We start from the raw sequence: 72,089 nt of genomic DNA on the forward strand, positions 1-72,089 counted from the left end.
ACCCTCTTCAAATGTTAACTGTAAGATTTCTTACCCTCTTTAGAAAAGTTCCAGCCCCCATCCAGAGAGGCTTTTTTCTAGGATCCATTTTACTCTTCCAATCAAGAAATCTGGGAAACTAAAATTCCCTAAAATACATTTCCCCAATTGCAAATTACTCAGCTTGTTTTAATAAAATGTGCAGAGGGTTGGCCATGATAAATGCATTAACACTCCGAGTTCGGCAGCACCTTCCAAGAAAATGTTCACGTTCTAGGATGATGTTTTCTCCACTACTGTAATAGGGATATACAGCCCCTCCGTGCCTTCTCAGGAACTCTTTCTGTTTCCTGCCTTTCATTTATGGAAAAAATACACACCTACACACACCACTAGGTACACACATACATATGTTCCTCTTGCTACTTCCTGGAAACAACACACACACAACTACACATACACATACACAGACAACTATGCACACATACACAACAATGCAGACACATACACCTTCCTAAGATGAGCAACAACGCTTAGAGAGAAATTCAATTTACAGTTAGAATGTAAAGAATGCAAAGGACTTTTACTTCCATGGTAGCATGGTAGAAACAGAAGGAGAAAAATAATCAGTTTTCTATAGGACTATCAAAGAGTGAGGATTAAAGGAAGTCTTGATAATTCTAGAGGACAAGCCTTTCTTAGGCAAGAGAGACACATGGCAGTTTATATAACTGGGAGCAATAGTCAAAAACTAGCCAAAAACTAAAAACAACGCAAATGCCCATTAGCAGAATGTGTAAATTGTAGTATGATCATACAACAGAATATTATTCAGCAATAAAAAAGGAAGTACTGTTGCATATGACAAAATGGATGCATCTCACAACCATTATGCCAAGTGAAAGAAGTTAGACACAAAAGAGTACGTAGTGTATAATCCCATTTTTATGAAATTCAGAAACCGACAAAAGTGCTTTATGTTGCTAGAAATCAGGGGAGTGTTTGCCTATGTGATGTGTGGATGGACTGGAAGGAGCCTGAGGAACTTTACGGGTTGATAGAATTTTTTATATTTTATTTAGAGTATCATTGACACACATGTTTATCAAAATGAATCAAATTGTACTTAAGATCCGTACAGGTCACTCTGGGTCAATTTTGCCTCAGTTTAAATAAACACAGGGAAATATATCAAACTGCGTGCTTAATATTTGTGTATATCACTATAAGTAAATTATACCTCAATTTCAAAAAAGATATTTAAAAATCCACAACTTTTCCTTAGATTTACAATATCCTCTAAATTAATTAAAGAAACATATTCTCCATGATACCTTATGTAGTGCTGTGAAAGGCTTGTTATAAGTACTTATCAGATGCACCAAAACACACACACACACACACACACACGCACACACAGTCTGCAGCCTTTCTGGTCTGACACCCCATCTTGGCATTTCTGACCCCATGCCCTTCTGCAGTGGACCTGTGTAATAAGACCAATGGTGCCACTTCCAGAACCACAGATAAGGGAAAGGCTGCTGTCTGAGATGAAGCCTGGTCACTTACTGCAGGCACTTCTCTAGCGTCCACGTCTGCTCATGATGCCAACCAAGGTTTAAAGGGTAGAAGATTTTCGTTACTCTTAAAACTTGGTAAGAGTTGGCTTCCCCACACGCAAGCTTCCTGATAAAGAGACAAAGTCTTACAAGGTCAGATAAACCACTGGTACTGGGACACTCACTTGCTCTGTAAAAACTCTTAAGTCTGCCACACATAATGAAACTGAGTACAGCCATAAAGGTTGGACGTTTCTTGATCAGCAGAATTAGAAGCTTCCGACTCCTCTCTGCTATGGCCTCTGGAGGTGACACCTGGGAACTCCAACCCGAAAGATCAGGAAACAATTCTTCAGGGGCTTGTGTGCCTGCTGAACAGTCGGGCTAGACTCGCCATGCTTGACAGATACACTATTTCCCCTGTGAAAAGTGGCCCATGAAATGTAATAAATCTCCTCTTAATCCAGTGACAAAGGGTTGAGTATGAACTTTAGTTTTCAGTCTCCCAAACAAAAGTAAAGTTCATGGAATTCCACACGGTCTGAAGGAGAAAGAAGAGCGGTCAGGCAGGAGGTGAGGAGACATCTGTTGGTGATGTTTTTTCTCACTTGTCTGAGGAGTTTTCCAGAAGTAACTCTTTCTCTGAACATACAAATGCATAAAGATGAACTGGAAATGCTGCCGCCTTCGTGCTCAGCTTGAGGCCAAGTCAAAACACGGAGGAGGGCACAGCCAAGAGAAGCGCCGAGATATAGGACTAAGACCAACCTAGGGTCCACTCTTCTGGATCTCCAATCATGTGAGCCAATAAGGTCCCTTATTGTTTATGCAGTTCTGAGTTGGGCTTTTGCCTACTGGGGGCCAAAGAGCCCCACCTGATATTCTGCTGAACATTTATCTGTTGAAATGCATGGCATTTTCCTGAAAATTCACAATTACCTTTTGGGAAAGGCTGATCATAATTGTCATACATACGGTCTGCAGAAAGGTATTTTTAAACCAATGTATTTAACAACGATAACCTTATATTCAGAGGAAGCACAAAAAAAACATGAGGATTATTTCCTAAGCAGCTTGCATTGTATAACAACTTTGCTAATGAGTTTGCCAGAATTACCTAAAACAATATTAGTGATATCTAATCTTTAATTACGGCTCTTGGAAAACCCTTGTAGGTTATATAAACTGGTCATTCACTGGCTGGAATCATATGGTCTCCCTTTGAGTAACAGTTCTTACAAATCCTGCAAGGATGACGATGGCAGCAGGGATCAGGAAAGCCCATCGCCTTGGTGCATATGGAAGCTATCCCAGGCACCCCAACTACAGTGCCTGTTTTCCACAGCATGAGTTCACTTCCCTTAATCATACTTTATGCTCTCCAAAACAATGTGAAGGAAGCATACATTATGTACTTAAAGATATACCATCTGTTTTCCTTCTCTGCCAAGAGAGGAATTCTTTATTAAAATGAAAGCCTCAGGTCATCATAGGAAGCAGAAAGCTATGATAAATGTCTTTCCTTCCCCTCCCCCCGCCAGAGCACATGTACAAAACGTTTCCCATAGCCACTCAAAGAAACAGGTGGATACACTTAACTTTCACACACAGGCCATTAACTGAATGCAAACTCACAGCCTGAGATTCCTTAACTTAAAGGGAGTATGTCTGATGAAACAATGGGAACAAAAGCTGAAATGTTGAAATCTCAGCCAATAGACTATGGGATCCTTTAGGGCAAAAATCTTTGTCTCTCCCAAGCCTAGCTCTGCCAGGCATGAAGCAGTTACCGTAAATGTTTGCCAAATGCATACAAATAAAAGGACCCATATCGTTAGGCCAGTGGTCTCAACTATTGCACATTAAAATCAGCTACATCACTGCTAAAACATAAAGGTAGCAAAGATTCTCCCAAGGTCAATTAAATCAGAATGCAATCTAGGTGAGTGGAACAAAGTAGCAATTTGTATAGTTAGCTTATATTGAAGCCAAGTGTTTAAAAGCAATGATTTTTGTAGTCCATCTCCTTCTAGTCCATGGTGTGCATAACAAGGAAAATATTTGGTTAAGCAATAGAATAAACTTCAATTTGAATCAAACCTGGATATTGGTTATAGAAGTTTAAGAAATAATTTTAAAGTTTAAGGATATTTTTAAAATATCTTCCCTACATTAACGTCAGCAAAGATTTCAGCGAAACTCAGAAATGCTGTGACAACCAATTGATTCCCAACCCCCTCAGACTAAATCAAACCTCAAACAGAGATAGTTAATGAAAATAATTGGTTTTATAGGATTTCCAGACCAGGAATGCTAATTCTTGGAGACTTTGTGGGCCTTCAAATTGTTGAGTTTCTCCCATCCTGAAAATTACTCTTTTTACTAAGACCCCTGAGAACAAACTCTGATTTATTACCTGATACTAAACATGTATATCAGCTAGATCATCCTGTCCTGTTCCCTGAAAATAACACTTGACTCCTGGTAGTCAGTGCTGCGCTCTAAGCCACACCTACCGAATTAGACCCTGCATTTTAACAAGATCTGGGGCTTGTGTGCACATGAGTCTGGGAAGCGTTGGTCTAGACTAAGTAGATCCAGACCGCTCCCTATCTCAGGACCTCCACAGCAGCAATTCTGTGCACAGGAGGAATCGTGGCCACATGAATTGCTTGGAACTCAGCAAACGTTGTATTCTTAAATTGAGGCCTTTAAAGTGAAAAATCTTGGCCTTTACATCATCTGCATTAATACCAGGCTTTCTGGCAGAGGCTCACCATCTCAAAAATATTTAACGTCTCTGTTTGGAGAAAAAGACATCTTTTTTCCATTTTGCCTTTGGCTCAGGAGTGACTACCCTGCGTTACATTGTGTGACGGTCTAGTGTGAACACCGGGGACTGAGAGCGCGGGCCCAAGGCTCCATCTGGACAGTTGCTGTGAGTCCCTCTTGCTCTAAAATAGTAAAGAGAGAACTCCCCTCCATGAAGTCTAAGAGGGAAAGACCAGTGAGGGGGGTGGGGTGGACCAAGTCCTTGGCCTGGACACATTTCCCCTTTTTCCAAACTATGAACTCGGCTCCTTTAGATAATCTCCAACATAGACAGCCCTATTAAGAAACACAAATTTCCAAGGTTAGCATATCAACCAACCCATCTGTTCTGCTCTTCCCAACCTTCAAAACTCACTTTATGAGAGAAATCAGAATTGTCCCTTCTGCACCCACCATTTCCTAACCCACCTCCCAAAATCCCATTACGCAATAATTTTTACCGGCTCTCTAAGGCTTTCAAAGCATACTCTTTGTTCAGCTGTAGAATATCACCTGCCAAAATGGTATTATTTCTTTGGATTTTGTAAGAATGAATGGCCTTGAGCAGGGGATGTGAACATAATATTAGGACATAATATTAGGAAATTTCTATATTCTGAAATAGAAGATAAATTCATTTCTGAAATATACACAGCAGAGCTTGAGTCTTAATTGTTTCTGAGTATCTAGCTGTCCAAGCATTTGCGAGAATACTCCATTAGCGGTGCAACAAGGATCAGCGAGAATCAGAAAATGTGCTTAAATCTATTATACATAGATGCTCCATCACCCATAAAAAGAATATGTCTTTGTGTTATGATGCCAGAACCTTTGTAATTAGAATATTTTTGTTTCTGAACATGAATCTTTGTAATTGGAATATTTTTGGTTCCAAACATGTTAAGACATTCCTTCTTCTACCCTCCATGCTTAAAATACACGCCAGTTAGTATTTGGGAAGAATTAAATGAGATAATACATGCCATGTTCCTAGCATAGTTCCTGGTACAGAATTGGAGATCAGTAAATGTAGCCCCTCCCTTCCCCCTTCTCAAAGGCAGAAGATGGAGGAAAACTTCATGGAGGAAGGGGCATTCTAGTGGAAACTTGAAAGAAAGAAGGATTTGCATAGGTGGAGAAGTTGGGGATGAAGGGAATCCCATGCTGGCCAAGCGTAAGCACATTCAAGTAAGTATGGAAGCAAGCAGAGACCAGCAGGAAGTACCGTGTGGCTGAAGGCATTTAGAAGTACAGTGAGGGGGCCGGCTCCGTGGCTTAGCGGTTAAGTGCACACGCTCTACTACTGGCGGCCCGGGTTCGCATCCGGGCGCGCACCGAGGCACCGCTTCTCCGGCCATGCTGAGGCCGCGTCCCACATACAGCAACTGTAAGGATGTGCAACTATGACATACAACTATCTACTGCGGCTTTGGGGAGAAAAAACAAAGGAGGAGGATTGGCAATAGATGTTAGCTCAGCGCCGGTCTTCCTCAGCAAAAAGAGGAGGATTAGCATGGATATTAGCTCAGGGCTGATCTTCCTCACAAAAAAAAAAGTACAGTGAGAAACAACTCTAGTAAGACAGGCTGGAGGTAATTGGTGAAGAAAATGTCTCTTGTCACAAACCAATCTTTAATCAAACTATGTATTATGAAGATGAATTTTTTTACATCCTAACAATATATGGAATGTTCCAAGTCATATTTTTCTTTATGCTATGAAAGTTCATACTGAGAGACTTCTATTTGCCTAAGAACACGGTGAACCACTATTTGGAGTTGAGCAAGTCTGTTCTGCAGCAAAGCAAGAGAGGGCTTTTTCACGTCACCTTCCCAGGAGCTTAGAAGCTGGAAGACTCCAGCAGTGATCGTCATTTCATCTCCAGGCTGTTCTTTTCCACAAGGCTTGCCACTCTCGGGGATGTTCGACACAACAATATGGAACAGAACAAGCACTGGAGTAGCATAGACCAGGACCTCGCACCTAGAAAGGGTGTCGGAATTTATTTTCTTGGACATAGACTTGATTTTAGTCCCGATCCAGCAGTCCTGGCCCATTCTTATTGCTAACTGACTGAATGTCTTTGGGTAAGTCTTGTAAAAATAAAACCTCTAAGCCTCAGTTTCCTAATTTGAAAAAAAGAGAGGGGGGGAGTATTATAATCCCTATTTCATAAGGATGCTGAGAGAATCATGTTAGATGGAATACATGAAAGAGCCAAACCCAATTTCTGCCCGTAGAGGATGGGCAGACAATAAAAGCTGACGGGCCCTGATCCCTGATTCCAAGGTCAAACAATGCTCTGGGTTGGAGCTCCTCTCTGACCCACAACACCAACTCATAGCCAGCTGGTCTTGAAGGATTCTGTCAAGATAAAAAGTTTTCTTTCAATCGTTCCTCTCTTTTTGGTTTGGACACTGCTGATGAATTTCTTTTATAAATCCATTCTTTCTGACCTAGCTCAGAGAAAGGATATATGGTGAAAATAACCCTTGACCTCTATTTTCTCATCTGTGTAGAATGGGGAGTATAATCAAGTGGACGGCCAAGCACCCTTCCAGCTCTAATTCTCTGAGCCACATTTGATGGTGGACAAGACATGTACATGGAGCCAAAAGAGTTATATTCACATCCTTTTCTTCTTCAGTATGTATGTATTTTTTTAAATTACTTTGTTGTAAAAAAAATTGTACTTTAAGTTTACAGATTTCATCTTACTTAATGCTCACAAAAACCCTGTAAGGAGAGATTTGCAATCTCCATTTGTTTTAGATAAAGAAACTGGGACTCAGAGAGGTTAAGTGGCTTGCCCAAGGTCACACAGGAAATGAGTCACAGAGCAGGAACATGGATACAATTATGATATTCTGACCCAAATGCTTTCTTCTGTACTGTGTCCCTGGAACTCAACATTTTGGGATCATTTGTTCAGGAACCTTTTATAATTTTAAGAAGTTGCTTTGGGTGAGAAAACTGAGTTCTCAGGTCTGTTTCTTGTTTGTTTTTATATTTTCATATATCTCTTCCTTTCTGTCAAGCAGAAAACTATCATTTCCCTTTCCTATCAATATGCCTACCTATAACAGTCGCATCTCTCTGATCTTCTTTTTAAACTACTGGGGCTTGAAAAACTGCAAAACAGAGGTTGTTAGCAGTGCGTGGAGAGGAATAGATCTCAGAGGCAGAGGCCCCAGTGTTTCTCCCGTGGTAAAGTGCACAGACTTGAGCTTCCTCAGACCTCTGTTGAGGAGGCTCACAGGTCTATTCTCATTTCTTGGTGCTCAGAATAAATTAGATTAACAGATAGGAGAATGCCTAGTAGGTGAGGTTTTATTGTAAAATGATTGGTCCTCTGGTTGTATGTTTGCTTTGTTTATTTTGCTATTGCTTTTCCTCCACTGGAATCACTAGACTGTGAGCTCATGCACAGAATGTATCTGTCAGTCACTTCTCTCTTCTGCCCAGCTCAGAGACAGCAGCTTTTATTCATTCATTCATTCTTCCATTCAACGTACATATTTTGAGAGTCTGCTATATGCCAGGCGCCATACTAGATATTGGGGATGCCTGGATTAAGAGGAGACTCAGATCCTGACTGCTGACAATTTAGAAGGGCCATGGATAGGAAAACAGACACTATAATGAAATGGACTCTGCATGGTCAAGATATGTCTGAAAGACACTGGGAGGGCTGCTGATATCTCACCAAGGGAGTCTTGCATCTTGTATTAGCAGTAGGTGTTTTTCAGGAACACTACATAAAAGAAAATATTCTAGGCAGAGTGAGCATCCCGCGCACAGGGGGCAGACCTTGGGGAATGAGGCTGGTTTGATTTGTAACTGCAATTATCTTGCTGTCACTAGAGTGTAAACGCGCCATGTGCTGGCAAACTGGTTCTCTGAAATTAAAAGCCCTGATTTGCAGTGTTTGCTGATGTCCAAGGGGCAAATCCTCCCTCTATGGCCAATCTCAAGCTACCTATGCTTTGATAATGACCTTACAAAATTCTTAAATATTTAACAATTGCCTCTTAGGTTGGGCTCCAGCACATGATTGAAAAAAAAAAATCACTCTCTCCAAAGAGGGTAAAATAAAGTTGTTCCAAACTTGCTATCCTACATCTGCTTGAAGTCCAGTTGTCACCTACTAGGGGCCTCGAGAAAGTCAAAGGTGGGTTTGGAAGCAATTAACTGCTTTTCCATGTTGTTTCTTTTCCGTTTGTGTGTTAAGGAGATGTAACCACCAGCCATCCTGAAACTGGCCAAGTAAGGCACTCAAGGGAGATGTAAGCCCAGCCATCCTGAAACTGACCAAGCCAGAATGTAACCACCAGCAGTCCTGAAACTGATCAAGCCTCGCCACAGGAGCTATGCCCCGTGACCTTCGCCTTAACTTGAATGCAAAGATCTCTCCAGGAGGAGCTTAGGCCTCATTATGTGGAAGTATGTTCTCCAACTGAGCCTGTGCAAGCAAATACCCACCTCTCTTTTTGAATATTCATTCCCCAACCTAATAAAATTTCCCGCTTTCCTTTGTTCAGGGACACCATGACCTTGGAAATGGTTCTTCATGGCCTCCTATTTGCTGCAAATACACTTGACTTTGTGAGACAACTTCCACTGGTGTAGAGTCTTATTTAACTCACCAGGAGGCAAGCCCACTTGGTTCGGTATCACAGTGACCTACCCTGGTTTGCGCCCTGCCTCAGGGTCTTAGTATTTACACGCCTGTTCCTCACAACGCACACAAGGAACTCAGCTCTTCCTTATTTTCCCAAGAACAACACATTCATGGCACTTATAAGTATAGAGATTTCTACTGAAGATTTAAAGTTCATCTTGCAGGAAAGCAAATAACCTAGAAGTCGATATTCGATCTTGTTCTTTACAAGTCCGTTGGCCACCCCGTATGATGGAAGTGCTGGGCAGGTTTCTCTGCGGCCTCCAGGTACCTTGTCCATCTCTCTCAAGTTTTTCCCCACGGGACTGCACTGGTTCCCTTCTTTTGGCTTCTCCAAGAAATTCAATCTCCCCCACTCAATCAAATAGAGCATTTTACCTCCCTAGGCTATATACTTCATGGCCTACTTTGCATACTCAGATGCTCGGTTGTGATCCTATCAAACTAGCAATACAGGGCAAGCAAAGATTTTGAAAATGCAATCTTCCCTTTCTCATGCCTCCCCCAGTCTCTGTACATGGAAGAGTGATTGTTTCAAAAGGACAGTTTCCCACGTATAAAAATGATACATACCTTACCCTTTAAGTCCATCATATTTCTAAGCAATAAATTCTTAGCCATTGTTACATTACTTGACTACACTAAAATTACAAGGCAGTGAGCACCAAACGAGAGAGTGAACAGGTACGTAATAATACCAAAGACTTTAGTAGTAAATATTTGTCAAATGTACTACCTGTTGTTGGACTCCTAGAGAGGGTCTTATAAGGGAGGGCAAATATGAACTTAGCCAGTGCCTGTCCCGTTAACAACAAAAAATGTTTTTGTTTTATTTCGTTTTGTTCTGGACACTTCTTGTAGACCTGGTAAGAGAAAACACTGATTTGAAACCAATATTTTAATAAATCTTTTGCAAGGTCAAACCAGTTCCCTGATCAATAAAATAACTTCCATGCTTGCCTGTTCTGGAAGATCCCTTTCCAAGTGACGTAAGTGTCCTGTCTCTCCCAGAAAGCGATGGTGCAGCCAACAGCCATCTGGTTTGATTAAAGGAGCATCTTTAAACAACTTCGAACATTTCGAACATTCGAGTGCTACAAATGCTAAGGGACATTTCCATTTTGCTTACAAAGAGGTGGAACTTGACTGGAAGAAAAGACGGTTCTTTAGCAGGAAGAAAATTTAAAAATCCCCAAAGCAGTGCTCACTGAGATACTTCCACAGCAATACACAATGGACTATTGCTTTGAGGCTAATAGCATGGATTGGTTTCTCTGCGGACTTTTCACACTTAGCAAACCCGAAGAGTAAGATGAATTCCAAACAAAATTAAAGGCGTGCTTGGGGAGTTCCCTGGGATGTAACTCAACGCTGTCTTAGTTCCTGGTGACATTTATGGAGCTATCTGGGAGAAGAGAGCAGCTTAGCGATGGGGCCCGATGTACTTCGGGTCCATCCTGCGTGGGCTGTGTCTGGTGCCTGCACACATAGAGGGGACTTTGTGCACACATACACCCCCCCACAGACACCCACACTTACAGAACAGGTTGCAAAATAACACGCCAGCTTCTCATAACGTGCTTTGCTTGGCTTTTGGAGCCCAAAAGCACAGCCAGGACACAGCTCAGTTCAGATGGTTTTTCCTGCAGCTTGAGAAGCAATCCCTTCTAAATTAAATGCCAGGTGTGAAACAGGTTTTCTTCTTTATGCTCCTCTACTGTGAATAAACAGAAATTCTTGTGCAAGTGCAAGATAATCCGTGCATAATTCATCCTGGGGCTTCGTTTTCCAGATGTGCAGCCTCTAGCGGATTCCCATGTCTGCGGGGCCTTGTTTCTTGGAGATGCAATAGTCCATGCAGCTGGATCTGACTCCGGAACACCAGCCTCCCTGGCAACCTCAGCCCAGCTCTGCCATCTCACCTTCCCCGGGCCAAGCCACCCAAGCTCCCCAGTGTGCTGCTGTCTGAGATGCTCTGCTCTTTGGCTAACATTGACTTTTCCTGCTTCACTTTTTATACTTCAAAGCTGAAATTAAATTTACCTTTGTAAAGTAAATATTTCTTGTTCAGTGTGGAGGATTTATGGTTTCCTCTTACTTGCCTGTGGAAAGCCTCTTCCAAGATTGAGAAGGAACTTCTGAGGTTTTCAAGATTATTATTTATTTTTATTGTGAAGGAAAGGAGCTATAGAACTGGCTTCCTGCAACTCTCATTTTTGTGTCTACTCTGTGCCAGGCACAATGAAGCATTTTACATGTGTCATTTACATGTAATATTTCCGGGAAGACAAATGTCGAATGCTTAGTGCTGTTCAGCATTCTATCCATATCTGCGGTGAATGTGCTGCGGAAAGGATCACAGACAGTGCTAGAGGCTGTGTGGGTTTACATTGCTGCCCCAGTGTTCACTAGCTGTGCGACCTTAGGAAGCTAACTTAACCTATCTGTTCTTTTTCCTTGCCTGTTACATGAGAATTGCAAAGGTTGTTATGACGGTCAAAAGAAGACGTGTAAAGTGCTCAAAGCAGCGTCTGAAAATAGTAAATATTTCATAACTGTCCTCTATTGCTATTTTATCCTATTTAGTCACTGGAAGTTGCCATTTGCATCCTTATTTTCACCTATAAAAACCTTGAATCTTGGGGGCCGGCCAGGTGACGCAAGCGGTTAAGTGCTTGCGCTCCGCTGCGGCAGCCCGGGGTTCGCCAGTTAGGATCCCGGGCGCACGCTTGTCAGGCCATACTGTGGCGGCGTCCCATATAAAGTGGAGGAAGATGGGCACGGCTGTTAGCCCAGGGCCAGTCTTCCTCCGCAAAAAGAGGAGGATTGGTAGATGTTAGCTCAGGGCCGATCTTCCTCACAAAAAAAAAACAAAACAACAACAAAAAAACATTGAATCTTGGATTTTCCCCATGAACTACGAGCCCAGGGACCCAGCTAAATTCATAGGCACTGTGTCTGAATCCGAATCCTGTGGACTTCATGCTAACCTACACTACCCTTCTCTCAGATTTTACCTCCTCTGTATTAATCTTGGAACCCTGTATTATTTCCAAGTCGGCAAGGAAAGCAACAACGAAACAAGCTGTATTCAGAATATAATTTTCACCAGTGCAACATCTGTCTCCTTGGGATGGGTGTGTAGTTATTCTTCTAATGTTTTGGCAATTTAAATCATATTTTGTTTGTTTGGATAAAACATTTCCATGCCTTTCTAAAGTAAGTTCAATCCTGGTAAAATTAAACTGTCTGCCTGGCCACACTGTTCATTACTCCACTGGATATCACAGGTGCCATTTCAAAGGGACACTGGCCAAGTGTGATAGTTCAGTTCATCCTTCCTGGCAATATTAATAGACATCAGTTTGGCATACTCTCTCGATGACCATTTCTAATCTTTGACTTCCCTTCCCCTAACAACCAACAATGAGCTTTGCATTCCCATTCTATGCCATTTGTTTCAGATTTACTCTTTGACTTTGTGGCAACCAGTGTATGAGAACATTCTGCATGTAGAATGTCTGCTGGAAACCCAGGAGGCCACATACCATCACTCCCCTCAGACTGGTTTCACTTTAAATTGATGACCCCGAGCTTTATAAGGGTACTCATCACTGCCCAGACTATTTAAGGCTATATAAATAGAATCAATCAGAAATACTTAACTTTTTATGCAAAAAAAATTAGTTGGAATGAGTCTCAATGAAAATTCACAACAATTCATGATATTCAGTTTATCCTCATTCTATTGATTAGAAAACTGGGGTTTGGAAACATTCAATACACTGCCAATTACCCACAGCTACTACAACGTGGCGAGGGCCCCCCCAGTCAGTCTGGCTCCAATTCCACTCTCCTTTTTCATGAGAGCATTACTCACTAAGGTCGTAGGTTTAACATGAGCCTCATCATTTTAGAATATGACCCAGGGTTTGATTTCTTGAATAAGCAAAGTGAGAATTCCAAAACCTGTAGGGAATGGAGGAAGGGAGGCGCTGTTTTCTTTTATTTTGCAGAGGGTGAGAAAGACTGACTTCTACCACAGAAAATAGGGCGGGGTAGAGCCCTAGCCCCTTACTCAGCTCTTAACATAGTGCTCTGCTCCCCAGGGAACACTACCTCGACAAAATCAAATGAGGGGGTTGCGCTGCACCACACAAGGAGGGCCTTTGCCTCTGGGAAGGCAGAAAGGCAGAAGAAGCCTAAGATTTGGAGCCAGATGAAACTACCCACTATGTGATTGCTGTAAGTCAATGAACTCCTCTGAGTTTGCCAATTACTTCATGTATAAAATGTGAGTAATACCACTTACCTCTAAGAATTAATATGCAAATTAAATTAAATAATATGTAAAGTGTCTGGCATAAAGTAGTCACTCAATATTTTAAAATTCTTGTGCCTGTGACTTGCCTAGACTCCTGAAGACACTGTCTGCAGAGGGATCGGTTTGGTCTTCTGAGCCAGGACCCTAGACTACCATCTTGCTATCAGCCATTACTATTTGTCATCACTATTGATTTGTCTGTCCAGAAGACCCCTTCCGGGAAATGCTCTTACCTCACTCTAACCTTGTGATTTGAATGGGGTATTCTTGTTGATTGGGCCAAGGATTGGCACTTACTCAAATCAGAGTGTTTCTGTGGGATTTGGAACTTGGGATGTGGAACAGACTATTGCTGGTGGTAAAGCTGGCAGACAGGAGGGGAAGGAACTGAAGTTGCTGTTACCACTTTCCCGCAACTGGAGAAAGAGGGTCTGAGAGGCAAAGCAGAGACAAGCCTGGGAGAGAGAGTCCCTAAGCCCTGCTGCCCCTGCCTTTTCTTGCTTTCTGGAAACTTCCAACACCTCACAGTCCCTCCTCTTCTCCTAAATCCTTGAATAATCTAGTTCAACTTTGGTTGCTTTAACATGCAACTAAGGGAATCTTAAAACAATATTTTCCCCAATCATTGAGGGTGGATATTGTTCTCATTTACCAGTCGCAAGTCAGGTTGTCACCTGTGCTTCTGACTGAGCAGCTAAAAGCTGGAGGTTCCAACGACCCCCTCCTTGGGTTTTTTTAATTTGCTAGTGCCGCTCACAGAACTTAGAGAAACATTTTTCTTACTATATTACTAGTTTATTACAAAACGATGTAACTCAGGAACAGCCAGATAGAAGAGATGCACAGGGCAAGGTATGGGAAATAGCATAGAGCTTCCATACTCTTTCTGAGCACGCCACTCTCCCAGCACGTCCACATGTTCACCAACCCGAAAGCTTTCCTACTCTTGTCCTTTTGGGGTTTTATGGGCTGATTCAACCACCAGCCCCTCTCTCTTCCCTGGAGGTCAGGTGTAGGACTGAAAGTTTCAACCCTCTAATCACGTGGTTGGTTCTCCTGGCAACCAACCCCAATCCGTAGATGGGTCCCAAAAGTCACCTCATTAGTATGACAAAAGACACCTTTTCTGCTCCATCACGTAGGAAATTCCAAGGGTTTTAGGAGCTCTATGCCGGAAACTGACGAAAACCAAAGATATATTTCTTATTATACATCACAATATCACAAACATGTATGCATGTTGAGTATCTGTGTACCAGTTGTCTTGCTAATCATACCATCTAAGAGGTGTTTCGCAATCTTCACCTGAAAGTTCTTGAACATCACCTATTCAGGCACCCAGATAAGAAGCAGAGGTCTAGTACTTCTTGAAATCCAGACTCCTTACCAAGAGGTCAGAACCAGAGCTACTGGCTACAGTCCAACTTTTATGACACTTTTGCCTTGTGCTGATTGGAGGAAGTTCCCCAGCTAATGTCACTGGAGAAGGATCCAGCTTGGAACGGCAGTGCCTTGCAGAGAAGGGTCTCCTTCCTCTGTTCTCCTTGCCTTCACCTTCATCATGACCTCCCGTTGCTTGCCTGATCGTGTCTCAAGGCATGTTCACTTTGTCTCAAGTACAGCTAATTCATCGCCTCAATATTAACATTGCCCTCAACATAAAATTTCGAGGGGAGAAAACTAAGAAGGTGGGTGGAAGACAGGATGACATGACAAACTACACATAGCTGACTTCTTGTTGAAAAGGTGCCCCTGGAGGAAAATTTTAGATAGACATCTATAGTCCAGCATCAACGTGTATATACATCATTTTGTAATTAATTTGGAGAGTTGAGAAGAAACATTAACTATTGATTCCAATTAGCTTTGGGGTCTAAATTAATTGTTTTCCTACTTGAAAATTCCTCAGCTAATGGCTATGTGGGGGGGGGTGGGGCAGCAATGCTATGGACCCACAGTATGGAGTTGGAACAGGAGCTCAGAGGATTCCTTCATCTGATTTTCCAACTGCTTCCTGACTGCCAACCCACTCAATGTTAGTTCTTCATAAAGTGCAAAAGATTAAGAGACCTTAGACCATGTTGCAGCCACAGTCCCTGCTAAAGACCAGCATATTCAAAGTCATTTAGAATTTAGTGGATTTTGCCATTTGTAGAAAATTAGCACATGAGAGTTAGTGATCATTGCAGTGAGATGCTTATGAAACATCCTTTCTTACTTCCTAGGCTCTGGAAAAAACTATATTTGGAGGCAGATCTAGGTCTCTGGTGTCTTGAGGGCTGTTGTACTTAATATGTCCCCTTGGTTCCAGGCGTGAAGTTCACCCAGCCCACTGAGGCCCCTACAGTGCTGCTTCCCCATGTCCACAGCCACTCCTTAAGCCCAGGCACACTGACATCTACCTTAGTGAGCTTCTTCCAAAGGCCTTTATTTGTGGTTTACAAATACGCATTTCTCCTCTCCTGTTTATCAGTCAGGGATCTTTTCCACTTCTTTATTGTCAAGATAATAAATTTGCCCCAGACATAGAAAATAATCAGATATTGACACTTATCATTTGCAAATACTTAGCTTTGTTGAGGGAGAAATGGATTTTCTTAATACTTCTAAGGCTGACCTTTTTGTATTAGGAGCCGAGTCAGAAAACTGGAGCAAAGAAGTTCTCTATGTAATAATAAATATATAAAACTTGAGGAATGAAATGTTAGATTCCTGCCATATTGGAAAAAACCCTTCCTGATGCTCAAGGGAAAACCCAAGAGTCAGCGAGAGAAGGAGGAGGGCAAGGATTCCAACCTGAGGGTGCTGGCTTCCCCATCAGAATTCAAGCACAGCAAGTAAGGGCCTTGTTTCTTTGGGCATGTGCTGCCACTGGAGACAGAGACCTCCAGCGAAGGCCTGGTTCCAACTCCAATAGGGTTCCCAGTGACACGGGATGATGGCTGATGGAGTTTCTTGGGCTGGTGGGCCTAAGGCAGCAACACAGGGGGCTGCTTGTTTCTCTGTAAGACAGAAAAGGTCACCCAGAGTTACTGAGACCCCGAGGAAAACACAGAAGGACTAAGCAGCCTTAAGGACTGGAAGGAGTTGGCACAGGAGACCACAGAGCACAGGGATGTCACAACCTGAGGCAGTAGCAAGAGTGGCTGTCGGCGATAGGCGTTACCTGCACGGCGCTCAGGTGCACATCAGCAGATAGAGCAAGGACAGAGGTTGAGGGCTAGAAATGAAGAGGGGATAAAACCCTCAACTGGAGGCTGGCAGGACCAGATGTCTCTTTTCCGATATCCAGCAACTTGGGTCACTCCTAGGGAAAAGACAGGAGAATGGTCAGAAGAAACTGTGGAATTGAGTATTTATTAAAAGTGACTGAAAGCAGAACTGGACAGCATATGGGTTAATCACATTGTGATTTGCTGAAGAATCAGCCTATCAGTCAGAATAAACCAGAATGGGATAGATCAAGCTGACTTGTTCAAGGGTGGATATGCCCAGTGCTCAAGCAGAAGGTCCAGGTCAGGCAGAGAAGGATGTACCAGGAAGCCAAGGATGCCTACCCCTCAGGGCCTCACTTGCACAGCCCCCACCATCACCTTCTGCCTCCTTTTGTGCTTGTCATTTTATATCCTTTTTCTTCAAGAGGGCTTCGCAAAATCAGGATCAGCCTCTGAGCTCAGATGCAGAAATTAAAGGTAATTCTTTTTAAATATCTGAGCTTCAGTGAGAAAATTGGGACGCTCACTTCCTATCTATAATATTTGATGAGAATTTCAGGTTGTTTTGGTTCCTGTCCCATTAGCTTCATGAAGTCAGAGGCTTTAACTTGTCTATGTATTCCCCTGTGCCTTGCACAGTACACAATTCTCAGTATGTAGTAGAAGCTTAAATGAGTTGTAAAGGAGGAGGCCAGGCTTAGGCAGAGCAATCAGAAATGGTTTCTTGGGGAGAAAGGCTTAAGTTAGCTTTGCTATTGGCATTCAGACACCTGAGAAGTAGCACAGAACACACTAGGTGGAGAGACCAACAAATTCAAGGAGAGGCATGTAACTGGCCAGAATGGGAGGTTCTAAACAAATGTCATCTAGTCATGATAGGATGTGCTCGTAAAGACACATCATATTCTGGAGCTAGAGGTGGTCAGAAAGGAGATTGATCCACCGTATCCACAATCTTTAATATCCACTTAAATAGGGTGTTCAGATAATACGACAGAGAGGACTTAAGCTTCCTCTCTAGGTCTCTTTATTCGATCACTCAGCTTTCAAGAAAACTATTCAATAATTTTCCCTGGAGAAGCGAAATTGAAAAAACAAACTAAGTAATACCTAGAAATCACTTTCAAAAGTAGACCTTGTTTTATTAAGGAAAAAATGTGATATATAGAAAGCAAACATCCCAGTGACAGGTTTATGTTTCCTTCCAAATTATAAAATAACTAAAATTCAAAAGGATATTGTATATCTCAGTAGATTAAATTGTTTAACTTTGCTGACAGACAGCCGTGCTGGAAATTCTTCAGCATGTACGAGAGGGTTCCTCACCTGCTGGGAACCGACCTGGACAAGCCAAGCCCCGAGCACCGAGTGACAGGCCACGAGCAGGGCTGTGCCAGGGGTTTCCCCCCAACGTGGAAGCCCAGTCCTCCACTCACACATCTCTGCACAGCAACACGGTGTTATTTATCGGCTCACATCATCCTAGGAAATAAAAATAAAATGGAAGGACTGCTCTTTAGGTACGTTTTCTCAAAAAAGAGCTAGGACTGTAACTACTGCTCAAACTCCTGACTTACCTGGGCTCACAAATCAGCTCTGAGGAAATCCTAGGAGGTTTGAAAGGCACCTTTCCCGCTTCTCAGTGGAGGTCATTTCAGGAGGTTCAGTGAGCACTGAGAAAATTTTCCCAGCAGTGCAAATGGAGAAAAGTGTGTGTGATTGTGTGCTGACAGCCGACAGGTCATATCTAAGATACATATAATATTTTTGATCTAAGGGACTCAGGGCAATCATTTTATACTGTAGAAAAAGAAATTATACTCTGCCTTCTTTCCAATATCATTAAATCCTTCACTTGCCACAGTCAGGGAAAAAACAAAAACACTTTGCCTCTGAGAACTCTGAGATAAACCAAAAATAGAGAGGTCACCCTGACTGGTTCTATTTCCCCAAATAATAAACCCTTGAATATTTCCCATTAACCCAAACTCAATCACCATGTAAAGCAGTTATTCTTTTCCAACCGTGAACAGACTAAGATAAATTTAACAACCTGGAGAATTTAACTTTTTTTTTTCTTTAAATACTTGTAGGGTTTTTTTCATTTGGTGATGGAATATTTCACTCTTTCCAAAGTCCTACCCACTTGCACACACTGAAAATAAACTTTCTTAATATTTCTGACTCTGTCTTCCTTTTACAGTGGTTCCCAGAGATGCCACTGAGATAAAGTCTACCTGAGTCCAACCAGTAATAATTTACCCTCTTTCCTAACAGAATATAATTGGATAGGTGTGATTTGTAAATATAAGCAAGCCCAAAAGCTCATTTAAATAAGTTGGACATTGGGACCGGCCCCGTGGCTTAGCGGTTAAGTGCTCGCGCTCCGCTGCTGGCGGCCCAGGGTTCGGATCCCAGGTGCGCACCGACGCACCACTTCTCCTGCCATGCTGAGGCCACGTCCCACATACAGCAACTAGAAGGATGTGCAACTATGACATACAACTATCTACTGGGGCTTTGGGGGAAAAAATAAATAAATGTTGGACGTGCTCAGTATTAAGGAATAAGGAATATGCTTCTCATGTAGAAATTATATCTACAAAGTACTCCAAGGGAAAATTGACTGATACTAGCCCCATGCTTATGAAAGCTCCTCACAGGTAGTAAATAATGTCATTTCCTGACAGGCCAGGGAAATTAATACACACGGGGGTCCCAGAGGAAGAGGACATCCCTGTCCTTAGAGGGACACAGGTGCCACCTACAGAGGTCAATGAGATGGTTCCTGGTGCCTAATCTCAATAAAGCTGATAAGGACACTAAAATACTCGTGACACATAAAACTAAATTACAAATCCAGGGTCTTTTTGAACTTTCAGAGAGAAATTAACGTTTAAGTTCAATATCATACGTCCCTAGTTTTGTTAACGATACAAAAGTATGTATTAATCAACATTTCTTGTTACGCCTATATAAAAAAACTATTCAAAAACCACAATATCAAATTAATGATACAAAATCAAAAAATTTCTGAGGGACTTTCGCGGTCAAATCCACATCTTGATGGCAGGAAATTGACTGCAAGAAAGGATTGTACCGCTTCCAACATGACTAAGAAAATCGTAAACCACAGGTAGACAAGAAATAAAACATTTTGTGCCTGAGATAAACCAAATATAGCAGGGTCACCCTGACTTGGTCTGGACCCCAAATAATAAAACCTTCACTGTTTCCCATAAATCTGAACTTTATAAAAGCATCTTAATTCCTGATGCTGCTGTGCTGATACCTGAAGATATGTCTTGACACTTGTAAATTTGATAATCATGTGAGAAACCGTTGTGTTTTTTCCTTAAACAAATCAATATAACTTGGAAACCACAGTATTTTTTGTTTTTGTCCTTTTAATTTCTGATTATTTGCTGAGCGGTTCTTTCTGAATTCTGACTCTCTTACACTCATTTCCTTCATAAATGTTTCTGTCTCTGAGTCTTCCTTTCACAATACACTCTTCCTTTCACAATACACTAGCATGAGCTCAAGTATTTCTTGAATGACTTTAAATGGAATCCTGCCAATTATCCACTATCTAAAATAGGTTACCTAAAATAATTTTAGATTAGACTATTTTTCATAATGGAAAATTTTTATTTTTCTAATTAAAAAAATGTTGCATATTCATTTTAAAATCAGAGAACAAACAATTATTTTTTCAAAAAAAAACTATAAACTGGGGCTGGCCCAGTGACATAGTGGTTAAGTCTGCATGCTAAGCTTCCGTGGCCCAGAGTTCATGGGTTCAGATCCTGGGTGCAGACCTATACACCACTCATCAAGCCATGCTGTGGCGGCATCCCATATACAAAGTAGTGGAAGATTGGCACAGATGTTAGCTCAGGGACAATCTTCCTCACCCAAAAAAACTTATAAACCAAAACCAGAAAAAAAAATTACTGATACATATATATTTTATATATTCAGATGTATATATATTATATATATACACACACACACTTATACAGTATGTGTATACTGGTATATATGTTAGAATATACAAGGAATACAGAGAGAGAATATATTTATATTCCATTTAGCAAATTCATATTGGTGGACATATATGTTGTGTTCAAGTTTTTAGTGTAATAGATTACGCTATTATTAATTCTCCTGTATCTGAACTTTTTCTCTCACTTTTTATTATTTTCTTAAATTACATTTCTAGAAATAGAATTGCTGAGACTATTTACAGTGTTAAAGTATTTGAAACACACTGTCAAATTGTCCTGCATAAAGATAAAGGCTGCAGCAATTTATATAATTTATGAAACATTATGTTTCCCCATCTTTTCATCATAGGTATTAGAAATTTAGTTTATTTTTTCCAGTCATACGGAATCTAAATAAATTAATTATGACTAACTTTTTAATGCTAGCATTTAACTGTGTTGAACAAAATAAAAAACATGCTTATGTTTGGTTTTACTTGTATGTCTACTATCAAAATTTACTATCAATAAATTCTCATGCATTGATTGGCAGTGTTAACACTCCAAAATATTGACTAACATTCAAGATTTCGTGTTTTCAAACATACTTACAGAAATTTCAACATATTTACCTAAAAAAAGTCATAGCTACTAATAAGCACTTTAAGTCGTGACTATCATTTAAGGAAACAATTATTTTTTGAAATAGAAGTTTTATCAAAACCACATGGGTGAATTTGCAAGTTATTCTTTCCTACCATGTATGCCAATTGCCACTTGAGTTTTAGCTCTGACGTATATTAGGCCATATGTATGCCATGTATAAATACACAAATCATAGTCATGGTAATACTAATTCAATCCTGAATTTTGATTCTCTAGAGATTTAGCTTTGTAGTTGGAGTCCATATTTGTGCTAAAGGTCATACGAGTTATGGGATCGAGTAATAAATATTAACTCAATTTCCTGGTTGCCCATCTTGTACTCAAGACCTGTTGATAACCGGTCCACACAGAGGCACCTTGGTGCGCTGATATTTCAGGAAGGCATGGTCCCCGTTCACTCCTCCCACACTAACACGCACAGGCCACTTGAAAAGGAACCAGATGTGGCGTGCGTGGCTCGGGCCCTCCAGCAGAGCCTGCCCATTCTGGAGGCTCGCTTCACCGGGTGTCTCACAGTTTAAGAAGGGGCAATCGATCTCCTCACAGCACTATGCAAAGCACCATGAAATGCCAGGGAACTGGTTGATCATCTTTCTGTAATACCACATCCACACGTTTTATAAAATATGACTTTAATAAAACACATGACGGCGTGACAGCAGTGGTCAGTAAGTCACCCACGTGGTACACGGGTCATTGAGATTCCATGTTAGGAATTCACGTGGCCCATGCCTGGAACACCATCAGTTAGAGAGCTCGCTGAGAAGCACGGAAGGATGAAGAACGCGTGGTGTCCTCGTTCACCCACTGGCACTTCAATTTTTTTCAAAGTCCCCTAAGTGGTTTCCTAAAAATGCAAATTAAGTCTCAAATTAAAATGTGAGAAGAACCCCAGAGACACACACAGAGGCTAGACTGAAGTATTACATATGGCTTATAGATGCCTCACATTGATTAATTAACAGATTAATAAAACAAATAAAACCTGATAATTGAGGAACAAATATGCTACAATTTTAGACACAGAGGGCATTCCTATTTTGAAAAAATTAGGGAACTATGCTCCTAATTAATAGGATTTTTGAAAAATTTTCGCTTGTATTCTTTTATTAATTCTTTTTTTTTGTTTAATTTTGTCTTCATTTTATTTTTACTATATGGAAGGTTCTTGGTAAGGAATAAATTTTTTCCTTCTAGTTTTGGCAGAATTCCCTGCTCTCTGTAAGGGATCAATAAATATTGCTTCTTGCTTTTGAAGATAATGTTCATCCCTGTGTCCTATCTGGGGGGGTCAGGGAGTCTCCAGAACAATACACACACACACACACACAAACACAAACACACACAGACATCGTGCACACACACATACTTTATCCTTTATCTTTACCTGACATTGACTGGGAAAGCACTAGCGATGTTGTTCACTTTTACACCTTCTGTAAGATAAACGGAGTAAGATTTATTAAAATTTACTGGATACCCTGAGGGTTATTCAAGGTTATCAGGCTAGGTAGATAACCATCAAGGTTGGGCTATTAAGCCTGATACCCACAGGCTTTTCCAGACTTGACCCTCATCACCAGGTGGATCAGGCACCTCCATCGCCCACACCCGTGGTTCCTCAGATACTCCCTTCCCCATCCTGGCGCAGTCTGGAAAGCCCTCATTCTCTCTGCTAAAACACTGCTGTGAAGCTCACCCCTCTCAGGAACCCCAGAATTACACCCCCAAGGGCACATCTGATGGTGCCAGGCATCTGACCCTTGACAAGTCCCAAACTAAAATCATGACCTTCGCCCCACAGCTGAATGTGCTTGTCCTTCTCTGGTCCCTTATGCTGGTACATCACGGTCTGGTCCTGCCTCCCATTACAGGTGCACTTCCTGCTCCTTGCCCAGCCATGCCACCTGCAGGCCTGCTGAAATTCTGGATCATCTCCGAGTAGGCCACTGTGTTCGAGATGCCTGCATTTCGGCCTGGGGAACTCCTGGTTGTCTATCCACGCTCACCACCAGGACGTTCCTGCCTTCTCTTGGTGAGATGACTGAGCTTCCAACTCGACTTAGTATCTCACCTCCAACACAGCATGCCTTTGTTTGCACATATATGTTACCCTCTGGAAAGTGCTTTCTGCAGGAACACGCCATGTCTTATTTATCTTTGTATTTCCAGCACCAGACACAATGCTGTCACTTAGAAGATGATCCAGAAGCATCTTTGAAGTTTTTTTGTAACTTTCTAAACTATCCCTCTGCTGGGCTCCAAAGGGTGAGTTTGACTTCCTTAAATTCTCTTCATAGCTGCTTTATGTTTGTTGTATACAAGTTGGTCAAGAGAAGAGCAAACTCACTCTCCCAAGGCTTAGCATAACATCTTGCTCACCTGTAAAATGACAAATTAAAATAACCAGTATCATGTCAAACCATTGTTTTGGGTATTAGAGATAATATGTGAGAGAATACATCTTTTAAAATGTATTATAAAACATTGACTGAATAATTAATTATATTATTGATTAATAATTAAATTTTTATTTATTATTATTCAGTGAAACACTTTCTAGATTATCTTTATTACTGGGTGTTATTACTGTTCTCCCAGGAATTATTCTGAAAATATTATTTTTTCCAAATAGAGAAACTGGAGATACATGTCATTTATTCTTTCAAAAAATATTTTTTGCATCTCTGTTAAGTGTCAGGCTCTCTCCCAGACACTGGGGAACCAGCGGTGAATGATTCAGATCCAGTTCTGCTCTCGGGAGAGTGAGAGACTGGTTAGAAAACCAGGACATTATAACACTATGGAGTTGGATTAATGGAAACAGACAAGAGGAGCATAAACAGGTCAGGGAAGGTATCTGCCATGTAGAAGTCACACTAAGTTAAATCCTTAAAGTGTGACAGGACAAAAATCTGGCACTCGAGGGGCCAGCCCAGTGGCGTGGTAGTTAAGTTCATGTGCTCTGCTTCAGCAGCCCTGGGGTTTGTGAGTTCAGATCCCAGGCGCAGACATACACACTGCTCATCAAGCCATGCTGTGGTGGCATCCTACGTACAAAATAGAGGAAGATGGGCACAGATGTTAGCTCAGTGACAATCATCCTCAAGCTAAAAGAGGAAGATTGGCAACAGATGCTAGCTCAGGGCCGAACTTCTTCACCAAAAAAAAAAAAATCTGGCACTTGAAAAAAAAAGTCAACCTTGGGGAAGTCCAAATCTCCAAGGTAGCTCATCCAGCCTATATATCCTTCAGTGTGACAGTATAGAGCTTAAAGCAAGTTGAGTCAGAGCAAATATTTGACAACAAATTCCTCATGTACGTGCCTGCCTGACTTCAGGTGTCCTTCAGGTTACCTTTATACCTTGGACAAACTAAAGAAAGAAATCATCTTACAAATCACCTTCTTTAATAGAATATTACTATCATTTACATTATTAGGGGCTGAAAGCAATAATAAATATTTTTGCGTGCATTATTTCACCTGCGTGGTACAGTTCTATCCTGTCACTTTTTAAATGCTCTTGTTTAAGATCATACGAAAAGTTACTAACAAAATCAGGACTTGGACGTAGGCCTGTATGATCCCGAAGCCTTCAAACTATATTGCCTCCTTCTAGTGAGTGGAAACTGTGACTTGCTCCCTCTTATTAAATGCACACTCAAGGAGCAATATAGCTTTAAAAAGAAGAATCAAGATGTTTAAACACACATTTAATATTTAAATAGGATATTGAAACAAGGCCTAAAATTTTGGATAGTTAACATTTATAATTGATTAACTTCATTTACATAATGGTTTAATCTCACATATGTTTGCAATAAATAACTCAAACCAGGAAAACATACCATCTAAATGCAATTAGAGTTTAAGAACTTTAGCTATGTCAATTGTAACATCATAAAAAATATATATTTGGTTTCTGCTCCCTGATCCTGGCACAGAGCTCTGAAAACCCTTGTAATTTCTTGAGGAATTGAGGTGCTAGGAGCATCTTTTGCTCTAATATTTGGTCTTTGACTCCAGTTCCTGACACAGAGCTCTTAAACTCCTTGGAATTTCCTGGAGGACAGCAGCATCTTGTGTTCTAATGAGACAACTTTCAGTGGGCTTCCGGATAGGGCCTGGTCACCAGAAAGACCAAGCCATGGTTAGAAGCTTGGAACTTTCAGCCCCATTCCCCATCCTCCAGGGAGGGGAGAAGAGCTGGAGATTGAGTTAGTAACCAATCATGCCAACACATGATGAAACCTCCATAAAAATCCCTGAAGTACAGAGTTCAGAGAGCTTCTGGATTGATGAACACATCCACATGCCAGGAGGTTGGAATACCCCAACTCTACAGGGACAGAAGCTCCTGTGCTCAGGACCGTTCCAGATCTCATCCTATGTATCTCTTGCTGTTCATGTGTATCTTTTGTAATATTCTTTGTAATAAACTAATAAACATAAGTAATTGTTTCCCTGAGTTTTATGAGCCATTATAGCAGATTATCAAACCTGAGGAGGGGGTTGTGGGAACCCCTGATTTATAGCTAGTTTGTCAGAAGCACAGGTAACAACCTGGGACTTGTGATCAGCCTGTCAAGTGAGGTTAGTCTTGTGGGACCGAGACTTTAACCTGTGGGGTCTGACGCTAGCTCCAGGTAGACAGTGTCAGAATTGAATTGTATTGTAGTTCACTTAGCTGGTGTCATACAGAATTGGACAATTGCTTGGTGTAGAAAAAACCCACGCATTTGGTGTCAGAAGTGTTGTGAACGTATAGGAAAACAGTTTTTCATATATTAATTCACAAAGCAAAGAGGATTCAGGCTATTCAAAACAGAAGGAGACAATGTTAACACAGGTAACTATAAATCCGGGGACAAAAGGAAAATCTTGAAAAGGAAGACTCCTTTTCGTATTCTGCAAGATTCCACACATAGACTCCAAGCAAATATTAAGTGATACATGCCCTCTATGAATATTAATTTTAAAATTCAACATTTTAATCTTGGTATTGGTCCAAAGTCTGTACTTCCCTTGATGCAATCTGGAGGTGATGAACACATTATGCAAGCTTGCTAAAGTTTGGTTTATCCATTTATAAACACTCTAAGTCATAAAAGAGTAGACATTGCTTCTTTCTAAGGTTGTGGCTAATTACAAAAATAAAACTCATCATTTTTTCCCCAGAATATGTTTCTCTTCCTAGCAATGGAGCTGCACACAGCAGTCCACATTTGCTGTCACAAAGACACTAATTGCAAGTCATGAGTGCTTCTTTCTACCAACACCCACCCACCTGCCAAGTCAGGCCGACGTACCTTTATAAGTCTCCAACACCAGTCAGCTCCCCTCGGCTCTGGGTGCTGCAATACCTCTGCTTGTGTCCCCTGGGAGAGGAGATTCTCCGTCTTTCTTCTGCTTCTCTGGATTCCAGGAGGAATGGGATTCTCTGAGCACCTCAGATGCTGTCCCTCACTTTACTGTACCTCCATGGGCATGTGGAGTGACTCTGATGATAGGTACCTTTAGCAAGAATCCCCAAGTTTGTGTGGCTCAGTCAAGATCTTCTTTCTTAGGGAAGTGAGCTGCTTTTCAGGGAGCCTCTGAGCCTTGCTCCATCTCTGTGGATGGCTGTGCTGGTCCAGCTCCATGGGGACCAGGGAAGTTCACTTAATTCTAATAGTTACCAGCCACCCACTTGTCTCTCATACAAAGCTATACTCTTCGATGCAGCCATAATTAAGAAGAAAGGAGTTTTTTTTTGTTTTTGCTTTTGTCTTTTATCTCCAATATGCCTTCTCTGTTTTATTTTTCCTATTTGTGTAGAACCTGAACTGAGCATAAAATTGTGATTTGATTTATTAGGTATCCCCTTAGAGATCCCAAAACATCTTCGCTTCTCTGATTCAAGTATTCAGTCTCCTTATACTCTAACAACTTGAAAGGCACTAACACAGTATTTAAGAATGCATGCTTTGAGGTCAGTCGGACCAGGGTTTGACCTGAAGCTCAGCAGCTTTGGGCAAGTGGCTTGACCTCTCTAAGTCTCAGATTTGCATCTTTAAAATAAAATACTACTCACCACATAGGAATTTAGTGCAATAAAAGTTACACTGTGTTTAGCACATTTCTTAGTGTGTAATGAGCACTCTTTAAGTGATAGCTAGTAAGTTAAAAACCAACTTTTCAGCTTGATATTTATCACCTTCCAAAATAAACTCTTAATCTAATATCTCCAGCCTCTTCTTCTGCTATTCCTGCACCACTATATATATGACTATATATATATGTAGTCTCAGTCAGGTTAGGCTGTTATAACAAAGTACCACAGACTGGGTGGCATATAAACAAGAGAAATTTATTTCTCATGATTCTGGAGGCTGGAAGTTTAAGATCAGGGTACTAGCATGGCTGAGGGCCCTCTTCTGAGTTGCAGATGTCCATCTTCTTGTTGTGTCTTCATGTGGTAGAAAGAGAGTGAGAGAGCTCTTTGGGGTGCTTTTATAAGGGCACTAATTCCATTCATGAGGGCTGCACCCTCACGACCTAATTAACCTCCCAAAGACCCACCTTCAAATACCACCATATTGGGGGGTATGATTTCAATATATGAATTTTGTGGAAACACAAACATTCAGTCCGTTGCCCATATATATACAATATAATAATTTTATATACACAGTAGAGATCAAAGGAAGGTAGGGTCCATATTAATCCAGGAGAAGGAGAAAGCAGAGGATGTTGATACCTGAACTATACCTTGAAGATGTACAGGCACTTTTCATGTATTCAAGGACACTCCAGCAAAACGCAGAATAAGTAGGGATAGGAATACAAACATCTTGATAGTTTAGGTAAATACGAGTAGTTCAGTGTTCTCAAACTTTATTATGAAAAAGCATCTCCTCTGGAACTTGCTAGAAAAGCAGGTTCCCAGTACACACACCTAGAAATTCTGACACAGTAGGTCTAAGACACGGCCTGGACATGGCTATGTATTAGATATAATTTATATGCAATAAAATGCACACATTCTCAGAGTACCATTCTATGAGTTTTGAAAAATATGAACACACCTGTATCCACCACTCACTCAAGATAGAGAATATATTTATCACCCAGAGAGTCCCCACTGGTGCCTGTATTTTTAACAGCCACTCCATAAATGACACGAGAGCATAAGACAATGAAGTTTATAGAGAAAAACAAGGTTGGAGGGGTAGCAGAGGCCAGATCTTGGTGGACTTGCACGCTCAAACCTCTCCATCAGAGTCTAATGAGGAGTTCTTTCCAGTCGTCTCTCAAGCTGCCCCGCCTATCTTCCCATTCATGCTTGTGGCACCTCTTCTGCCTGAAACACTGTCTTTCTCTTCCACCCATCTCTGTCTGTATGTCAACACGTTACCTACAGATAACAGCTTGTATCAATGACAAATTTTGACTATAAAGGAAAATGGGGAGGAGAAATGACGAGAAAATTCACAGAAAAATATATATATCTATGTTCAGGCCCTTAATTACGTGGAAAGATGCTTAATGTCAGTTGTAATAAAAGAAATATAAGTTAAAACTATGAGATGCTATTGAGATACCATTTCCCACCTAATAGGTGAAATCATCAAAAACTTAGAAGTTTGGCAACATATTTTGTGGCTTATCTGTGTGGAAACAGGAACTCTCATATGTTACTGACGGGAATGTAAAGCAATACAACCCCTGTGGGCAGGAATTTGGTATGTCTGGGAAAATTATGTTAGCAAAATTGTATAGGCATGTACACTTTGACCTAGCCATCCCCATTCTGGGAATAAATTCCAAAATTACACTGCCAAAAATATGAAAAAAAAATATGTTCCTGGGTACAGATTGCAGCATATTCATAATAATAAGACTGGAAACTTCTCAAATGTTCATCAGTAGGGGACAATAAACCCATGGCACAATCACAGACGCAGTTCTATGCCATCATAAAAAGGAATGAAGACTTGCTCTATCCTTGTAGGAAATAACCTTTGGAATATATTGTTAAATGGAAGAACAAGGTGAAGAAAAATGTTATGATATGAAATTACTTGTCTGCAAAAGAGGGGGAAAAATACACATACACATATTATCTTATATTAACATAGTTGATAAATAGTATTTTCTTATGGTAAACCTAAAATACATATACACATTTTCTTGTATTAACAAAAAACATATTTTTACATTAAAAATAAAATAAAAGGATAAAAGATTAACAAATGACTACCTTTGGGAAGGTAGAGAAATGAATGAAACAAACAAGGAGAGAAATTAGACTTCTCTGAATATACCTTGTTTTGTAGATTTGACTTTGGTATCATTTAATATTTTGTATAATTATAAAAATAAAAAGCAAAATTGTATATCAATTTGGTGATACAATCACCCAGAGAGAAATCTGATTATTTGACTATTCATTCTTGTGGGATATTTCCTAAGAACTGATTTTAAAAAAAGTCTTAACATGTCTTCTGAAAACATTTTAGTGGTAGTGTTTAAATTGTAATTTTGAGACTGTGGCCTTTTTGGATAAAACAGATGAGAAATTATGTTGGTTTCATTGATAACTGGGATTTTCACTATGGGTGCACACCGGCATATTGAGGAGGTTGAGAAAAGAGTTGGTGGTTCTGAATTTAAATTGGCAATATCAGTATGAACTCATGAAGTATTTTACTTTAAAACACTTCCTGGTTCAGTTTACTGAAAAACAATGGAAAACCATGATCAATCCAGTAGGAAAGAGCACCCTCGCTCTTCAAATGTGGTCTCTAGATAGAAACCAGGGCTCCTTGGATAAACAGTGATTAAGAATAACAGAACCTAGGAGGTATGCACACACACAATATTACAAAGACAAAAGGGATATAATTACAGGTATAAGAGATATTTTTTAAATATCATGAGAGAATATTCTTAACAATTTTATGCCAATAATATTTTAGTAAATTATACTTTACCAAAATTAACTCTAATTGGGAAAAAAAAACTTGAATAGATTAAAAAATACATTTTGTGCAGCCAAAAACCAGCTATTTAATTCAAAACTATAAGGATATACCTTAAAATATGGATTATTAACCTACACATGACAAGATTATGGGTGTTTTTTATATGGTTCTTTTTGCTTCGAGGCATTTTTCTAATACAAATTATATATATAATGTCCAAAATAAGTAAACCAAATTAATACAAGTAATTTTTTAAAGACTAACTTTTAGATTAGTCTTTAAAAAATTAATTAACTAAAGATTAGTCTTTAGATTTAATTTTGTTCCTTGTCTTTTCTTAGTTTATATTACGGCAATTCTAGCAACTGCCTATCCTTGAGAAAGACATTATTTGTTTCTCCCAGAGCCTCAACCACATTTAAGTACTGCCTGACAGAATTGTCCTACTTCATCCAGAAGGTTCCAGTTCTCCACCTGTCTTAGGTACCTACCTAGAACACTGTCCTGCTGGTCTCCCCCCATCACGCTGCTCCTTACCAGGGATTTTCATCCTCCCTAAGCCTGGAGAAGGTGACTCTCCCACCTCTGTTCTTCTTTAGCTGTGGGACCTTAGCCCAGTTGCTCACTGCTCAAACCTCAGTTTCCCCATTTTCTAAAAGAGACAGCAACCTATTGTGAAGATGGGGTTTTCTGTAAAGCAGCTAGCATCTTTCCTGTCACAAAATAGATACTGACTATATCATAGTTAATTTCATTCTTGGCTTTAAAGGGGCACAGCAGAGCACTTAGCACAGCCACTATGACCAATTGTCAGCTGAGCAAAGTGTCACAGAGACAATAAAAGACTACCGAAAAATACCAGAGCTGGAGGAGATACATTTTTTCTTATCACAATGGCAGGACTTCTTTCCCACTTCTGTGGACCAGCAGTCCGTGGAGCAGCACCCTGTGTGAGTGTGTGTGTGACAGCGTGCACATGTGCATGCGTGCCTGGGTGTGTGCACACATTTATGTCCAAGCATCCCACTCTCCCTCTTCTAAAGCTGCTTCCACACTTCCAGCTTTTGCCCTATACAGGGGGAGAAGTTGGGGGCCAATGATAAGAAAAAGTTCCCCTACATCAGAAACATTCGACTCCACCACAACGTCAGCGAAAATAAAACAACACGAAAGGCCAGCCCATGGCATGCCCTCTCTCTGGAGCCCCAGAGCTCTGAGTGTGGTAACAAAGTGTGATGAAAAATTGACAGCACGCCACCTGCTTATGGTTGCTAAGAGAAAACATCCCTTTCATAATAATCGTATTAGGGGAAGAGAGTGGGTTTTTGTCTCCCCTTTGTGAGGAGCAATTTATTTTTATGGATATAAAAGGAAATAAATTTTCCTGAAATGGCTCCTTTGTGGATCAGGGTCCACGAAGCTCATTCTGCGTTTATAGATAAGCAAAAGGTCAATTGAACGTTATGTCTTTCATGGTGCGGCGGGAATAGACGCCGCCCAGCACGGCAGGGAGCTGGTTGGCTAATTCAGCTGTTCTTCTCGTCCCCTTTAGAGACTGATTTGAGGGGAGATTTCTGTGCCAAGGGCTGTCAGGAGAAACATCTATCAATCACCTGTCACAAGGCATTTGTTTGGCTGGTGGGATTTAATATGCTGTAGATTAGAATGTGTTGCTTTTGTCGCTGTGGAAAAAATACAGATAATTTTTCAGGCATGTTTGACAGGTTCCAAAAGAATGGCATACGTGTCTCTGATTAATGACTTCCTCCTGCGTTCCTGAGACTGTTGCCTCAGGACATTTCATTAACATATAAAAGCAGGGACCTGTTTGGAGATGGTGGAGAGAATCTGGGTCCCGAGCCCATTCTGGGTGAGACTGAGGTGTTCACACTCAATTCCTCTCCAGACACAAACCGTGTCAAGTGGCAATCAGCTCTCACTTGGGAGTGCCCTTGCTTTCCCAACCACAGTTCTCATTTATTCAGCAAATATTTAATTAGTAGACACCATGCACAAGACTCTACATGCCAGACTCAGCGAGGACCCTGCCCTTGAAATGTTTAATTTCTAGCAGAGACGGGAAGGAGAATTAACTCAATAAGCATCGAGTGTCTTTGGTGTGCTATCTCCCTAGCTATTGAGAGTCTAACAGGGAAAGAAGCAAGAAAGGTCACTAATATTTAATGAGCATCTATAATGGTCCAGGCAACATATTAGGCAAGTGCATAAGACTTTTCTCATTTTATACTCGTAAATATTCTTATCTTCATTTTGGGGGGGGAGGGGAAGTGAGAAAACTGAGACTCAAAGAAATCTTTGCAATAAGAGTGATATAAGAATCCAAATCCAGATCATCCTGCCGCCACTGAGTGAGAAAGACAGGGGTGGGATGGGATGGAATGTAGGGGGGGACATGGGTGAGAGGTGGGCATGTGCAGAAAAGTTTCTCAGAGGAAGTGGCATTGAGTACTGAAGGGGAACAGGACATGAACGAAAGCACTACATAGGCTCTGAGGACAAGGAAGACATGAAGCTGCTCTGGGCAGACTGCAGTGACCCTCTCTGTGCCTAGCCCGTGTGTTCTTTCTAATGTGGCAAAGACACTAGTGACACAGAGCATTTCTCTCCTCCGCCAGACCCAGCCCACTCTCAGGAAGGGATACAGGGGGTGGTGGAGCACCCCAGGACTGAGGTATAATAGGCATCTGTGTGGACCACTCATTTCCCCCAAGCTCTCCCTCTGTGGTGGCCCCTGTGGTTGTCGCTTCCCTCACCATGGTCTCCTTCTCTGCTCCTCCTGCCTCTCTCCCTGGGTCTCCTCAAGCCTTCTCACTCTGCCCTTCATATTGATGTTCTCAGCAACCTCAAACATCATCTCCATTCAGCTCTACCCTGGTGACCTCACACCTCTCTTCAGGTTTGACCTCTGACTCCTGACCTCTTGTAATGTCAGTTCTGACTTTGTGACTGCTGTGAGCCCTCCTTCTTTCCCATTCCCATTTCCCCGGTTTATTTCAAGTCTGAATTCCATCCCACCTGGACTATAGTGGGCCCGTAGTAGATCCTCCTTCTGGTTCCTTCTTAAAGCCCATGCTAATGGTGGTGAAACTGTGTTCATATGCATTTCTCTTACTATTCTACAATAGTAGAGAGATTATTCTAGACTCTCTTCTAGACAGACCAGTGTCGTGTCTCTTTGCATTTCAGGCATCTGTCCCTCTCTAAGCTCTCAGTGATGCTTGTGGGATGAACAGCCCATCCTATGGCCTGCAACCTGTCCTGCACACAACTGCAAATTCAACTTGCTAACACTCTGCTAGGAAACTTCAGTGGCCACCATTACGGACAGAATAAGACTTAAATTCCATAGCCTTCCATTTAAAGCCACTCACAAACTGGCCCTGGTTAACCCTTCCAGTCCTGTCTCTTACCACTTTCCAAAAGTAACTCATTATTCCAGTAAATTCAGCCCCTCCTCTCACCTACCACACCTGTGCTTTCTTGCCTGCCTCCACTGTATCCTCTCTTCCTCCCTTCCTAATTAAATCCTACTCAGTTTACAAAGCAAAATTAAAATCCCAGCTCATTCACAAGGCTTTCTAGATTTCCCTAGCCTTATCATCCCTCCCTTTTCTGAACTCGCTTGGCATCTAAGGTCTAAAACACTCATACCTCTTGCCCTAGTTGCCTTTTCCTGTGAGGCATCATCCACGGGACTCAGGCTTTTCTCTCTACTAGACTGTAAACACTGTGAGGACCAGGACACTGGCCCACGTAATATTTGTACCTCCAATGTGCTCTGCATGTTTAGGATGCTGAATAAAGCTGTCATTATATTATCGCCTTCTAAAACTTACAAAAGATAATTCTTCAAAATGCACCCTTTCCTTTTTGCATGAGTCAGATTCCATCATTATTCAACACACAGGCACAATGCAAGTCAACTCAGATCCCACAAGCCAAGCCTTTGCAAGGCTTCTTCCGAGGTAGCCATGTCTGCAGGGCACATACCTGCTCTGACTAGCAAACGGGCTGGGAGTGTGACAGTTCAATGGCAGGTTCAGTTAGGGACTGCGATCCAATGACAGCGTTTGATACCTGTAATGGGAACCACTTGTTCTTTCTGAGCGAACTTTGAAAAACAGCCTTCTTACAATCAGAAGGACTTGCCGAGCCAGCACTTGGCCCACTTTCCACTTATGTCATTCCACTTCACCCTAAAACTCATTTTATTCTTTTGATACGTTATGGCCCAGATAGTAAATGGTTTATGCTAGAACATACTGCCCGATGGATAGTACACTGACTTTCTCAGCTTAATTAAATATCTACCTGGAGGGATTACAGCCAAGCAGTGGCTGAAGCTTGAAACCCTACCCACCTGCTTCTGCATACTTCCTGCACCTGAATGGCCAGGCTGAAATGCCCCAAAGAAAGAAGGCTGTTGTTGTCAAAAGAGGTTGCATTACCTGCTCATCCAGTGGGATGAATTTTCATCATGCTAAAAATCTTTAGCTGAGCAAGATGGGGATCATTGCAAGGGGAGAAAAGTGAATGGGAAGTTCCACTGACTTTGCAAACTAATCCCTGCCCTGAACACTGATCTGGGAGCAACCTCTCCCCTTCTTACCTGTCCTAAAATGAAATACAGGAATTATGAAAGAGGGTGGAATTTCAATCGCGGCTGCTTTTAATTCTTTAGGTACCTACATAATTTCCCTCAGACAATGACCTTGTATTTCAGAGCCTTGTATTAGTATGGGTTTGCTCTTAAATCAAAGATTCCCAGATGCATACACCGTTTGCCAGTTGAAGGGCCAATCTCTAGTTCCCACACGTCTATTCACTTTTTCTTCCCGGAGGCCGCTGGCAGCATCTTCACTGGGACAGCATTCCTGTGGTGACACCCAAGGAACTGCTACCTTAAGATAGGGGACAATTAAATTTTATATTAAGGTCTATATGTATAACTCCAAGAAGCTATGTAATTGTGGTACTATTTCTAAATGAAAAGTAGTTTCATTCAAATTACAAATTGCCCTACACCTTGCCACATGTGCAGGTCTGTGATAACCAAATCTATATCCCACATCCTCTTATACTGACAGTTCAGTAGCAATTTTGACAAAGGCCATGAAGTTTGGGATCAGATGAACCAGCATTCAAATCATGGGCGTGAGACTTTGGGGAAGCTCCTTGATGTCTCTGTTTTCTCCTTTATACAAAGGGGAAATAATACCTGATTCCCAGGATTGTGGTGAGGATTAAGGAAAGCTATGGTTTCAAAGTGCTTTGCACCATGCCTGGCACATTGGTTTTGAATAAATTGTACTTAATTTCTTCCTTCTCCAGCAGCGAATTAGATGGTGTTCATATAATGCCAAAGGAGCTTGTTACTTTAGTTTGTAAACATTCCAATAATTTACTATCAATAAGTAACAAAAGGAAAAAAATCATGGCTTACTGGTGTCCGATACAGCTTATTTGTAACACAATCAATCACTGAATTGTCTGGTTGTGGCTGTTGTATCAGGGAGCAATAAATTAGTGACTCCCATGTTTGGTGGAAATAAAGAGTGAAGAGGTGAGAGAGATTGCTAAACAGAAAATAAAAGCTTTTCATTGAGTCCCTATTTTCATTGAAGAAACTGGTGTTTTCTAAATCAGTGCACACGTGCCATGCTTTAATTTCATCACATCTGTCTTTCTCAATTGCTCAGCTGCAACACAGTCGCAAATATTTTATGATACTTAATTTCAAGAAAATTGTTTCACCATGGTAGCAAAATAACAACAAATGTAATGGAAAATACATTAAATATAATTCCCTACTGCACAGAACTTTGTAAAAGTCATCAATATTTATACAACATGTAAGTGGGAAAATCAAAGATACCTAGACTGAGGCAGAGAGCATACACATACAGGGTCCCTTCCTGATAGTGGGATTTTCTCTGCTTAGATTATAGGAAAATATTCTGGGATGTTCTTCTAATATAACTTTTCTCCAGCATGTCTGAAAATTGTTCTCTAGTCTAAATGCATCTCATTTTTGTCACTAGAGCAATTATTCTTACTTAGTTTTTAAAAATGAGGTTGCCTTTGGCCAAATCATCATGGTATAACAAATGAGACAATATTAAAGAAGGGAGGTGGGGGGATTTGGACCAAGATTAAGGCTTCTTATACAGGTATTCAACTGTAATCATAAAAGAGAAATCATTGGGTAAAAAGTGGACTTAAACTTCTATTGAGTCATGGTGAGTTGGTGGGTCTTTTTCCATCATAGCCATTGGGAATCCAGCCTAGTTGTCACGAAATAGTATCTTTGAAATCACTGATAATGGAGCAAAATGTGTTATTTTGATAATGTTGTATTAAACTACCGTTGACATCTTGGTCAGAGCCTCCTATTCTGACCTATTTTGACCTATTTAAGCCACCTGCTTTGTGCCTGCCACTGTGACATTTGTTGGCTTTCAGTTAAGAGAGACAAGAAGCATGTGTTCCCCTCAATTTCTGTATCACAAAGTATGCACTGAAACTTGTTTCTTCTTTATCAATTTATTTTAATTTGTTGTCTGCAATTAAGGTAAATAATGAGATTACAGCACACTGCTCAGTGGTGGTCAATCCCTTGGCTTTCAAAAGCGAGAATGATGACCAGCATTTATTGGGCGGCAAGTATGCTTGGCGTTTTCCATATATCACTTCAGTTCATCCTCACAACAGCTGTTTGAGATAAGTATTACTGTACCATTTTACAGCTGACAAAGTTGAAGTTTAGCAGTGTCATGGAACTTGCCAAATGTCACCCAAGAAGTGGCAGAATCAGGGTTCAGGCTGAGACATGTTCAAATACAGACCCCTGGTTCTTTCTACTGCATCAGGCTGCCTCTCTCAGAATTATTGCAATTCCCTTTATATGGACAAAAGACCCCCTCAAACAGCTATTGGTGGTTTGCTTTCCCCAATGACATTCCAAGGAATCTGCTCCAGAAAGTTTTAAGTAAACACAGGTTTAGCAAAGAGATAGTATACAAAGTGTTTTTATTTTGGAGAAAGAAAACTACAATATGTTTAATCCACCATCAAATCTGTGCTTATTTGTTTTCCTGGTTCTGTACGAAGTCATTTTCTTCTACAGAGAAAAAATTAGGATTAGGCTGTGAACTCTGCAGCCACAGGTTTCCTAAAACAGTATGTCCTCGGAGAAGAGGAATCACATCAAGGATTGCTGACTGACAGCCTTTTAATCTCGGAACTAGTACCTCAATTTCAGGAGTTGCCAAAACAAGACAGAAGATATATGAAGACAAGGCTGACTTTGGGGAAAAAGGTCATCCCCAGTGTTGCCAAGAGCTGAGTTAGCAAGCAATGCTCATAAACAAGCTCCATTATGTTTTTACCTCCTCTGCACAGCTGGGTCACCCCGCCGAGTGATGTTCCCATCACCAGATGTGCCGATTCCCCAGTGCAATGGCAGCTCACAGTTTATCTGACACATGTATTTAGTTCCGAGGGTCACCGCTCTCCTAGGTCAGCATTTTTCTCACTTCTCAAGTAAATCAGGCATGACAAACCAGTGTGTCATCCGTGTTTTTCTCTGTCCCAAATATGCTGTTCAATCAATACCAATTCCCAACGGTTACAACAAAGGCAAGTGTTTTCACTCTGTGCTGGTGCGCTCCCAGCCTGGAGGCCTCATGATGGTTGAATGACATTGAATGGACATGTTAGAAGTAACACATTGTCCCAATGGGCTACACTAGGAATTCTCATCTTCCTTGAAGTATTGCAAGCCCAAGTAGGGCAGGAAGGAGAAACCCACACTCTTATAGAACTTCTTCCCACATAGCTCTTCACAGGTCCTCTGAAATATTTTTCAACAATCAGACTGTAAGATTACATTTTTCAAAGCAGACAGCACAATAGAATATTGACTTGAAATTTTGTGAGTTAAATATAAAACTGCATTGCCTCTAAATGAGAATCTCCTGATTATTGAGGGGACTGCCCCTGAATGTAGGTAGTGTAAATGGTTACCTATTCACCACTGGCTTACTAAATCATCCAAACAGTCAGAGATTTTGCACATATTATACCTGACCGCTAGTCCCAGGCCTTGTCTTTTCAATGGAATTGCAAATTATCTTGTGGTTCCTTTCACAAAGAAGTCTTTTATCCTTATATGTCATTGCTATGCACTAAATGCTTGTGTCGACCCTCCCCCCTCCACCCCAATTGATATGTTGAAGCTCTAATCTCCAAAGTGATGATATTTGGAGATGGGCTTTGGGAGGTAATTAGGATTAGATTAGGTCACAAGGGTGGGGCCCTCCTGATGGGATTGTGGGCCTTATGAGAAGAGGAAGAGAGAGCTCTGTCTCTGTGTGCACCCACTCAAGAAAGGCCAAGTGAGGACACAGAGACAAGTCAACCATCTGCAATCCAGGAGGTGGAATCCTGGGTTTCACCAGGAACCAAATAGGCTAGCACCTTGATCTTGAACTTCCAGCCTCCAGAACTGTGAGAAATAAATCTCTGTTGTTTAAGCAGCCAGTCTATGCTGTTTTGTTATGGTAGCCTGAGCTAAGACTGTCATAATATCACTTCAATAATATCACTTCAAATCAAATTTAGCTACTACTGTTACCCAAAAATAAATGAAAAAACTTAGCAGCAATGGGGTAAAGAGCTGTGCAAGGTCATGGTCCAGGTAGGTCCAGGTCTAGAATGCTCAGTTGTCATCTAAGCAAAGCAGAATTCCTGAACATGATTCTCACCACATTCATCCCCAAATACGTTTTTGTTCCAGAGCAGGAACAAACGTAGGGAGGTAGGTTTGGGGTACAAACGCGTGTCAAGTGACTGTGTCTTATGAATTCAAATTCAGAACACAGGGTAGACAAGTGTACTTCTGGGAACAGTAGGACAGAAATGCACAGGACAAGAATGCACAGCGATTGCAATTATTATGCATGGAAAACATTTTCTTCGCTTTTTTTTCAAAATGTTTGTATGTGAACATGATTTCACTTAGCACTCTTTAGCCTGCAAGCGACTGAAACTCATCCGCAACTACTTAAACATCTGACGGAAGTGCAGGGCTGTGGCTTCAGGCCCACCGGGTCTGGGTGTTCTCTCTGTGTATCAGGTGCCTGTGTCTCACCAGCCTTCAGTTCTGTTTCCCCTGCGTTGGCTTTATTCTAGGGCAACTTCTTCCAAAGTGGGTGGAAAGAAGGGCACCAGAAGCCTCTGGTTTACAGTCCAGCCATGAGGGAGGAAGAGATTAGGGGTTGACGGTCACTGGCCAGTCTGAGTCACTTGTACCCCTGACCAAGCCTGAGTAACCATGGGCCAAATCCTGTCCCTACCCTGAGAATGGGTGTGGAGACAGCCATCTGCAAATCACAGCCTGAGGCCAGGAGAAGGGCGGTTCCCCAAAGAAAAGTAATGCGGTCACATGCGTAGGAGGAAAAGCTACAGCAACAACAGACCAACAGACAGCTGTTGCTTATTCAACCTCTTCTGTTTAAGGTGCCTTATTTTATTGTATTCTATGTATCCTGTCTGAGTTGTTTTATTCTTCTAACGCTGAATGTCATGTAAAATGCATGATGTGCTACAAACTCCATTCAAAAGACATAAGGTTAGGCCATAAACTAAAACTCTAAAACATTCCTTGTAAACTGCTCAAAAAAATGTTTTAAATTTATGCTTTCTCATCAAAATGCACAGCTTCCTGTGTAAATATACACGTATATGTGTGTACATGTGTGTATATGTGTGTGTACATATATATGTACACATAGATACTTATCATGGTATTTACTAGAAACAACCTGCATCCTTTCCCCTTTCCTCTCCTGCCCCTCTTCCTTCTTCCCAGGCACTGTTCTAAGAGCTGGGAATACAGCCTTGAACCATAGAGATCAGCTCTTTGCCTAATGTAACTTGCTTAATGGAGGTAGAAATGGAAACAAAAAACAAGACTACATGGGGAATGTCATCTGATGTCTGTCCCCCGTAAAGCTGGCATCCCAAGCTTTTAAGAAGGCTGGGACTTGCCCGTGTGGGTTCCCTGCCTGTGCTACGAGAGGAGAAGGGAGAGCCCAGGCCGGGTCCCCTTCCTCCCGGAGCTCCTTCGTGGGCAGCTGCTCCCGCCCCGAGCTCGGTGCATCCCTCCTTGCCCTGCCCGGCCGCACCTTGCTCCTCCCCGCTTCTCCTGAAAGCCCGTTTAGGAGGAACACGCTTCAGTTTTAAGGTTCCTGTACCAGCGTTAAACCAATCCCAGGCCGCAGCGTCTTCCTGCTTAGGGAAAATTGCCCTGCTGTTACTGCTCCGCGTTGTAGGTAGACATGATTTATGTCCTGCATCCCCAATAAATCCTCTAAATTGTTTTCTGTGTGTGTCTTTTCATCATTTTACACCTCCACATTTGCTGCTGTTGTTTTAGACTGGACAAAAAGGCTAAGATTGCGGACATGACTAAATTGTTAACCTTCAGGACGTTAGCTCGGAGCTGGCAGGGGCTTCGCCTGTTTTGTTGATGTGTACCCCAGGGGTAAGAGTGATGCTCAGCATTTGTAGAATGAACTGCAGAAAGTCCCCAGTGATGAAATTGCGCCTTTCAGCAGCAACTTGAACCGTTTCTGATAATCCCGCGTTCGCTGCGGTCGATACCCCCACCCTCCTTGCCCGCCCTCTTCTCGCTCACGCTCACCCACTTAAGGGCAGCGCATGTTCCAGCCAGTGACCATTTCTCCCACTCCCTCTGACTAGAGTTTGCAGAGTTGCAGCCTCTGATTCTCTTATTTAAAAATTTATACAAAAATAAATGTATGCATGCATCCGGAATTGTTTGCTGGATTCAAATCTCCTTCCGTGTCTGTTCATAATGTCATTATATCCTATAATGCCTCAAAGTATGATTTTTGATGTGTTTCTGTTTCAATTCATTGTATCATTACATTTTAATCTCCAGGAAGGCTTCAGAATCCCCGGGAAAAAAAGGGGGCATATAAAATGATATAAGCCTCAGAACCTTGCGAGGTTCGCTGTGCGCGATTATCCCACAGCACTCCAGTCTTCAGAGTAACGCGGCTAAGCCTTTATCAACGCCTTTTCAGGTTTTTGCAGTTTGAGCATAATCTCCCTGGAATGTTCTGAATCTTATCCTCCACATGACCTTGTAAGAAACCAGAGTATGCACAGATTCAACATGGGAAGTGCTCAGCAACCTGTTTCAGAATCTCGGGGTAGAAGTGGGCCGGCATGAAAAGGAGGGAGTGATTTCAATTCAGTCGCCCTTGGAACCTGGCGTTACCCATGTTCCTTAAGGATCAAGATACAGCAGTTATTTCACTAAAAAAACGAAAAAATCCTATTTGTTATAGCACACACAAGAGATAAAACCTTAGACTGCTGGTGTGGCCGACTCTCCTTCCTCTCTGTTCCAACCCCGAGGCAGGGACCTCCATCGTTTCAGACCATGCCTGTGTAGAGCTATACTTCGTGGACCTTCTTTCCACCTCTGAGAACTTGGTCTAGTGACTATCTTTATTTCTCAGCTTCCTCGTTGGTAAAACCGGGGTAATAACAGCACTCCCCGCCTTGAGCTGGATTCTGTGAAAAGGCTTAGCACATAGTGAGCCTGCGCCAGCACACAGTAAGTCTTCAATAAATGCAAGGCTTTGTAGTTGTGGGGAAAACCTTCCCTCTTGTCAAAGAAATAATGTGCAGGATTCAGGATGAGGGAAGTAGGAGGTTTTATGGGGAGAATAATTTGGAAATTGGATATGATTAAAAATATAAAAGTAATAATGTAGTGGTGAAATAGTTCTGGACCAGGAGTCGGGAGGTCTGCACGTAGTTCTGGCTCTGTGGCTAATTAATCGTGTGACTTGGGCTGAACAAATATTTTCTGGGCACCTACCATGTGCCAGGCACTGAGGATTCAGAGGCCAAAAAACACTGTCCCTGTGCTCCAGACATTCACAGACTTGTAGAAGAGAAAATTACGTGAACACAGAAATAAAACACTATGTGATCCACACAATAAAACAATTTTAGAAAAGGGAATAATTTAAAGTCTCTGGAGGGTTAAAGAAGGCTTCCCAGAGGTGGGTTTGAAGCCAGTCTGGAGTTAACAGATGTGAACACAACTGAGGAGGGGGAGTCAGACAGACTTGGGTTAAACACTCAAACCAGCATGTTAGAGTTGAGTGAACTTGGATAAGTTATTTACCCTGCACTGAGCCTCAGTTTCCTCTTCTGTAAACCACCTGTTTTGCAGGATTCTTAGAAGGATTAGAAATAAAATGTATAAAGCATCCAGCTGGGATCGTTAACGTAGGTTAAGTTTTGGACATGTGGTAGAAACACAGTTGTACATTCCTTCCCCTCTGAAACGCTTTCAGCCCTCACACTCTAAGCCTTTATGCATCAGACCCGAAGGAATGTTATGCTGTCACCTCCAAGTGCAGTTTTAGAAGCTACTATGAACTTTACTGGAACTGAAAGTTTAATGTGGAAAGTTTCACGAATAGTTGTTGGTTCAGGTAGAGAGCCTGGGTGAATAAAGACATAAATATATTTCCAAATTTCATCAGCTTTTCCACTAGGGCAAAGCAAAGGTTTAGTTATTTGTTCTGCCTTTTCCTTCTTTTTCATTTTTTGTGGGAAGTCATTCCATCTAACAAATTATCATCAATCCTATTTTCTCCTTCTTGGTGGGCACGATATACCACCCAACATTTTAAGCCTGAAGGGAAAACATCTTCTCTTTCTACAGAAAATTCCAAGTCTCTCACCCCACCCAAACCAAGGGAGACTCCCTTCCCTGGATTAGGAAGCCCAAATTCCAAACTGCAGTCTTATTCACAAACGCTTACCAGTTTGAAAACTCAACTGCATTGCACATTCTACCATCATAGAATTGTCAAGGAGAAGGATGCTTAGATCATTTGGTCCTTCTTACCCCTACAGATGAGGAAATACAGACTGGGAGAGATGCAATGAGGCACCAAGGTCCCATGGCTAGCTTAGAAGCAGGGTCAGGAAGAGAATTTGAACTCTAGACTCCTAGACAGTGCTCTTTCCCCTGCAAATTCAGTCTTTCCAAATAATCATCAAGTCAATGTAAAAATCCAAATGTAATCAAACACATTTAGCCCTTCAGTTGCATTCTCTGGAAAGTCCTGATAAATGCAATACTGACACAACAGGAGGGGAAAAAAAGAAGATTAAAAACAAATGTATAGGAGTTAAGTCATGTGTTAAATTCTAGCAAGATGTTTGCTATTTTTCATTCATTTCCATGAAGCCCATGAATCATGGGTTTCATGATTAGATAAATATTAATTACGAGAAAAGCTGAAATATTCTTGGATATTTCAGGGGGACAAAGTGTTTTTCCCTTAATTTCAGTGTGAATATAAAATGAAAAGTGACATTAGGTAAAAACTGAGGAAATCTGAATAAAGTATGGACTTTAGTTAATAATAATGTACCAACATTTGTTTATTAATTGTGATAAATGTGTCATACTAATGTAAGATGTTAATAATAGGGAGACTGGGTGTAAGGTATATGGAAACTCTCTATACTTTTTCTAATATTTCTATAAATCTAAAACTGTTATAAAAAATAAAGCATATTTTAAAATATAAAATAAAAAACAAACAAGCAAAACCCTTCCACTTATGTTTCACCGTGATCTTATATCGTGGACCATCACAATAGTGCTTAAGTTAGAATGGAACTGTGGGAGTGTTTAAATGGCATGAGACTCCATATAAACATGAGTCTGTATTTCAGGCTGTGTGCAAGGCAAATGCAAGCGACTTTTAAGTATCTATTGTTCCTCTAGCCTCACTTCATTACAGTATATTGCTGTGAGCAAACTATTAGTGGAGAAAGAGAATGGCCTTCAGGATGCCAAGCACTTTATGTGCATATTTCACCTAATCCTCAGGACAACTTGCTGAGATGTACATTGCGCTACCCCTATTGTGTAGACGATGAAATTATGTTCAGGGAAGGTAAGAAATTTACTTAAGGGTTTTCAAATATGATAAAATTTATTCAAGATTTGTTTCCACATCCCTACATTATTTTTCTTAAACATTCGATGTTCTTTCCTCTTCTTAGTATCGATGAACATAGACAACATTTTCTCAAGAGCTGGCCAAAATATGAGATAGCTGTTGCTAGTTTTTAGTCATCATCTTTTTTTTTTTTAGATGTGACTTATTTCTCAGACCTTCCTTATTTTGGGTGACTTTGACAATATTGAAAAGTAACGATAAGGCAGTTTGTAGAACATCTCTTGATTGGGGTTTGTCTGATGTTTTTCTCATGATCTTAATGGGCTTAGGGGTTTTGTGAATTGCCCTTTTCATCACATCATATCAAGGGGATTTACTGTCAATTTGATGTATTGCTGTTGATATTGATCTTGATCACCTGGTTGAGGTGGTATTCATCAGGTTTCTCCACTGTAAAGTTACTCTTTTCTCCCCCTTTCTACATGGTATTCTTTGGAAAAAAGTAACTATATGCAACCTACACTTAAGGAGTGGGAATTTATGCTCCACTTCCTTGAGGATGGAATATCTATACAAATTACTTGGAATTCTTCTACATATGACATTTATGGATTCTTACCCATTTATTTATTTATGCAATCATTTATTTATAGCAATATAAAGTCATGGATATTTACTTTACACTTTGAATTATAATCCAATACTACTTGAGTTATTTTATTGCTCAAATCATTCCAACTTTTGCTCATGGTGAGCGCTTTCAGTTGGCTTACATGTCTTTTTGACATACTCCCAACATTGTGGTGGTGGTGTTCTTTTTCTTTTTGAGAATTTTCTTACTTTCTGGGACTACAGGATGTTCTAGGCTCATCTTGTATATTTCCTGCCCCAGTATTAGAATCTGCCATTTCTACAAGAAACCTTGATTCCTTCCTTAGAGAATGATATTAGAAACCAAGATCTGGGTAGTAGGTATATCATAACTTGTGCATATATGCATATCTATAAATATTTCTATATGTGACCACCTGTATATATATTAAGCTCAGCATAAGTTCATGCTGATGTCTCTAACTTCAGTCCATGTCCATTATGACATGATTCATTCTAGCAAACTTCCTTCGCTTTTCTGTAAAATCCCTTTTGAACAGTGAGAAACCCGGCTCCCGCCATCCACCACCCATTTACTTAATTGTTCAATCCAGGATACATGTATAGTGGTATTAGAATTGTTGATACCTACCCCTATGGAAAACAACTTCCTCAACTAGAGCACTGTGCTTATATACAGTTTCTTTTGCCCTTAGTCTTACAGACTCCACTCATTTCCAGAATTATTTAGATCAGCACCTTTTCTCCCATCACCCTCAGTGACATTGTTTCACAGACTTGTAATATAGTTAGATTCTTTTGTCAATTTTTGTATTCCACCTGGGATCCTCTGGCATCCTAAATGATTTATTTTTAAGTTGCATACATAAAGGTTCATTCTTTGGGCTATAAAGTACTATGGTTTTGACAAAAGTATAGTTTGGTTTCACCAACCTAAAAAATCTCTTCTGTTTCACCTGTTTAACACCCCACTTTGCATCCCCACCTACATCCTCCCCACCTACTGAACCTCTAGAAGCCACTGATCTTTTAACTGTCACTCTGGTATTTGCCTTTCCAGATTGCTGTATAATTGGAATCATAAAGCACTTAGCCTTTTCACACTGGCTTCTTTAACTTAGCAACATGCATTGAAGTTTCCTCCATGTGGCTCTTTTTGTGGCTTGATAGCTCATTTCTTTTTATTGCTGAGTAATATTCCATTGTATGGATGTTCCACAGTTTGTTTATCCATTCAGGTGAAGACATTTTAGTTGCTTCCAGTTTCAGGCTTCTATACGTATTTGAATGCAGGTTTTGTACGGGCATAAGTTTTCAATTTAGTTGGGTAAATACCAAGGAGCAGGATTACTAAATCATATGACAAAATGATGGTTAGCTTTATAAGAAATTGCCAAACTTTCCTCCAAAGTGGCTGTATCATTTTGCATTCCCAGTAACTATGAATGATAGTTCCTCTTACTTTGTATCCTCTATAGTATTGGGTATTGTCATTTTTTTGGATTTTAGCCAGTTTAATAAGTGTGTAGTGGTAGCTCACTGTTGTTATAATTTGCAGTTCCCTGATGATAAATGATGATTTCTGATATTAATTTCTAGTTTAATTCCATTGTCATCTGAGAACATATTTCGTATGATTTCTACTTAAAAAAATTCTAATGTTGGGGCCAGCCCAGTGGCCTAGTGGTTAAGTTCATGCACTCTGCTACGGCTGCCCAGGGTTCATGGGTTCGGATTCCAGATGTGGGCCTACACACCGCTCATCAGGCCATGCTGTGGTGGTGTCCCATATACAAAAAAAATAGAGAGAGATTGGCACAGATGTTAGTTCACCGACAATTTTCCTCAGGCAAAAAGAGGAAGACTGGCAACAGATGTTAGATCAGGTCCAATCTTCATCACCAAAAAGAAAAAAAAAAATTTAATGTGGGTTTTATGGCTTAGAATGTGGTCTATTTGGTGAATGGTCCATGTGAGCTTGACAAGGATGTGTATTCTGCTGTAGTTACATAGAGTATTCTCTAAATGTCAATTGGGTGAAGTTTATTGATAGTGTTATTAAGGTCAACTATATCCCTACTGATTTTCTTCCTGCTTGATTACTAAAAAAGGAATGTTGAAGTCTACAGCCTTAACAGTGAATTAGTGTATTTCTCCTCACAGGTCTATCATTTTTTGTCTCACATATTTTGATGCTGTGTTGTTAGGTGCATACATGTTTAAGATTGTTATGCCTTCTTGGATACTTAGCCCCATCGTCATCATTTAGTGCTCCTCTTTATCCCTGATAATTTTCCTTATTCTGAAGTTTGCTTTGTCTGAAATTACATAGCTACTCTGGCTTTCTTTTGATTGGTGTGAGCATGGTATATCTTTAGCATGGTATATTTTCTTCTATCCTTTTACTTTTAACATTTCAGTGTCTTAATAGTTAAAGTGGGTTTCTCAAAGACAACATATATTTGAATCTTTTTTTTTTTTAAATCCACTCTGGAAACCTCTATCTTTAAACTGGCATATTTAGACAATTCACATTTTAAATGGTTATTCATGGATTGATATCTACCATGTTTGTAACTGTCCTCTATTTGTTGCATTTTTTTCTTTGTTTCTCTTTCCCTTAATTTTCTGCCTTCTCTGGTTTTAATTGAGCATTTTATATGATCCATTTTATCTCCTCTTTTAGCATAGCTAGTACAAGTTTTTTTAAAAAGAAATTTTTAGTGGTTACCCTAGAATTTGCAATATACATGTTATACTAATCTAATTCCACCTTAAAATAACACTCTATTGTGTTATTTGAAGTGCCAGCACCTTATAACACAGTGCTCTCAATTCCTCCCTCCTATCCCTGATGACATTGCTATAATTCACTTCACTTATAAATATGCTATAATCACCCAACACATCATTAGTATTTTTACCTCAAACACTTAACTTTTAGATCAAGTAAGAATAAGAAAACTCCTGAGGTCTGAAGTATTAAGAACTCTTTCCATTTCCCTTCCCCTGAATTGTTCATTTTGTCTTATGTATTAAATTTTGTTAGCTCTTATTTCCAGGGCCAATTATGCTCTCTATGTGCTTTCATAATCTCAATACCTTGGATTTTTCTGTAATTCCTGGGTCTTCTCTAGCCCAGAACATAAATTCTGTGATCCAAAATCCTAAACTGTTTCAACCGAATTCCAAGTTGAATGAAATTATAGGATATGCCCAGAAAATATGCCCAGAAAATAAGATTGAAAAAGCCCTGAACAAATGATAATTTTCTAATACTTTGCCTTCATTTTTTAATATGGTCATGACATCTATAAATGGTTAAGATAATAAAGATAATTGTAATTACTGGAATGACTTGATTTTTCTAATTTATAGAGACATAAATTTGATGAACATATGTGGGAATGAATATTAAGGATGTAGGATAATGGTGAAAGGAAAATAAAACTGGATCAGGCCCAATGTATAGATGTGGGTTCACCAAGCAGAGATTCTGAATTTTACATTGCCGCTTGAGGAGTTGGAAAGGGCTCTAACACTTTGTTTGGCTGAAACAATGACCAAAAGTGGCCCATAGTGAGCGAGATGGAAATCCAGAACTGTCTTGTTGTAATGTAGAGGAAGGGATACAAAGATTCTAGTGAAATTAGAATGTTAGAGTGGATTTTTCATTTAAGACCTACTTATACACAATGGAAGGGTCCAGAAGACATACCTTTCACCGTAACTGTGAGAAATAAATTTGTGAGAGAAGCCCTAGCATCCTTGAAGAGTTCTGTAATTGCTCTTCTCTGCAGGCCAAACCTCACAATGGTAACTGCAGTTACTGAACTGGGAAACGTAAGTGCAATGAGAATGATTGGATCCTGAGGTGCAAGGGCTAACTGGTGGCACTCGACAGCCAAGGGCAAGAAGGGTGTGGTTACTGTAAAGGACAGCAGAGTCAGAGTAGCCATCAGAAGGCTTGGGGTGGAAGGAGTAAATTGACAGCAAAGAGTCACAGGGGAAATTTTGAGAGTGAGGGAACTGTTCTGTATCTTTATTGTGGTTGTGAGTACATGACTATATGTTTGTCAAAACTCACTGAACCGTATGCTTGAAAAAGGTAAATTTTGCTGTATGTAAATTATGACTCAATAAACCTGACTTTTGAAAAAGCCATACAGATAAATCTGACACAATGGAAAGAAAATAAGGGTAGGATTCAGACATGCTTGAGTGTGATTTCCAGCTTCTCTGCTTATGAGCTCTATCATTTAACCATCCATCCATCCACAGTCCATCCATCTGTCTATCCATCCACCCAGTCAACATTAAAAAAAATTTCACATGCTAGGGATGATTAATTAACTAGGACAGAAGAATGGAAATTGATGGATTGGTCATGATGAATGAGGAAAAGAGAGGCAGTCTTAGGATTCTTTACTGAATCTACTTGAATTCTTTATTTTTAATTTTGTAAAATGGATCTAGTAAAATGTATTTCACAATGTTATTGAGAAGATTACTTGGGACAATGTAAGTAGTGCACCAATCACAGAGTCTACCACAGATTAGGTGCCCCAAAATTATTTGCTACTTTTTCCTCCACTAATATTTTATCAATATGAATACCAATAGCTATCTCTGTCCTTCAGAATCAGTGACATGCTAATGTTTTATTCATTGTCAAATCTCAGTTTCTCCTGCCCTATTGCTCTAAGGCTAAACTACCATCCAATTTGAAATAAGCAAATAATACCTAATTAGGATTGAAAAGTTGGCTTATTGGTGGGGACTTTGGGAGGGCAGATATCCCTTGTATTGGCTTAGAAATGGGAGTCTTATTTCTAGAAGGTAAGAGCTATATCATACTTCTCACTTAGTACTCATTAAAATATAAATACTGCTGGAATTTATATTTTAAAATTAGGTATCTAATTCTTCCATAAGAAAAATTGCTAAATTTTACTTAATGTGTGGAAAAACCAGTAAAAGTAAATATCATCAATGTTGTATATACTAGATTTTCCTCCCAAGAACATTTGACTTTTTAAAAAATATAAATATGTGTGTGTGTATATATATATATATATAAAATCTATTTTAATTCCACAGAACCATAACCAGGTTCTGATAATTTGATTTTCTGTGTAATAGCTTTATGATCATAATGACGGGATTACCAATTTCTCCCAGACATGCTTGATTTACTTCCTAAATTCTCTGAAGCAACAGATGCCTTCAGTAATTTTCTACACATTTATTTATTCAATCCTGCTTCCATTTATAGGTTATTCTGAGGGGCAGTATAATGATACATTAAGATGCCTACATTAATAAAGCCTCAAGTAGCAAAGGGATATAAAAAGTGTTCTATTATTTGAGCTGATGAAGAAAAAAATCAGCAAAATTGAAGATAGATTTATAGAGATTATACCATCTGATAAATGGAAGGAAAAAAGAATAAAATATTAACAAAGATTCATAGAAATGTGGGACACACCGTTAGGTACACAAACATTCACATAAAGAGAGTCACAGACTGACAAGAGAGAAAAAAAAAGAGCAGAAAAGAATTTTAAAGAAATAATGGCTGAAAAATGTCCAAAGCTAATGAAAAATATTAATCTATATATCCAAAAAAGCTTGTAAACTCCAAGTAGGATAAGTGCAAAGAGATCCATACCCACACACATCATAGTAAAAATGTTGAAAGTGAAAGACAAAGAGAAAATCTTGAAAAGAGCAAGAGAGAAAGGATTCATTACGTACAAGGGAACCTCAATGAGATCAACAACTGACTTTTCTTCAAGAAAAATTGAGGCCATAAGACAGTAGGATGACATATTCAAAGTGCTGAACGAAATGAAAAACTGTCAGTCAAGAATTATATCCAGCAAAGTAATATTCTAAAAGGTTAAATTCAAATAAGGATATTATGAGATAAATTGAAAACAGAAAATGCATTGATAGAAGGCCAATCCTACAGGAAATACGAAAAGAAGTTCTCGGGCTGAAAGCAAGTGACACCAGAGAATAATTTGAATCCACATGAAAAAAGGAAGTGCACCAGCTAAAATAACTGTAGATAATTGTAAAAGACACTATAATTGCATATTTATTCTTTTTAAAATTTGATTTAAAAAACAATTACTTCTAACTATATATGTATATTTGTATTGTTGAGTCTATAACATACATAAATGTATATATTAGACAATAAGAGTGCAAAGGAGCAGACGGGAACAAATTTGTTCTGGAATAATAAAATGACACCATAGGGTAACTCAAATTCATAGAAAGAGTTAACCAGAAATAATAAGGTTAATATAACAAAAACTTTATAAATATATACTTGCTACTTTTTCTTCCCTCAGCTTCTTTAAAACACATAAAATTGTATAAAATAACAAACTTAGCAATGCATTGATGAGTTTGTTTTATAGGTAGATGTAATATGTATAACAATACTAGCAAAAAAACAAGAAGAAGGAGTATAGCAATAGAAATATCAGACAAAATAGACTTTAACATTTTTTAAAAGATCATTGGAAATAAAGAGAAATATTTTATGAAAAAATGGTCAATCAGGAAGATATAACAATTACATATGGATATGCACATAAAAAAGAAGCCTCAAAATACGTGAAGCAAATACTGAAAGAAATAGAAAATTCAACAACAATACTGGGATACTAAAATGGCCCCCTTTCAATAACATGCAGAACAACCAGACAGAAAACCATCAAGGAAATGGAAGACTTGAAAAACACTATAAACCAACTAGACATAACAGACAACTATAGAAACACTGTATTCAACAACAGCAGAATATACATTCTTCTCAAGTGCACTTGGAACATTCTCCAGGATAGCCTGTATGCTAGGACATAAAACAAGCCTCAGTAAGTTTAAAAACATTGAAATCATACAAAGTTTGTTTACCAACCATAAAGGAATAAGATTAGAAAAAACACGATAGGACCTCAGTGTACAGTATGACAGTCTTAGGAGCTTTGTCAAACCCTTCCCCAGTGAAACTGGTGAAAATTATTTTTTAAAAAATTCATATCTCTCAAAATGGTCCTAAGGCATATAGCAAAATAAAAAAAAATTTATTCAAGAAAATCTACTGGGCCAGCCCCGGCAGCCTGGTGGTTAAGTTCAGTGCACTCTGCTTTGGTGGCCTGGGTTCGGTGCCTGGGCATGCACCTACACCACCCGCCTGTTTGTGGCCATGCTGTGGTGGCGACTCACGTACAAAAAGAGGAAGATTGACAACAGATGTTGGCTCAGGGCAAATCTTCCTCAGCAAAAAAAAGAAAAGAAAAGAAAAGAAAAGAAAAGAAAAAAGAAAAGAAAAGAAAAGAAAAGAAAAGAAAAGAAAAGAAAATCTACTAAAATTTAGTAAGAATAGCAAAAGTTTCCGGTATTTGAGCAGAGAGCCACTCTCTTCCTAAGTCCCTCCCAACTCAGTGAGATAGAAACCCCACTCCAGACTCGTGCAGCCAAGGACACAGCTCCCTCTCTCTCCAGCTCTCTGTCAGAGAGCTGTCTTCTAGGGAGGAGCAGGTCATCAGCATTTCTTATTCTTCCCCCAGCTACCATTGCTGAGGCCAAGTTCTGGGTGGGTGCACATTGTAATACATTAGTCCATAATGAATCTCAAAAATAGAAGAAAGTTAGGTAGAAATATTTCTGGAAATACCACTACACCAAGAACCACCAATACAAATATTACCAATGTAAAACTGGTGTTACTGTCATTATAACTACTTCCACTAGAGACAGCCTGACTACTGTTGATGTTATTACCATCACAACTATCCTTATTGTGAATACTTTTTCTACTACTCCAGACACAATAATTGCTGGTACTCAAGCCTTTACTACTTCCTCATGTATAAACACTACAGATATTGAGTGTACTACTAAAGCTACTAGAAATGCCATTACAGCATATGCTACCACCATTGCTACACATATTTTCAGCACAAAAACTACAAATTCAATGGCCACTTCTGACACAGTGCTTACAGACACTTACATTCCAAGTACCACAGCTATTCCCACCACCAAGACTATAAACAGTACAGGACATGCAGTAAATATTACTAAAATATAAAAAATAGAGGGAGAAAAACAGAGAGATAGAGAGAAAGGGAAAAGGGAAAATAAAAAGAGAGGAAAGCCAGGTAATAAAGAGAGAATAAATGCTAACACTGAGAACTTAGTTTGCTGTAACCCCCAATGTAATAACTGATGGGGCAAGGAACACCAGTGGATGATAAAACCATTCAGTGAAATGTTGTTGGACAACAATATAGTCACCCCACAGATTTACTTATTAATTGGAAAGTGGAAAAGAAAAGGACTTTACAATGGAGAACCTTTGCAGTCACCACATTCTAACAAATAAGCTAAACTGATGCTTGCTAACGGTGGGCAATCTCACCTCGGGAACTCCTGATGTGATGAGCATTAAATTCACAGCATCACCTAAGAAGGCTCTTGCCAAAAAAGTGTTCAATCCAAATCAAATCAAGCTTCCAGGCCTCGCTTGACTTATGGAAAATGCAGAAGATGAAGACTAAATAAAATGACACAAGGAAGAAATAATGAGAACCAGACTGTGAGTCGTTTTACATGGTGGGTTTGGACTCCATGAAAAGTCAACATTATGAAAGAAAATGTAGAGAGAATGTTCCAGAATAAAAGAAGTTAAAGAGCTATTAGAAGCAAATTCAATATGTGAACTTTGATGGGATACTGCTTCAAAAAACCCAACTATAAATGTATTTTGGAATTATTGGAACATTTGAGTAAAGACTAACTCCTAACTTATACTATGTAATTGCAATAATTTTAAGTCTATTAACAATATTGTTATAAAGTACATAAAGAATGTCATTATATTTAGGAGGTACATGCTTAAGTATTTAGGAGTGAGGTGCCATGATGCCTTCAACATATTTGTACAGGGTTTAACAACTTTGTGATAAATAGATATGAATAGAGAGAGAAAAAAACAAATATGGCAAAATGTTTACAATTGTGGAATGTAAGAGTAGGGTCTGTGCGTGCGAATTCACTCCACTTTCTTTTTTCCCAAATTGTCTGTACATTTGGAAATTTTCGTAATAAAAAGTTGGGAAAATCACATATATTTGGAATTTTAGAAAACACACTTCCAAATAACTCAAAGAATAAATTGAAAGGAAATTAGAAAAATATTTAGAACTGAATGATACTGAAAACAATCCTGAGCAGTAAGAGTTAACCAGAAAAATACTGACCCCTTCAGGCTGGCATCCCAAAATAGAGATTAGTTAGTCCCATGCAAAGCTCTAGGAACCCTGCTCCGGCCAGGCCAAGCACTTCAGGTCAGCCAGAGCTTAGGTCCCAGCCCTGGATTGTGCCCATGGAGGAGCTGGTGCTTAACCAGCCGTGAACATGGAGCAGGCAAGAAAGGACTGGAGAATGAGTTCTCCCACATCATACTGCAATTGTGTCCCAGCTCCTGATACCATCAGGGGATGAGCCAGTGCTTTCCTAGTTTGTATACTCAAGAGTTGGGGTTCCCCTCCAAAGGATGACATCTGAGCCTTCCAGAATGCTATTGATACCAGCTCAAGACAAAGTTGACATAAGGGAAGCCATATTGTAGAAAAGAAACCATATTGTACCTTTGAATGACCTCTGATTAACTAACCCAGACATGCTCTGTAGATTTTATGGCCCTGCCCAGCTGCTATAAGTTGATAACTTTGTTCTTTTGAGTTCCTTAGGAATGTGATGACCCCTGGGCAGAGAGTCTATGCTGATAGCCATCATCAATGACAACTAAAAGATCAGGGTATAGGGCATTGGTGCAGTCTCTGATGCATATCCAGTAAAACAAAAAACTATCAGAAACAAAGACCAGATGTCTGACCCACCCAGAGATCAGATGGATGCCCCTAATGGGAGACCAGCCCCCTATATAACTGGCCTGTTGTCTTTGTTCTGTAAGATGGTTCTTTTGGACATTAGTCGGCCATCTTCCCCGTTGCTAGCAAGCTGTTACAAAAAACCCTTTCTCTGCTATCACTTTGCCTCTTGACTATTGGCATGTCTTGCAGCTGGGCAGACAACCCCCTTGGGCAGCAACACTGTGAGCAGCCCCAGAACGGGATAGAGTAATGAGGGACCTTCACTTGTTACCCTATCCTGTCCCCATGATTTTTTTCCAAATGCATACAGTTCCTGCAGCCTGATGTATATGCTGCTTGGCCGTTAGTTGCATGACAAATATGTATTAAAACTTGTGAGACAGAGCTAATGCAATATTTAAGGGAAAATTTATAGCTTGAGCAGTTTGTATTAAAATAAAGCCTGATAATGATTTAGACAAAACAAATTGAGAAATCAGAGAAAAGAGAAACAAAATAACCAAAAAAGTAGACAACAGAAAATAATTAAGAGAAGAAATCAATTAAAAAAAAATACCAGTACAGTATAGGAGATTAACAATGTCAAAAAGTTATTTCTTTGAGAAGAATAATAAAATACAAGACCCCTCCAAGAGTGATTAAGAAAAACAATAGGGAGTCACAAATAAAGAATTAAGAATTAGAAAGAATACAATTTATAGATGTAGTAGAAATTACTAAGATAAAACATTTTTTGTAATTCCAGGCCAATAAATTTGACAACTTATGTAAATGGGCAAATTCCTTGAAAAATATGGTTTCTTGAAATCACTCAAGAAGAAATATCTAAAAGCAGAATGATATTATAGTCTTTAAATAAGTCAAGTTATCACTCACAAATTCAGGCCAGATAACATTAGAAAGAGTTCTGTTAAATATTCAAGAGACAAATAATTTGAATATGATATTAAATCTTTTAGAAATACTTAAAAGATAAAAAACTCTATCCTCTTAATAGGTGCAGAAGAAGCATTTGATAAAATTTGACAACCACTTACGACAAATCTCTTTACAAACTAGGGATGGAAGGGGATCCATCATAAATCTACAGCAAACAGCTGAGCCAATGATGAAACATTAAAAGCACTCATGTTAAAATCAGAAATAAAATAAATGGCTGCTATTATCTCTTCTATTTCACAGAATACCGAAGGTCCTAGGTAATGCGATAAGACACAAAGAAATAAAACATACAGTTTGAAAAGAAGTAAAACTATCATCATTAGAAAAATATATGATTACTTATATAAGAAAAACTGAACTAAAAAAATAAGTACAAATTATTAAGGTTTATAGGAGTTTAGACAGATTGCTTAATGTAAAAAAATAAAAAGTCAACTGCATTTTCTTCAATGGAAAAAAATAATTAGAAAATTCAATTTTAAATAAAGCAGCATTTATCAGAGCAACATAGAGTAAGGTAAATAAGAATAAATGTAATGTAGGATGTGAAAGACCTTTTTGAGGAAAATTATAAAACTTTACTAAAGAATATTTAAAAGAGTCAAACAAAGAGGCTGAGCTTCAATAACCTAAAGATATTGGTTCTCCCTAATTGAATTCAATGCAATTCCAATAGATAATCCAATCTTTCTCTTTTTCGTGGATTTTAATAATTTTCAAATTTACATTGAAGAGCAAAGAAACAAGATTAACAAGATATCACCAAAGAAGAAGCATAAGGTGAAAGAAATTTCCCTATCAGTAATCAAGACTTTTTATAAAACTATGGTCATAAAGAAAATGCATCATTTGCACAGGAATATACAAATAGGCCAGTGGAAAACAGCCTCAAAACACATACACACATGCGCGCGTGCACACACACATGGAATCTGATATACGACACAGTGGAATTGGAGATCAGTAGGGAAAGATAAATTATTTAATAAATGATGCTGGGACAACTAAATTATCCATATGAAGTTATAAAATTAGGCTTCTACCTTATACCATACACAATTAAGGTTTTATTCAGATTTCCAGCAGTTAATGTATATTAACTCATATTAAACTCAGAACTACAATCTGATAGGAATTTTCTTTTTATTATCCTTTACATATGATAAACCAGGGCACAGAGAGGTCAAGTAACTTGACCAAGATGAAATTTGCTCAGGTGGAAATTTGCACAGGTTGAAATTTACCAAGTAAGTGATAAGAACTGTGATTCAAAACTCAGATGGCCTGATTTTAAAATCCTTGCTCTTAATCACCAAACTGTGTTTTATCAATTCCAGACAGATTAACGACTTAAATAGAAAATCTAACATTATGCCTTTTAGAAAAAAAAATAAAAACTATCTTCATGATCCTGACGTAGTAAACAATTTCTAAACAAGATGCGAAAAGCACACGTCATAGAGAAAAAGATGATGAATTCATCAGCGAATAACTTCATTTCATCAGAGACAATTTAAAGGGACAAAAATATGAGCCATGCAACTGGGAGATGATATATACAACATTTTTAACTAACAAAGGATTAGTATTCAGAATTTAAAAAAAAAAACTTTTTTGAGACCCTAATAAAAATATTTTAAAAATCTCGTTTCAATGAACCAAAGGTGTAATAGGCATTTCTTGCATAAGGATTTCCTAAAAGAAGAATCAAAAATTTTCAAAATACTCAAACTCAATATGCCTCAATTCATCAGTAGCCGGGAAAATGCAAAGTAAAACCAAAATTAGATTCCATTCCATACCCACCAGATTGGCAAAAATAAAATAGACCTATAGTATCAAATTCTGGCAAACATGTGGAACAAGAGAAACTCTAGACACTGTTGGTCAGAATATCACTTTGACCAGCTACTTTAGATACAATTTGCATTGCCCAATAAGAGGGAAAATACACAGACCTGTTTACACAGCAGCTTCGCTCCTAAGCCACACACAAGAATGCTCTTGGCAGCATTGTTTGTAATCACAAAAAATTTTTTGGAAAAACACAAATGTTTTTCAACAATGGAACTGATATATAAATTTAGATGTATTCATGCAATTAAATACCATTTAGAGGTGGAAATAAAATATATCAAAACATCAACACGAGTGGATCTCAAAAACTCAAATTCAGTCAAAAACAAAACAAATAGGACACATACAGTATGATGCCTTTTGTTAAAGATTAGAGACAGGTGAAACTAAGCAATGTGTTGCTTAGGGATACATACGTATGTATCAAAAGTATAAAGAAAGCAGGGAACGATTAATACAAAGATGATATGGTGGTTGTGCCTATGGGGCAAGCAGGGTATGGATTGGGGAAGGGTCCACAGGACTACAGAGGTTCCTGGATTGCTCTTGCTTAAACTGCGTGGTGGGTACCAACCGGATCATTTTGTCATTATTCTACCAACTATATACATATGTCATATGTAGTTTAAAAAATATATGACATGCACTTAAAGTGTAAGATTGATATTTAAAAGAGATTTTAAAAAGGAATGTAGGAAATAAAACAAGTCTGGAAGGAGGCAAAAAAAACCGTTGAGAGCTTCTTATTGCCTTCGTGTGTATTTGGGGTCAGAAGAGAGCATCCACGTTTTGCTTCTTCGCTTTTACATCATTTGGGTTTTCTCTTTTTTTAGCAATCACATATTAGTTTTGAATTTAAAAATAAGGACAATAATAATGTTTCAGTGGAAATCTTTGTCTATGGTTAGGATGAATTTTTAAGAGTCTCAAGATAGAGTAAGTAAAACAAAACCAGACCAAATGTCCTTCAGTAAGTGAATGGATAAACAAACAGTGGTACATCCATAGGAAACACTGCTCAGCACGGAAAAGGAATTGATAGGTATTGATACATGCAACAACTCAAGGACATTATGCTAAGTAAAAGAAGCCAGTCTCAAAAGGTTGTAAACTGCACGATTCCATTTTTATGACATTCTCAAGAAGACAAAACTATAGTGAACTACAGTGGAGGAGAACAGAACAGTGGTTGCCAGGGGGAAAGGGTGGGAGAAGGGAGGGAGTTTTTCAGGGAGATGGAACTATTTTGTATGCTGATTATGGTGGTGGTTTCCTAAATGTACATGTGTGTTAAAAACCATACAACCATACATCCGCCAACCCACATACACAAAAGTTAGTTTTACTGTATAATTAAAAGAAAGAAAGTAAGTGAGAGAAGGAGAGAGAAGTAGAGGGGAGGGAAGGAAGCAAAGAAGGAAGGAAGGAGGGAGAGAGGGAAGAAAGGAAGTAAGGAATCCAGTTTTAAATACAACGTGGTATCCTGGATTAGATCCTGGAACAGAAAATAGACATTGGTGAAAAAACTAACAAAGCCCAGATAAAGTTTATAGTTTCATTAATAGTAATGTACAGATTTTGATTTCTTAGGAGAAAGTCGGTAAAGGGTATACAGAAACTCTCTGTATTACCTGTGTCACTTTTCTGTAAATCTAAAATTATTCCCCTGAAACCGGCAAACAGCCATTGATGATTAAGCAGCTAGTAACTATGGGGGATTGGAATTTGCCAGCTCAGAATATCTCTCTGCCTGAATGACATTTTGGCCCCCACCCCCACTAACTAACCAAAGGAGTTTGGGATGGGAGGCCTGCCCCCAGAAAAGGCCATCACCATAGACCTCTCCGGTGTCTGGGTGGGTCCGTGCTAAGCCCATTCTTAGTTCTGGTTACCCTTTATGAGAGACATTTACATTTGAAAAGAAAATCTTCATCTGTAAAGGTATCTTCTTCCCTGTACCAGGAAGAAGGGGTGATGGCCTCACCTAGAAACTTATCAGAACAGAAGATGAGGACTTAAATCTGCTGGATAAACTTACCAATTGTTAACTGTGCTGTTTAGGTAATATGCTATCTGACTCCCACTAGGTCGTCGGCGTCACCATGGTAATGGATGTTTGAGCTATTTTTTCAGGAACTGAACCCCTTGTCCACTTCAGGCCGGACTGAGACCACCAACCCATCAACTGGGTCCTTTTGACAGCAAGAGGTTGGAACTCCACCCTCAGGGCATGCTAATGCCGCCATTCTGTGAATATGTGTCCTACGAGGAGACAGGAAGGCTGACTACGCTTGCGCTTGCGCAGATCATCAATTACCTCATCTCTCCTCACCTCCAATCATTTCAGACCACCTTGCCCCCTTCCCCATAAATACCCCTGAGTCCCTATTTTCGGGGAGGCAGATTTGAGACTTATTCTCCCGTTTTCCTCACTTGGCTGTCTTGTGACTAAACCCTCTCTCTCTGCAATCTCCTCATCTTGGAGACTGGCTTTCTGGGCGGCGGGCAAAAATGCACCTGGTGCAGTAAGACCCCAAAATATTTAGTTTAAAACAATCCAAGGAAAAATGGAGATGTCATAATTTTTATTTTAAAAAATGGAAGGGGGAACATATCTGTGTATTTGTTTGCATAATCCATTTATATGTCTAGAAGAAAACACAAGAAATTAAACACTAGTTGCTTCTACGGAGGGGAAGTGGGTCTTCAGAGGACAGGATTGTGAGAGATTTTTAATTACGTACTTTTTTATATTTTAAATTTTGAATCATGTGAATGTATTCACTGTTTAAAAATAAAATTAATTTTTAAAAATCCCAGGTGTTGAATTAGTTGGCCAAAGGTTCTGTATCTTTTACGCTTTGATACCCACAGCTAGATTGCCTGGGGAGAAGTGTCTCGTGAATTGATAAGGAAATAGCCCCAGGTTTATTTCCACTAGTTTCCTTAGTTCACAGTAACAGTTGTGCAATTCATTATTAATCTTCAATTGTTCCAATGCTTCTAGCAGCTTCTAATCTCTGAAATCTAAACCATACCCAGCCCAGGACAGCCTTGTCAGGGCACTCGGGCTGCAGGAATGGAATTCATCTGGGAGGGTTTCACTGAGTTATGATTTGAGGACCCCAGTGAGACTGCTATATCGTAGGATAAAGATCGTCTGCCCCTGTGGACAGCATTTGTCATTAACTGGCAACACTCGTAGAGAAAAAAAATCTCTAATGTTCTTCTGAGCATCTGTGGAAATGAGGGACTCTTCCAAACAGAGGGGAGGAAGCTAGTGGGTGAAACTGGGCTGCAATCAGCAGTTCTTTCTGCAGGAGATGGGGAGGGGCAGCTTTCTTCCCCACTGAGCAAATCATTCAGTGTCTTTCCTGTGTCTATGATATCAATTCATATTTCACAGTCACCTTAGAAAAAGGTAAGAGAAAAAAATACCGGTAGTTATCTTCTAAAGTGGTTTTATTATTCACTTTTTAAATCTTCACTTTTGACAGAGCCATTCATAAGTTTCAAGTGCCAGAGAGTGACTAAAGAGCCTTTAAATACCTGTTCCTTATCTCTAAAAGTGGAATATAAATGAGACATTTCTTCACTGCTTATAAAGCAGCCCAGACTTCAGTACTTCCATTGGGAATTAATTGCATACCCACTGAGGGTTTCATTCAAAGGGACCAGGGAATCATTCCCTCATTTCTAATAATATGTGTTGTTTATATCTCTCACTCTGAGGGCAGGCACCCACGGCTGCCCTGGTTGCGCATTGGCAAAACTCCAAGGATGGTCCTTCATAAAGACTAGGATATGAATAGCATCCCCTAGAGTTGTGGGAAAAGGCAGTCTTGCTCCCTGTGTGCATTGCCTGAGAACAGTGAAAGGATTATAAAAGACCACCACCATAGTGATGTCTCATTTCACATTCTGTGGATGACAGAAAGGGACCTGACACCCTCATGCATAAAGCTATTCCAAAAGCAAAAGCTGTCAGAGCAAGTATTCTGAGAAACAGAATACTTTCTCCATTGATCAGATGGAAATGGTGAGGCACAGCATGATTCAGTAAAACTATTATTTATACCTTTGATTTCATTCAAAGATTACACATTTCAAAGGCATTTTTTCATTCTGCTTTCAGGATTCCTATGTTGAAGATATGTTGTTAGTGCTGTCGAGTTAATTCAGACTCCTAGTGACCCTGTGTGCCTGCCCGGTCTTTTTGAACCATCTTCTCACCCTCCAGTGCTACTCAGACAATGCTCCAGTTGCCATTCATAGGGTTTTCACGGCCAATTTTTCCGAAGTGGGTGGCCAGGTCCTTCTTCCTAGTGTGTCTTCATCAGGAAGCTCTGCTGAAACCTGTCCACCAGGGGTGACCCTGCTGGTATTTGAAATATCAGTGGCATAGCTTTCAGCATCACAGCAACACGCAGCCATCACAGTATGACAACTGACAGACGGGTGGTGTGGTTCCCTAACCAGAAATGAACTCAGGCCTCGGCAGTGGTGAGAGCACTGCATCTTAACCACTAAACGGCTAGGGCTGACTGTGTAGAAGATACAAAACAACTATTTCTCTTGTTAATTCACTATTACTGCAAAAAGAGAATCACTTAGCTTGCCACAAAAGTTTTTCAGTGATTGTGACAAAACAGACTTTGCCCAAAGCATCTGGGATTCAAGAAGCCCTATGATGTAGCAGAGGAATAGATGTGACCAAAGGTGAATGCGGAAGGCAGGGAGCAACTTGCTAATGGGCCAAGCATCTCCTTTGTCTGTGCTTGGAGGAGTGTTTTATAGAAGGAGAAGCTCTTGACTGGATATATAGCATTGAAAGGGGTACAGAGAGAAGAGAGATGCAGGACGTACTCATAGAGAATACAGGATCATTTTAGAGAAAGCCCAGAATAGAAGCTAACTAGTAAAATCCTTAGAGAGAACCAGGCTAACTGTGAGGTACGAATTTAACCTGAATCCAAAAGGAATCTTTGAGAGGGAAAAAGGACCCTGTGTTCTCTATCACAAGCAACAGAGACAGGTTCTAGCTAACTCAGGCTGAAAAGTAATTAATGGAAGACTATCTGGCAGGAAGGGAGGTTGTAAAACCAGGCTCAGAAAACGAGCAGGGAGGCTGGACATCAGAAGCAGAGTCAAGGGCATGTGGAAGGAGCAGACTGACTAGAATAATATCACCAGCACCACTGACCCAGTCACTCAGCGCTGCCAGGGCTGCGCTCTTGACCCCACTACTTCTACTGCGAGTATTTGGGCAACAATCCCTATGTTTTTGTGTCAGTTGCTTAAGGTGGAAACATCCAATAGACCAAACCTGAACTATGTTCTAGCTTCCAAGGGACAGCCAAAGAGAGAAACTGGTTCTTTGTTTGGGCATCTTTAGGGAAGGCAGGGCTCTGCTTCCCACCAAGACTCTCTGTCAGGGTCAGGAATCTCCTGCATAGGACAGATGTTGGTTGTTGGATACCCCAAACGAACAGATCAGCAAGCAAACCAATGCCCATAAATACCGTTATTACTTTGTAGGAGAATAGGAGACATGGACATGGAGCATTGGGAAAGAATGGAAGGAAAAGAGATGGAGAGAATAAATATGGAAAATCTAGACCCAAGGGGAGAATTGGAAAGATAACTCTTAAAGATATTGCACGCTGCTTAAAAGGGAGGTAAAACCAAATCTGAAACAAAGGATGTCTTATCTTGGACTCCACCCTGCTCCCCAAAGCAGAGTCTAGAACAGGACTTGCATGCGTTTTGTTCATTTGAGGAAGTGACCAAAGAAGTAGAATGGGAATCTGGGAAGAGTAAAAGAAAGAAGGTAGAGAAAAAAGGGTGTAGTCCTGATGGGTCTACTCTGCGGGCCACTAGGCTCAGTCCCACTTACACTCTCTGAGGAGCTGCATAGAATACACCTGGGAATTGCTCACCTGAGAGATGGAAGAGACCAGCAGTCATCCATCTTCTCCAGTCTCCCATTGGTCGAGATTATGGACATTAACTCCTTTATATTTGTGCATTTTGGCTGGCTTCCCTTAGGAATCCCATATACAGAAAGCAGAAAGCAAGACATACAGTGTAGAGTTAAGGATATAGCCGCTGTGCAAATCTGGTTTCTAAAGCACTGGTTGGAGTATAAGTTGGGTGGGAGAACGTGAAGCTGAGCATAAGAGATGTCCAAAAATTACAGATGGAGACATGCAACTTACTACTACCAAAATGTGACCATGACTTTGAATGTCCATAATCTCTGAATGGCAGGATAGGGTTGAGCTCAGAAGAATTAACAATGATCTTTGTGTGTGTGTGTGTGTGTGTGAGGAGATCAGACCTGTGCTAACATCTGCCAATCCTCCTCTTTTTTTGCTGAGGAATACTGGCCCTGAGCTAACATCCATGCCCATCTTCCTCCACTTTACATGGGACACCACCATAGCATGGCTTGCCAAGTGGTGCGTCGGTGCATGCCGGGGATCCGACCCGGCGAACCCCGGGCCGCTGCAGTGGAGCGCGCGCAGCTAACCGCTTGTGCCACCGGGCCGGCCCCAACAATGATCTCTTAATGGTATGGACCTCCTACGTCTGTACAGATAGTTTGTGTGCTTGATGTCATGATGCCATAGGGGACTCACAGAGGAAGGGATGTTGCCTAAGGAGATAATTAGAAAAACTAAGGATCCTGGGATGAGAATAGGCAATGGGAAGTTACCCTGAGAAACAGCAGTGATCACCAGGTTGAGCTGGTCCTCTGTTAGCTGCTCTTTAGGCAGAACTCATTCAATCATAATAATGGTCAGAGAAGGGAATGAAGGATCAAGGCTTCTAGAAGTTTCTAACATGGCCCTCTGGTCATCATGGACACCAGATACATTTTTAGGTGAGACAATCCCTTTCCAACTTCACAAAATCAAACACGGGAAGAAATAAAGCAAATATGTATTTGTTGCCTCTCTAAGGAAGGATACTATGGAATCCACCCATAGAGCCTAGCCTGGAGGCTAAAGTCCTGTTTGTGAGCAAACCTCAGTCACAACCATATTCATAAACGGTGCTGGCAGTGCAGATGTGCTTCACTCTTAGGTAGGGCATTAAAGAAGGAGATAGTTAGCAAGTCCATAAAGGAGACTGTGTAGAAAGAGCCAGGGATGTAGGCGGAGATCAAGAAGAAGTGGGTCCTGGAACCCAAAGAGAGGAGGGCTTCAAAAGAACAGATGCTGAACCATCTGTTCTCCGTGGAGTCCTTCTCCCTGTTCACCCAGTGCAGTCAGATGCATGCAGCCCCTCCCACTGCCAGTGTGGCCTTCTGCTGCCCTTTGTTCATAGACCCTTAAGTGAGAACGATGAAACACAGCAGATGGTTTGACATCTCCAAGGAACTAGCAGCATCTGACATTTGACTGGCTTTTGAGAAAGATATTGTCCCCTCTCTTTTTCCCCACTGTTTGTTATAACCCCTTCTCTCTAGGACACAGGTAGGAGTCTTTCCAGAGTGGACTGAAGGACAGTCTAAATGATCTGTACAATGCTGGTCTCAAAGCTGGTCTTTCCCGGTGAACAACCTTATTATTTTGGATTAGGAATTGTGCATCTCAACTTATTCCACACTTGGTGAATTTTTCCCCACAAGTCTCTGCAAGCTGATAGATCTTACCAAAGAGATCCTCAGACAAAGCTCAAAAATGTAAGTATTTAGAGGGGATACGCAGTAGTGAGCCACCAATGGGACCCAAGTTGCGCAAATAGTACTTAGTCCTGTGAATACACTTACTTTATACAAGCCTTGTTTTTTAAAGGAAACTGGAGAGGAAACGTGGCTAGCATTTAAATGGTAATGTAATGATTCCTCTAGGCATGGATTAAATAGCAAAAATTAGGTGTACAGCTTCTGGGTTAATGTACCTGAGTGCTGTGTTACTACAAAGGAGAGAGGAAAGGGGGAATCTCGGGGGGAGGAAGGAAAATGAAAATATCTGAAAGAAACAGAACTGGACAAGCTTCCCTTTCCTCTGCTTTTGCCCAAAAGAATAGAGTTCACAAACAATAACTTTTTTCCTCCACACGTTAAAATGCAATTTTTTCTTCAAATTATTCAGATCTCAGAAATTGAACAGCACACTCCTCAATGACACTTTTCCTCGAAGAGCCCTGTGTGATGGTAAACCCACTGACTGGCAGCATGCATTATTCATCAGGTCTGAAAAGAGCCTAATCCTCCTTTCTATTGTTAATGGCCTGAAAATAGTTGCTTTTGACAAGAACCTTTAACACCAGCAAGAAGGAGGTTCGAGGAGGGCGCAAAACTTAAAATAACAGACTTGAGAAACAGTTCAGAGCTTAGTCATTATGGCAGCTGGAAGCTAATGCTAGAAAGGCAGCCCCTCAGCCTAAAGCTCATGGCAGATCAGGTGAATAGGTGCCCTGGAAGAACTGGGGAGCGAGTTAACCAAACCATGTGGTAGAAAATGAGAATGTGTTTGTAGTGATGCCTCATGGGGGGACAGGTGCAAAGACCACCCACGGCACTGGTTAGAGACACCGCAGGCTTCATCTCACACTCTCTGAGCACACCTTTCCCTTTTTGCTCCTCCCTTTTGCCTCCCTGGAGCTCAAGAATAGACTGTCTTTCCCTTTTCAGTTTCCCTATAACCTCCAGCACCCCAACCCTGTGTTCAGTAAAATGCAGAGGAAAGAGACCTGGTTTTGCTCCAGGGCCATTGCTGGTCAGTCTATCTCACAAAACATGTTTTTGAGCCTCAGTTTCTACTTCTGGTCATGAGGATAAATAATACCTGCCTCTCAATAGGGTCGTGAAACTTGAATGGGAAAAAGCGGGTAAAATTCCTGATATGGTGCCCAGAATGCATTCAGTTCTTAATACATGTTAATATTCTTGCCCTTTCCCTCATCTGCAAGTCAGATATTACAACACTTTTCTTGGAGGCTTGCAGTGAAGGTTAGAGGCGATGATGTTTGAGAGAGCAACACAGGGTTTTGTTTAGGTGGAGCAAGTTATTTTTTTGTAAGTCTAGACACTTAGGAATAGGGTTTTCTGTATTTCTCTAAAAATGGAAAAAGCCCATGATTGGAAATACAGAATTAATGTGTGGCACACACAGTCCTGGTGAAAAAGCAGAGAAGTGGCCAGCACTTCCCAGGCATTACCCATTTGTAGGCGGTTTTAATGGAATCATTCACCCTCCTCTGGAGGGTGGCTCCTGCCTACAGGCTGCAGAACCTCCAGCTCCTCACACAGTCCCTCCTGGTCATTTCTAGGAGGTCCTTGGATTCTTCCACATGTACTCACAAATCATTCTTCTGTGTTCTTCTGCCCCAGGCCTCTTGCTGATGTCACTGTCTGAGAACCTAAGACCTTTCTTGAGAAAATTGACCTTCATGCTAAATGTTCCATCCCCTCGGACCTCCCAAAGTCACCAACCCAAATAGTGGTTCCTTCCTTTTGGTTCTTGGCGTACCAGAGACAAAATGTTTCCAAGAAGGGAGAACCTCCTTCCCAACTTCATGTCGCATTTTGTTTCCTGGAACCAGAGCAAGGCTGCTTGTGTTCGACGTCTCACAGGATCACCAGGGAAAAGCGTTTCACCTTAGTCTCCTGTCTGCCTTGCCTTCCTCCAAAGGACTCAACCTCAACCCAATGAGACATTCCTGCAAACAGATAGCATCCAGGGCTCTCCACTTCCCCGCACTGCCCCGCTGCTCTCCCCCATCTTTGCTTTGAAGCACGTGTGAATTAAGCTCCTCGCAGGGACTCCTCCCTCCAACCATGCAAACAAATCCATGCAAATAGTGCCCGCAGATTCACAATGCCATTAACTCACAAATGCCTGAACACTATTCCACTACAACCACAAGATGCGCGTGCGCGCGCGCGCGCACACACACACACACACACACACACACTTGATTTAAACCCACAGGATAAAAACTGATTCACATTCACACAGGGGCATTCTTCCTCTGTTACTCATTTTCACCTTCTTTGCTCTTAAAATGTAATTCAAGTGAATTGTCTCTCTCTTCTCGTGCAATGAAGGCTGGAACATTTCAAATAAAGCAAAGCTAATCCTGTATCCAATTTAGTTTTAAAGCAATAGCTACTTAACCCTCCTTACTTACTGTTGGCTTCACAGATACCAGATGTGGATGCCTTAAAGCTGCTTCATTCAGTGACTTGATTTCAGGGAGTTGTCTTAACATGTCTAATGGAGGACAGTCCAACCCTGCAGCGTAGACAGCCAATCTGCTCCTTCAAACCTGCTTTTTTTTCAGCTACACCAAGCAAAAGCAGGCTTGGTGCCTACTTGAGGCAAAGGACTGCTATATCATGGATCTGGCAACAGAATTTAATTGGAGCTGAATGGCCCCCTATGGAGATAAAACCAAGGGAAAGTCAGAAAGCAAAAATTATAGGATTTATATTCATTTGCTTAATCACCACTCCTAGGTCCTTGGTGCCTGAAAGTAATAAACACCTCACTGTATTCATGTCTGTATTTATAGTCACTGCTTTATCTGGCTCTTCACCCACTTTACATTTCAGTTCGCCATTTCTTCTTTTCTTGCAATACCTGCACTGTGAGAAGGTCTTCTCCCTGGCATCTCCTGCCAAGGCTGCCTCAGATCATTTAAATGAAGCCCGCTCTGTGAAATGAAGTTAGGGGCTGTGTTCTGCACATTTATTTTTCTCCAAACAATCCACATTTTGCTCTTTATGACACCTTCAGTTTCAGTAACTGGAGGATAAATATTTCTTTTATAGAAAGGGGAGTCTTAATCGGCCTTTTAGAAGGAAAAATTGCCTCTGGAAAGCTTTTACAATAAAAATAATAGAATAACAGAGATCTGAGATGGGAAAGATAAATGTGCTTATTTGGCCTTCTCTCTGAGGCAAAATGCTATTTAATTCCTTCAGACTCTCAGATGCTGGGGCCTGTGTCTTTGACCTTCATAAACAATCTCTCGGTTAACTAGTGAACCTATACAGAAAAAGCACATTTTTTATCGTGGTAAAATATACATAACATAAAACTTGCCATTTTCCCCATTTTTAAGTGTACAGTTCAGTGGCATTAAGTACATCCCCATTGTTGTGTAACCATCACCACTATCCATCTCTGGAACATTTTTATCTTCCCCAACTGAAACTCTGTATCTGTTAAATAATAACTCCCCATTCCTCTATCTCCCCAGCCCCAGGCAGCCACCATTCTATTTTCTGTCTCTATAAATTTGACTATTCCAAGTACCTCACATAAATGGAATCACACAGTATTTGTCTTTCTGTGTCTGGCTTATTTCAAACATCACAATTTTTAAATTGAGGGCAACACAGGTAGAAGGAGATAGTTGATATTTTGAAAAACACAGCCCGGGTTTAAATCCCATTTCTGCCACTTACTCCTTTTGTATTCTCAGGGAAATTCTTCTAAGCCTGTTTTTTTATCAGCTCCAAATGATGGTTGGGTTGTGGGACCGTCAGGAAGACTAATGTGCCCACAACGTGGTATATGATATAGAGTGAATACTCAATAGATATTATTTCTTCTTCCAGCTACTAAACCTCAGGAATTTGAGATAAATCTGGATGTCTAACTTTCAAGATACTAAAGTCTTAGGTTAAACTACTACTTCTGTGCCTATCAGATAGACACTGAAATTGACTCTTTAAAATGGGAATGAATAAGAATATCTTCCTCAAAGGTTTATTGTGGTAATAAAATGAGATTAAATATGAGAGCTCGATATCTAAAATTCAATGACAGTTGGTCCAATCTCAGTCAGAGGGATTCCAGAATGGCATCAGATGATCTGTGATCCACATGATGAAAGTGATACAGTTATCAGCATCCCCAAGACAAGAAGAAACGATGACGCAGCATTCATAGCATAAAAGGAGACGGGCATGGACTCATAAAAGCTCTGTGTTTCCTGCAATAAAAATACTGTTGATTAGAAACATATGTTTGATAGAATCTTTTTATTTTATTGTTGGAGTAAAAGCTAAAGGTCATCTACACCAATTTTGTTATTTCACACAACTGGTAACAGCTCTTGCCCTGTATCTCTAACTTTTTTCATCAATAGACTGCCATTTGTTTTACTATAATCCAGAAAAATGAGCCTTGTTCTTGCCTTCCAGCCAATGCAATGAAACTTTCTCTTGCACTAGCACATTCTTGTTATTGAGTTCCAATCTGCTTCTGCCATTTCTGAGAGGGCTTGATCTCTAAGAAACTACACTGAGTTGTACAGTCAGCAGGACCTAACATCTAACTCAGGGAGTTAAAACATTCTGGATCTGCTCCCTATGACAAGGGAAAAGCAAGATATCTGAGTTTTCAGCTCATGTACTCATGGAAACTTATCCGCAACAAAAGTTGTGTTGATTCCAATAAAGCAAAATATTTACTTTTATATACATTTAAAAGTTTAAAATGAATTGACCCGTAAAATCACAGAATACATATACAAACATACATACGTATCTAATGCAGACCCTAGGACAGGAGCCAGGAATTCAGCAGTGTGGTAGGCTGAATAATGGCCCCCAAAGATATTAGGTCCTAATCTCTGGAACCTGTCAATGTTACTTTATTTGGAAAAAAGGTCTCTGCAGATATGATTAAGTGAAGGATATTGAGATGGGGAGATGACACTGGACTATTTGAGTTGGCCCTGAATGTAATCACATGTGTCCTTATAAAAGGGAGGGAAAGAGAGATCAGACAGGCACAGAGAAGGTGGCAATGTGAAAAGGAACAAAAAGAGATTTGAAGATGCTGGCCTTGAGGATTGGAATGATGCAGCTGCAAACCAAAGAACGCTGGCAGCCACCAAAAGCTGGAAGAGGCTAGACAGGGATTCTCTCCTCAAGCTTCTGGAGGAAGTGCAGCCCTGCCAATACCTTGATTCAGTCCCAGTGATACTGATTTCAGACTTCAGCCTTCTAGAACTAGGTGAGAATAAATTTCTGTTGTTTAAGCCACAAAGTTTATAGTAATAGTTTCAGCAGCAATAGGAAACTAATACAAGTAATATAAAAAAATACAGTACAATCTCTTCTCTCATGGATCTTATAATAAAGAAAATTAAAGAGAGAAGATAAGATAGAAAATTAAACAAATTAAACTGACAGTAATGTATGATGGGAGGTATGATAGCGAAGAACACGGTGTTTTGAGAACATATTAGCAGGGGGACCAAATCTAGCATTGGAGGTCAGGGAGGGCTGTGCTGAGAGTGTTTACAGTGAGATCTAAAGATCTAAAATCAGTGGCAGTTATATGAGAAGGTACAGGGCAGTGTGTTCCACTCTTTGCAAGAGCCAAGAAGCCCTGGAGAGCATTCCACGTTCTAGCCCTGAAAATAATCCAGCTGGCCAGAGTGTGGAGTGAATTGAGTGATAGAGATGAGGCAGAGAGGCAGGCAAAGACTATACTATGGAAGGACTTATAACCACGGTAAGGAATATAGAGATTATCTTAAAAGCAATGAGAAGTCACTCAAGGTTTTCAAGTCAGGGAATGGTATATTGGATTTCATTTTAAATGGATAATTGTGGTGTCACTATGAAGAATGAGTAGAATTGGACTGGATCAAGACCAGTTCAGGAGGCCATGGCTCTGATCCAGGCAAGAAATGATTGTGACTTGCACCAACACCAAGGAAAATGTCAGGGAGGTTAGAGAGGAATGAACACTTGCAAGAGAGGTTTACTTGGTAGATGCACTAGGATTCTGCAATTGATTGGATATGGGGTATGTGAGAAAGCAAAGAGTCAAGGTGGCTCCAGTTACAGAGATATGAAATGCTGACACTTCGGGGAGATAATTATGAGTTTGGTTTTGAATGCGTGGAGTTTGACATACTGGTAGAAAATATAAACGGAAATATTCATTTGGCAACTGGAAACACAGTTTTTATAAGCAAGTCAGAATGTCAGTCTGGCCCAGAAAGGCAGAAGAACGATTTTCTTTCTAAGAAGAGGGAAAGGAGAGAGGAAAGAGGAAAAGGCTGGGATAGAGGTGAGAGGAACACGCAGGAAAGGCCACAGTGGATGCTAGTCCCACCAAAGCATCACCATGAGGAGAGGCTCTATCCACCAGAGAACCTCTCCATTACTCAAAAACCACCCAACGCTGGGCTGAATTTTTTTTCCCAACTTTTACCTTTCAGTTGCTTGATTTGAAAGTTCACTTCCTTTTCACATGACCGCGTTCCTGCAGACTCTTTTTTGAACTGTCAGAGAACACAGTTACATCCTGCTTGGAAAATACCTGTTATTAAAGTGAGAGCTGAATTTTTCCAGGTTAAAGTATTTAGAAGAAGAAAGAGGAGAAGGAGGAAGGAGAGAAGAGTGGGATAACACATAAAGGTGATAACTGCAATAGTATTAGAAAAATATTGTAACTCACAGCAATTTAACTTAATACACCCATCATAATTTTGTAAGATAGCACTTTCAAATAGAAAATTGGATTATTTAACATGCT

General features: G+C 40.2%; 1 long non-coding RNA gene across 1 annotated transcript; it reads right to left on the bottom strand.

Moving 5' to 3' along the window:
• Positions 1–20,610: 20,610 nt before the first annotated feature.
• Positions 20,611–53,510, bottom strand: LOC131406411 (uncharacterized). Its single transcript, XR_009220134.1, has 4 exons — positions 53,295–53,510; positions 23,299–23,606; positions 22,612–22,660; positions 20,611–22,071 (listed from the first exon to the last, which is right to left on the bottom strand). It is a non-coding gene; the product is annotated as an uncharacterized LOC131406411 (long non-coding RNA).
• Positions 53,511–72,089: the final 18,579 nt, after the last annotated feature.

This window comes from Diceros bicornis, chromosome 5 (assembly GCF_020826845.1).
Source record: "Diceros bicornis minor isolate mBicDic1 chromosome 5, mDicBic1.mat.cur, whole genome shotgun sequence".
In the NCBI taxonomy this organism is placed as follows: Eukaryota; Metazoa; Chordata; class Mammalia; order Perissodactyla; family Rhinocerotidae; genus Diceros; species Diceros bicornis.